General features: G+C 42.5%; 2 protein-coding genes and 1 long non-coding RNA gene across 4 annotated transcripts; 2 read left to right on the top strand and 1 right to left on the bottom strand.

The window, feature by feature from the left end:
* Nucleotides 1–5736: 5736 nt before the first annotated feature.
* Nucleotides 5737–8422, top strand: LOC115171018 (uncharacterized). The gene is made up of 4 exons (XR_003871127.1): nt 5737–5987; nt 6397–6456; nt 7705–7857; nt 8334–8422. It is a non-coding gene; the product is annotated as an uncharacterized LOC115171018 (long non-coding RNA).
* A 28379-nt stretch (nt 8423–36801) lies between these two features.
* Nucleotides 36802–58214, bottom strand: LOC115171016 (homeobox protein XHOX-3-like). Of its 2 annotated transcripts, XM_029727464.1 has the most exons (4): nt 58107–58214; nt 45639–45738; nt 38491–38729; nt 36802–38119 (listed from the first exon to the last, which is right to left on the bottom strand). In XM_029727464.1, exons 2-4 carry the CDS (start codon nt 45694–45696, stop codon nt 37649–37651), a joined length of 768 nt encoding a protein of 255 aa, XP_029583324.1. In that variant the 5' UTR covers nt 45697–45738; nt 58107–58214; the 3' UTR covers nt 36802–37648. The 2 variants fall into 2 exon arrangements, with proteins under 2 accessions (XP_029583324.1, XP_029583325.1); XM_029727465.1 differs by lacking the exons at nt 45639–45738; nt 58107–58214 and adding an exon at nt 39080–39399.
* Nucleotides 58215–60833: 2619 nt separating this feature from the next.
* On the top strand, nt 60834–63085 carry LOC115171015 (homeobox protein Hox-B13a). The gene is made up of 2 exons (XM_029727463.1): nt 60834–61910; nt 62368–63085. The coding sequence occupies exons 1-2, from the start codon at nt 61244–61246 to the stop codon at nt 62613–62615; spliced, it is 915 nt and encodes a 304-aa protein (XP_029583323.1). The 5' UTR covers nt 60834–61243; the 3' UTR covers nt 62616–63085.
* The last annotated feature ends 9004 nt before the right edge of the window (nt 63086–72089 follow it).

The raw sequence follows: 72089 nt of genomic DNA, 5'->3' as shown, positions 1-72089 counted from the left end.
TCGATACGCACAAAAAGCTTATTTCTCTAACATGTTGTGCACAAATTTGTTTACATCCCTGTTAGTGAGCATTTATCCTTTGCCAAGATAATCCATCCACCTGACAGTTATGGAATATCAAGAAGCTGATTCAACAGCATGATCATTACACATTTGCACCTTGTGCAGGGGACAATAAAAGACCACTCTAAAATGTGCAGTTTTGTCACACAACACAATGCCACAGATGTCTCAAGATTTGAGGGAGCATGCAATTGTCATGATGACTGCAGGAATGTCCACCAGAGCTGTTGCCAGAGAATGTAATGTTCATTTCTCTACCATAAGCCGCCTGCAATGTCGTTTTAGAAAATTTGGCTGTACGTCCAACATGCCTCACAACCGTAGACCACATGTAACCACACCAGGCCAGGACCTCCACATCTGGCTTCTTCACCTACGGGATCGTGTGAGACCAGCCACCTGGACAGCTGATGAAACTGAGGAGTATTTCTGTCTTTAATAAATCCCTTTTGTGGGGAAAAAATAATTCTGATTGGCTGGGCCTGGCTACCCAGGCCCACCCATGGCTGCCCAGTCATGTGAAATCCATAGATTAGGACCTAATGAATTTATTTCCATTGACTGATTTCCTTATATGAACTGTAACTCAGTAAAATAGTTGAAATTGTCGCACATTGCGTTTATATTTTTGTTCAGCATAACTTCCCCAAAATTGATTGGTTTCTCATAATTCTATTGAAGGGAAGCCAATTCAACTGCCACTGTATGTTGTTTCCTCCCATACCCCTACTACTCCAATTTAACCCCTTAACCATCCAGGAACTGACAGAGAATCTGCTAAGAGCCTCAGTAAACACTACAGGTTCTCTGAGGCCTATAACCACAGCCGTAGCAGCACAACGTGACTTGAGGTATTGGAAAAAGTGGGCCTGGCTGTGAAAATTGTTTTCCGTTGCTTGTGTCAAAGGGCCTTCTGGGTTAGGGCTGAAGTCGCTAATAAATTGCAAGACGGGAGGGAGTAGGGGAGTGGGCAGTGTACTGAATCACATGCAAGCTCTTTAAAGACCACAACAAGCTCCCTCCCTCCCTACCCCGAACACCTCCCCTCACCACCCCTACGACACGCACCATCAACAATATGCCTTGACTGTGGCAAGTGTAAAATCAATATAGTCTTAACAGGCGACTGAAGCTTATTTCTCTGGGCACGGGCTGTGACAAACGAGAGCATGCTAATTGATTAGCGCTCTGAAACAGGGCAATCTCTCAGCAGGCTGATATTAAAACGCAATGTGTCCGACTGGCCCGCTGACCATTGGATTTGTGTTTGTAGAACCACACAAACACAGAACAGGGACCCTGATCCCAACAGTGGACCATTCATCCACTGGGTGAATGAATGGATGCTTATTGTGCTCATTCACTGTGAATGGAAAACCCTGTAGACTACTCTGCCGACACTACAGAAGGGTTATGATTGTCATTATGACTAAGTGCTAACTGCTGATGCGCTGCTGGTTTAATTAGCTGGCTGAGTGAGGAAATGATATTAGAACCAACTCTCTAGGCTATGTTCTACACTATACGAAAGAGCACGAATCTGCTTCATCGGGCCTTTATAGGGAAGGTTGTAGATCTATAGATTTTAGATCAAGTTTCTAAACACTGTCACAAAGTGTCACACATTCAAAATATAGACTTTCAGATATATCCATGATTGCTAGTGTTTTCATGCAATGGCTTTAGAGTGAGTGGGGCTTGTCCAGACCTTGATGGATGATGGGGTGGACACTGACCAGCTTTGTGAGGTGGGATACGTGGAGGTTGGTGTGTGGATGAGGGGGAGGGTAGGGGTCCAGGGTTCTCTCTTCCCCACTGACCATCTGCTGGAGACGTGGCTTTAGACATGTAAAATGGAAGAAAGGGGGTGCCACAGCTGTCTCTGACAAAGACAGTCATTAAGTTATAATATTCACCAAATACACAATACATAACTGTCCAAAGACAAGCACTGAACTACCACAAAACAACTGGAGCAGTTTGTTACTCCATTTACTCAGCAGAGGGAAGGAGGGAAGCTTCTAGCAGACAATGGCAGGCACACGGGTTACAGTGAGGCATTGGGGGGTGGTAGGTTACCGTAGCTACAACCAAAGGTCCCCCCCCCACCCCCACCCCACACACACTGCACACACACTGCACACATCCTCAGCATTCCTTCCAACAACAACACGGAAACAATGACCACCATCAGAGCGGTCGATAGGTGCAGAGTCTAGAGGCCGATGAGTCTTTTGAGATTCCCCCACCTCCTGACCACACCATTGTCTCCCAGCGTCAGTAGCATCACACTGGGCCCTGCATGGCGAGAGAGAGGAGAGGAGCGGCCCTATCGCTGCTAGCTGTTTTAATAGGATTAAAGGGACGTAGTAGTAGGCGCGGCCTGTCGCCAGAGCACATTATTACACATTCAGCCTTTTCTGTGCTGCCTGCCGGGCCCGTGTCGGGCGGACGGACGGAGAAAGATGGATGGCCCAGCTCGCGTAGCAATTAATAATGTTTTTACAAGAGCGATGGAGCCGTGCAGTTACAGCCACAGAGGCACTCGATGGATCTGCAGGGGTATTGAAATGTGCAGGTGAATTGATTGGTCCATCAGATTTCCTGTAGAAATCATTTGGATTAATTGAATGCGTGAAAGGGTGGGGTGGGGGGGGAGGGGACCACCTGATTTATAGGCCCTGTTCAGGGTGAGGAATGAAAATGGCCGCCCAACAGCTAGATATCTGACAGGATCAGTCAGAGGAGAGTACTGATGGGGGGAGGAAGTAGACTGCAGTGGCTATGTCATGTAGGCTGATATAGAAGGCATCCCCATAGTTCAGACAATGGGTGTGCTGTAAACCCAACCAAGCAGTCAGTCACTCAAATAGCATATGTGTGGCTGAAACAGCACTGACGCAAAGCAGTCCATCCATAGCAGGCCCACCTACTGAGCAGCCACCACCCACCATCCAATGATTCCAACTGGGGCCATGGCCAACTCACAGAAGAAACAGCTGGTGTAGGCTACACTCACACCACCTGCCCCCTTGGGGTGTTAATGTGTTACTATGATGCTGAACATTTATTGCATTTATTTTATTTAACTAGGCAAGTCAGTTAAAAACAAATTCTCATTCACAATGACGGCCTACCATGAAAAAGTCTCTCACTCTCTGCTAGCTGTTGTGTCCAAACGTATCTCTCCCAACATTCTGGGTGAAAGCAAGATTATGTCTAAACTACCATTAGTGCTCTATGGGGATGTAGCAGGACAGCGCCCATCCACCCCTATTCTGAGATCAAATGTCACAACACACATCCACATTGAGTAAATAGGCTTACTAAGTTTTAGGGAGGAAAAGGTGAGACTGATCCAGGGAGCATAATGTGCACGGTGAACTGAATGATAGTGTTTATCTTGATTTTTGGGTTAATCATGGTCTTCAGTCTGGTCAACCAGGGCGGCCTACCAATTCAAATTGAAGGCAGTCAATTCAGGAAGTGAACTTGAATAACAATTCAAAATAAAAATAAAAAGGCATCTATTTTCCATGACTTCTCAATAACCTGAGAAGTAGAAGTGATTTATTTCAAATGAAAAAAACATTTGAAATAAATCACTTCTACTTCTCAGGTTATTGAGAAGTCATGGAAAATAGATGCCTTTTTATATAAAAAAAGAGAATTTTATATTAAAATGGCTTCCTGAATTGACTGCATTCAATTCAAATTGACCCCAGCCCTCTGGTCAACAGTAAGCTGATGAATCAGGTCTGGAACAAAAGCTTGCACACCCAGTAGGCCTATAGCTTTCCGTGACCAGTTGAATAGATAGACTCATAGAGAATATAGAAATTGATCTGATGCATTAGGCTACAGCTTACCTACAGATTGTTACACCGGATAATGTAATTTAACCAAAGATGTTTGGTATCTATCTATCTATTACTGGGAGTTATAGGTTTAGGTACTGGTTGCACAGAGAATTTTAGACCAACCTTAACTTGCTGATATTATTTTTGTTCTCGATTCAGTCAAACATGTATCCTTTAAAATATCTGTGTCCGGTTACATGTGGTGTGTTTGAATTTAGAAAATGCTCCATGAAGTAATCCAACAATGTGTACACCTCCATCTTGTCTGTTTCAAATCTTCTCTCATTGATTAAGATAGGTGGGTGTCCACCCCAAAGTGCCGCAGATCGAGACACACCTGTCTCGATCAATGAGAGAAGATTTGAAAGATGGCGTGTACACATTGTTGGATTACTTCAATACTTGAAATTCAAAAGCACCACTTGTAACTGGACACAGACATTTTAGAAGATACATGTTTGGAAGAAATTGTTAAGGTTGGTTGAAAATTCTCTGTGCTAGACCAAACAGTATCTAACCTGTAACTCCCAGTAATAGACACCAACAATCTTAAATCACATTATCTGTTGTAACAATCTGTAGCTAGCTACAGCTATAAATCCGGCCAATTTTGGAAATAAAAGTTATTTTGCATCTTCATAAATAAGAGAAGCCTATTGTGATGGCGACAGCCTGAAGTGCGCACGTGCATCCCCTTCTGTGCTGGCACTAAATTATGCCATTTTTGAACTTTGCTATGATTTTAAACATGTGTATGACTATAACATACTCCCCATATGGCTAGCAAGTTATGTGTCACTAATTAAGTTATTTCCTATAGTTTGTGCATTTATTCAGAGTTCTGACTTTGGGTTTGTTCTTGAATCTGTCCAATAGAAACGCTAGTTGTCGTTGCAAAACGTTCAGTTTTGGAGTAATGATTCCTACACCCCATGGGTATAATCATTAGCCTACGTTATGCAACTAAAGTGAGTTTTTATTGGACAAATTCAGGTATGTCCCACCCCGTTTCGTTTGCTTTCGTTTAAGAAACATTTTGCAAAAGAATGGGCCTAATAAATTCACTAGGAAGTAAAGAGAAACAAACGGAAGCAAACTTGTTTTGGTGGCAAAACGTTACTAATAGGTCTTTTCACCAATCACATTAGATCTTTTCATATCAGATCAATTTTGTGAAAAAATATCTGAATTGGGCTTCCTGTCTAAACACATCCTAAGTCTTTTTTTTGCCGACATTGTTATTTACTTCTACCACTATTTTAATAAAACCTATGTTTGCAACTTATCCTTTGCCTCCCGCCCTTAACACCGTAAGACACGTCTACCTTTTCACACCTATAGGCCTAACTTATTGCAGTTTTGCACAGTCGACATTGGCTTCTGCTGCCTACCTGCCAATAAGAACATTTCTCTACCCTCCTTTTCCACATTGAAATGTCATGTCACAGAGCCTGTAGGCCTAAATTCAAGTCCGCAACATCCAATCAGACTGTAGGAACATTGCCTACATTGGTAAATTAGAGTAATGCTAATTTCAGAACGCATTATGAACTGGTATGCTACGTGAAATAATTAAATAAGCCTAACCAGGAGTTTGTAACAACCCATTATAACCCATTACATTGGCATTACAATTTAGTCATTCATTCTTCTTTTTTTTTTTGTACTGGCCCCCCGTAGGAATCGAACCCACAACCCTTGCGTTGCACACACCATGCTCTACCAACTGAGCCACAGGCCCCCAGACAGTGTCGCCAACCACGGATACAGTTGCACCTGCTGAGTTATTAGATGATGTGTAACCGACTATTTTCTTCTGTAAAGTCTCCGGTGTCATTTGTCCCCAGGATTCTAGAATGTCCATAGGAACCAATACTACGAGGTTTGTAGTTGATTGACAGCGCGAGTAAAACAAAAAAAAGGTATTTGGCGCTTCGATCAAAAGCCCATCGGGTCATAAGAACAGTAAAGCCTAGCGCCTATTAAAAGACAACGTGTCTTCGGTCTGGAGCATCATGTCTACCGACCTGTGGTGAAGAATCATTCGGGCCTGACATGATAAAGGTAAGAAAATATTTCATATCAAACACTAACGATCGACAATAGTCCATAATGGCTAGCTAAAATGGGTTTAAGTTGAAGTTGGTCCACAGTGGCACAGTTTGATGTGCATGTTGACATGATAAACGTTTTATGTATGCTAGCTGACGTTACTGTCTACTGTAGGGTAACGTTAGCTACAGAGTTGTGCCCTCACGTTTCCCTCCATTTCCCACCATGCCAGTTTGTCTGTAACTTAGACAGAATATCAAAGATGAGCTAGCTATGTCATTCATTTTATGGTTGTAGAGTAGCTTACTGATATGTGTAGGCTATGGTTCTGACAGAATCGTTCTGTCTCTTTGGGACAGAGTAGGCATACACTTGACACATGTAAAATACAGCTGCATGATAATTCTGTTTTGCCCCATAGCTGTTCCACCGTATGAGGGGAAGTGTGGTCATATTTGAGCAGTGCTGTAAGGAATGCCAGGTAGGCTATCAGTTACACACACCCTTTTCCACACCTCAGCTTGTGCTTTTAGTTTGAGGGTTGTTGTCACCTTACCTGGGTTCAAACAGACCATCCATGGAACCAGATGAATAAGGACCAGACAACTCAGGTGGTTATGTTGCTATGGTATCCAGCCAGGTTGGGTGTCCCAGTCTACCCAAAGTGTCTCAGCTCCCATCCACCTGCATGGTGGCCAGTTACCTACCTGGGACTCTTATAGTAACCCTCTTGGTTAACCTCAGTGCTTTGATGAGCCCACGCTCGTAATCTGAGCTATTTACTGTCTGCCCTACTTAGCTCAGGTGTCCCTGTGGTTAGCCATGTGGGTACTCACTGTTTACATTCACAGGGGTGTTGGTTAGTAGAATACATCTCTACCATTCTCCTGGAGGTGAATGTGTTTACTACTGCTATGCTGACATGTTGACCAGAAGCGGACTCTGTGTCAGGAGCCAGTTGACAGTTAACACTGGTAGCAGAGATGTGGTTGTTCAGTGTTTATTTTGGTCGTTTGTGTTAATGATTAATTCCCAGAACACCCGCAATGCTTTTATTTCAAAGCACATACAATTTCCTACTTTCTCAAATGGGGGCCAACTAAGATTTTATATTGGTCTTGAATGTAAATATTTTTGAACAAATGCCGAATATATATATATATATACAGTACCAGTCAAAGGTTTGGACACAACTACTTATTTGAGGGTTTTTCTTTATTTTTAATATGTTCTACATTGTAGAATAATAGTAAAGACATCAAAACTATGAAATAACACATGAAATCATGTAGGAACCAAAAAAGTGTTAAACAAATCAAAATATATTTAATATTTTAGATTCTTCAAAGTATTGCCTTGATGACAGGTTTGCACACTCTTGGTATTCTCTCAACCAGCTTCGAAATTCCACAGAAATGTGTGGAATTTCTTTCCTTCTTAATGCATTTGAGACAATCAGTTGTGTTGTGACAAGGTATGGGTGGGATACAGAAGATAGCCCTATTTGGTAAAATACCAATTTGTTTAACACTTTGTTGGTTACCTCATGATTCCATATGTGCTATTTCATAGTTTTGATGTCTTCACTGTTATTCTACAATGTAGAAAATAGTAAAAAATAAAGAAAAACCCTGGAATGAGTAGGTGTGTCCAAACTTTTGACTGGTACTGTATATATCCCTATAGATTGATAATTAAATAATGTTTTGCTTCCTTTTGCATTCAATAGGATGAGGCCTCCTGAGGATGTCCTAGACGAGGAGACATCTCCATCATCATCGTGTGACTCCCCTGGGACCAACAAGGCACAGGGTGGCCAGCAGGGACAAGAGCCCAACACTCCAAATGTCCCTCCAGGAGTGGCACTCATCAGGAAGAAGAGGTACCTCAAGGCTCCATTTTCTTCCTAATCCTTTTGTGATTGGACGCACGTGGTCACACACGCATGCACGCACACACACATTTACACACACACACACACACACACACACACACACACACACACACACACACACACACACACACACACACACACACACACACACACACATTCACACACACACACACACACACACACACATTACCTATGTCATAAATGTGGCAGTGCTGGCAGCCCATTTGGATCCCAAGGGGCAGCCTGAGCCTTGTCTGAGGGGGATGCTGGGAGGAATGTATTAGGGGGTTGGAAGGGAGGGAGGTGGCACAGGGGGGTTGGGCCTGGAGGCAGCGTCGGGCGGGTTATGAGCAGCTGCCTGTCTGTAAAGACAGTGGGCGACGCTGCAGCAGCCAGGAGCACAGCTCTCTGGTTACAGTACCTGTCCATTAAACCAGGCCCTCGTCCCACTCTTTCCCCTCCAGATGCCTCCCAAGGTCCCTCGGCACGCCCACAAACCGCACAGGCGACGAAACCTGCGGCTATGGGGCCACAACCCCACAAACAAGGGGTAAACAAGGGGATCTTTTTGATGTCTGCTGCCCGACATTGAGGGTCAGAGATCCCAATAGGATTCGGTGCTGCTGGGTGGTACGGGTGGGTGTGTAGGGTTGTCAGGTGGTGGTGGTGGCAAATAGAGAGACCCCAGAGTGAGCTGGGCTCCTAAAAGCAACGACCAGGATGCAATGACCATCCCATTTATTGGTTTATGTTATTACTGCATACCAAATACTGTTATAAACGATTAGTATTTCTATATACATTGATGATAATAATAACAGTATTGGTAGTTAAAATGATATCATGTATAAGCAGGCAATGTGTTTTTTTTACCCAGACCCTGGTTGTCAACCTTGTACCCACCACGGCACACCACCCAGTTGATCTCCTCGTTAAAATATCTTGCATACCGTATGACATTCAGGAGCCGATGAAGGACTCTGAGAGAGCAGAGCGAAGGACAGTTTATGGCGGATTTCTTTACTGCACAGTTTGGCACACCCCTTTTTTTTTTTTTTATACTGGGAGAGGAGAAGGCTTAACAGTTCAGAAACTAGTAATAAGCGCCATGTGAACTATACAGGTCCTTAAAATGAGCTCTCAGATTCTGTTTACAAGACCAGTACCTTTTAAGAGTCTGTCTTTTCCAACGGCGGAAAGTCAAATTGCCCTGCTCTTAATTATTGTCAGGGTGCATGATTTTTATGAGGACCAGTCACAATGCGATACACCCGACCATTTTATTTTGACTCTTATTAAAAGAGAGCGGTTGGTTCAGTTCATTTATTTATTTATTTACGTTGTCGTGTATTTGTTTGTTTATTTATGTTTTTGTTTATGAATATGCATACGAGGTTGACTTTTGGGCACGTTGAAAACATGAATGCGGCTTTGCGGTTTAGCAGCCTCTAGCTAGCTCTTCTTGCTATGAGGTGTGAGCTTTGGCGGTGTGGGTGAGCATGGTGCTCCGTAGACCTGTAGCCAGTAGGTGGTGGTAGTAACACTAGTATGAATCATCCTGTACTGGCCAATGATGTGTTTGTCTAGGATCTTGGCTCAGTAACCAGGGGAAGGGAGAGGGGGAGAAATGGAAGGAAGGGCCTTTGGTGCACTGTGCTTCCTGTTAGTAGGCACTGGGGAACTCGGGCCTTTACAGAAATGACATGCTGCTGACACTGAGCAGCTCAGTATAGCTGGATCTTATTGTAAAAGCTTGGCTAGCAATGTGTTTGACTTGAAGCACAATTTACAATCAATGTAGAAAGCCGTCCCAATGAAACCATATGTTTGATGGAACCATACTTTGTTATTACAAGGATTTATAGTCCGTGCAGTACATCCCACTCAAATCTGGATGATTGGAGAAAACATTTCAATATTGTGAATGGAAATTCAGTTAAACTTGGCGTTAGCAGGGCACTGTTTAGTCAGAGATGGTCAGTGTTTAGTCAGGGATGGTCAGTGTTTAGTCAGAGATGGTCAGTGTTTAGTCAGGGATGGTCAGTGTGTAGTCAGGGATGGTCAGTGTTTAGTCAGGGATGGTCAGAGTTTAGTCAGGGATGGTCAGTGTTTAGTCAGGGATGGTCAGTGTTTAGTCAGAGATGGTCAGTGTTTAGTCAGGGATGGTCAGTGTTTAGTCAGAGACGGTCAGTGTTTAGTCAGGGATGGTCAGTGTTTAGTCAGAGACGGTCAGTGTTTAGTCAGAGATGGTCAGTGTTTAGTCAGGGACGGTCAGTGTTTAGTCAGGGATGGTCAGTGTTTAGTCAGGGATGGTCAGTGTTTAGTCAGGGATGGTCAGTGTTTAGTCAGAGATGGTCAGTGTTTAGTCAGGGATGGTCAGTGTTTAGTCAGAGATGGTCAGTGTTTAGTCAGGGACGGTCAGTGTTTGTCAGGGATGGTCAGTGTTTAGTCAGGGATGGTCAGTGTTTAGTCAGGGATGGTCAGTGTTTAGTCAGAGATGGTCAGTGTTTAGTCAGGGATGGTCAGTGTTTAGTCAGGGATGGTCAGTGTTTAGTCAGGGATGGTCAGTGTTTAGTCAGGGATGGTCAGTGTTTAGTCAGAGACGGTCAGTGTTTAGTCAGGGATGGTCAGTGTTTAGTCAGAGACGGTCAGTGTTTAGTCAGGGACGGTCAGTGTTTAGTCAGGGACGGTCAGTGTTTAGTCAGGGATGGTCAGTGTTTAGTCAGGGATGGTCAGTGTTTAGTCAGAGATGGTCAGTGTTTAGTCAGGGATGGTCAGTGTTTAGTCAGAGACGGTCAGTGTTTAGTCAGAGACGGTCAGTGTTTAGTCAGGGATGGTCAGTGTTTAGTCAGGGATGGTCAGTGTTTAGTCAGAGACGGTCAGTGTTTAGTCAGAGATGGTCAGTGTTTAGTCAGGGATGGTCAACAGGGATGGTCAGTGTTTAGTCAGGGATGGTCAGTGTTTAGTCAGGGATGGTCAGTGTTTAGTCAGGGATGGTCAGTGTTTAGTCAGAGATGGTCAGTGTTTAGTCAGGGACGGTTAGTGTTTAGTCAGAGATGGTCAGTGTTTAGTCAGGGATGGTCAGTGTTTAGTCAGGGATGGTCAGTGTTTAGTCAGGGATGGTCAGTGTTTCGTCAGAGACGGTCAGTGTTTAGTCAGAGATGGTCAGTGTTTAGTCAGAGACGGTCAGTGTTTAGTCAGAGATGGTCAGTGTTTAGTCAGAGATGGTCAGTGTTTAGTCAGAGATGGTCAGTGTTTAGTCAGGGATGGTCAGTGTTTAGTCAGGGATGGTCAGTGTTTCGTCAGTGTTTCATCAGTGTTTTGTCAGGGATGGTCAGTGTTTAGTCAGGGATGGTCAGTGTTTAGTCAGAGATGGTCAGTGTTTAGTCAGAGATGGTCAGTGTTTAGTCAGAGATGGTCAGTGTTTAGTCAGAGATGGTCAGTGTTTAGTCAGGGATGGTCAGTGTTTAGTCAGGGATGGTCAGTGTTTAGTCAGAGACGGTCAGTGTTTAGTCAGGGATGGTCAGTGTTTAGTCAGAGATGGTCAGTGTTTAGTCAGAGATGGTCAGTGTTTTGTCAGGGATGGTCGGTGTTTCATCAGGGATGGTCAGTGTTTAGTCAGAGATGGTCAGTGTTTCGTCAGAGATGGTCAGTGTTTCGTCAGGGATGGTCAGTGTTTAGTCAGGGATGGTCAGTGTTTCGTCAGGGATGGTCAGTGTTTCGTCAGGGATGGTCAGAATGCACCTATCTGCCCCTCGGTCTGCCTGTTTCTTCTCTTTCAGATGACTGTGGATCAACCTGACCAACTGCAAGTTTGAGAGCGGTGAGTACCTCTATCCCCGTCCTCCTAACGATCAAACCCGATGATTAGCAAAGAGATGTTCACACTGAATGACTGAATACAGTAATTACTAATGATAATGGATCGTGCTTAATCCCTATAGAGCTGATCAATCAACGCCATTGTCTCCATGATCTATTGCCATTGATCGAGCGTCATTAAAATATCATCAATTGAGCTCATTAACCTAGACCTATTTGGCTCTCAACACTCGTGGCCTTGAGCATCAGGTTTTTAGTAAGAAGCAAAAGTGATTGACAAGCAAATGTTTTTCTCATATTCTGTATCGCAATATTTATCAAATGCTGATCTAGTGTAATATTATCCGGATCGGCAGTAGAATTAAGTGTCAAATTTGTTTAGTACTTTCACAGTCAAATGTTGGTACACCAGTGTAATGACAGATATATCCCTCTGACTATTTGACCCATTGTACAGTTTCAATAATACACACCGTTAGAATTTGGAAGACCCAATGGTTCTGTCTTGTCAGTTTGAAAGTAAAGGAATTATCCTGACAAACCAAGTATGTACAGACTCTTCCAAAACGGTCTCGGCCTAGCCAACTATTCATATTGGCCTAACTTAAATGTCAAAAGCAATATCTTTGAGTTGAAGAGAAGCTCAGCCACCAAAATTACGACATGGTGTGTTTAGTCAGCGCTGTAGAACTTTCTGTGGGAGAGAGAGACAGGCAGGCAGACAGACAGACAGACACACAGACAGACAGACAGACAGACAGACAGACAGAGCGAGAGAGAGAGAGAAGGGAAAGGACTGTCTGGGCTGTGGAAGAGATGTTAAGAAACCGGCTTTAGGATCATGGGTGAACCGCACGTATATACAAGCCCATAAAATTGTGGCATGCTTTGTTGGCAGAGCCAGACGGCATTCAGACTGCTCTACATTCAGGGCATGTGATGAGAGGGCAGCTGTGCTCTGCCTCCTTTCCCGTCGCATAGGGATTTCCCACACTGTGTCTCTGGGTTCAAACAACATACTATATGTGTGTAAAATGCACAACATGCACGCACATGCAAACACACCCACACACACACACAAAGAGTGGGAGAACATGAGCAACCATGTACACAACCACAGAACTAAGCAGTAAGCATTGCGACCATATCCGATCCGCAACCACAGAACTAAATACAATCATATAGTCAAGTACACAGATCTACATAATCACAAAACCCACACAACTACACAAGTCCTATCCATTACCGCAACCTTTGATTATGTTATCCACAAACCCAGAACTACACAACGGCACACAATTCAACACAACACCAAAGTAACACTTGCGATACGCAACCAAGAACAAACACAGTGTCCATTCATACACATCATGAACCAAACCACACATTTCCTTCACTTCCTGCCAATGGCAAATACAGATCCTTAGATCCTGTCTCTAGTTGAGTGTCAGATTTAGATTATTATTTACAGAAATTATGAAATGTTCAGTATCTTCATGCTAAAATATTCTGAACGCCAAGAAAATATGATGTTTCTAATTTAGCTGGAGCTGAGGGTAATCTGTGTTGTTTGAAATCTGTTCGTTTCTGAAATCGTTATGGACAGCATATGGACAGTTTGTCATGGTAACAGATCAAATCAAATTTTATTGGTCACATACACGTGTCTAGCAGGCGCTGTTGCGCCTTCTTTACCACGCTGTCTGTGTGGGTGGACCACTTCAGTTTGTCAGTGATATGTACGCCGAGGAACTTAAAACTTTCCACCTTCTCCACTGCTGTCCCGTCGATGTGGATGGGGGGGTGCTCCCTCTGCTGTTTCATGAAGTCCACGATCATCTCCTTTGTTTTCTTGATGTTGAGTGAGAGTTTATTTTCCTGACACCACACAACCAGAACCCTCACCTCCTCCCTGTAGGCTGTCTCGTCGTTGTTGGTAATCAAGCCTACTACTGTTGTGTCGTCCGCAGACTTGATGATTGAGTTGGAGGCGTGCATGGCCACGCAGTCATGGGTGAACAGGGAGTACAGGAGGGGCTGAGCACACACCCTTGTGGGGCCCCAGTGTTGAGTATCAGCGACGTGGAGGTGTTCTTTCCTACCTTCACCACCTGGGGGTGGCCTGTCAGGACGTCCAGGACCCAATTGCACAGGGCGGGGTTCAGACACAGGTCCTGAAGCTTAATGATGAGCTTGGAGGGTACTATGGTGTTGAATGCTGAACTTTAGTCAATGAACAGCATTCCTACATAGGTATTCCTTTTGTCCAGATGGGATAGGGCAGTATGCAGTGTGATGGCGATTGCGTCGTCTGTGGACCTATGGGGGCGGTAAGCTAATTGAAGTGGGTCTAGGGTGACAGGTGGAGGTGATATGATCCTTGACTAGTCTCTCAAAGCACTTCATGATGACAGAAGTGAGTGCTACGGGGCGATTGTCATTTAGTTCAGTTACCTTTGCATTCTTTGGTACAGGAACAATGGTGGCCATCTTGAAGCATGTGGGGACAGCTCACTGGGATAGGGAGAGATTGAATATGTCCGTAAACACACCAGCAAGCTGGTCTGCGCTTGCTCTGAGGACGCGGCTAGGGATGCCGTCTGGGCTGGCAGCCTAGCGAGGGTTAACACGTTTAAATGTCTTACTCACGTCGGCCACGGAGGAGGAGAGCCCACAGTCCTTGGTATCTGGCAGCGTCGGTGGCACTGTGTTATCTTCGAAGTGGGCAAAGAATGTGTTTAGCTTGTCCGGAAGCAAGACGTCAATGTCCGCGACGTGGCGTGGTTTCCTTATGTAGTCTGTGATTGTCTGTAGACCCTGCCACATACGTCTCGTGTCTGAGCCGTTGAATTGCGCCTCCACTTTGTCTCTATACTGACGTTTTGCCTGTTTGATTGCCTTGACTACTCTGTTTGTATTCTGCCATATTCCCAGTCACCTTGCCATGGTTAAATGCGGTGGTTCACGCTTTCAGTTTTGTGCGAATGCTGCCATCTATCCACGGTTTCTGGTTAGGGTAGGTTTTAATAGTCACAATGTGTACAACATCTCCTATACACTTCTTGATAAACTCAGTAACCGTCTCGGTATATACATCGATATTATTCTCTGAAGCTACCTGGAACATATCCCAGTCCGCATGATCAAAACAATCTTGAAGCGTGGATTCCGATTGGTCAGACCAGTGTTGAATAGTCCTTAGCACGGGTACTTCCTGTTTGAGTTTCTGCCTATAGGAAGGGAGGAGCAAAATGGAGTCGTGGTCAGATTTGCCAAAAGGAGGGGGGGCCTTGTATGCATCCCGGAAGTTGGAATAACAATGGTTGAGTGTTTTTCCAGCGACTGTACTACAGTCTATATGCTAATAAAATGTAGGTAGCCTTTTCCTCAGATTTGCTTTGTTAATAATGTCCATAGCTACAATAAATGCAACCTCAGGATATATAGTTTCCAGTTTGCGTAAAGTCCAGGGAAGTTCCTTAAGGGCAGTCGTGGTATTGTCTTCAGGGGGGATAGACACGGCTGTGACAATAACCGAAGAGAATTCTCTTGGAAGATAATATGGTCGGCATTTGATTGTGAGGTATTCTAGGTCGGGTGAGCAAAAGGACTTGAGTTCCTGTATATTATTACAATTACACCATGAGTCATTAATCATGAAACATACACCCCCGAGATGTTTATTCCTGTCGGCTGGACCGACTCCGACAGTATATCCCGAGTGAGCCATGTTTCCGTGAAACAGAGTATGTTACAATCCCTGATGTCTCTCTGGAAAGAAACCATTGCCCTGATCATGTGAACTTTGTTATCCATGGACTCAACATTAGCAAGTAATATACTCGGAAGCGGTATATTAAGTCCGAGCTCTGTGTGGGTCACTCAAGAACATTCAGAGACTTGTCCCGAAGCCACTACTGCGTTGTCTTGGCTGTGTGCTTAGGGTTGTTGTCCTGTTGGAAGGTGAACCTACACCCCAGTCTGAGGTCCTGAGCGCTCTGGAGCAGGTTTTCATCAAGGATCTCTCTGTACTTTGCTCCGTTCATCTTTCCCTCGATCCTGACTAGTCTCTCAGTCCCTGCCGCTGAAAAATATCCCCACAACATGATGCTGCCACCACCATGCTCCACCATAGGGATGGTGCCAGGTTTCCTCCAGATGTGAGGCTTGGCATTCAGGCCAAAGAGTTCAATCTTAGTTTCATCAGACAAGATAATAATTTCTCATGGTCTGAGAGTCCTTTGGGTGGTTTTAGGCAAACTCCAAGTGGGCTGTCGTGTGCCTTTTACTGAGGAGTGGCTTCCGTCTGGCTACTCTACCATAAAGGCCTGATTGGTGGAGTGCTGCAGAAATGGTTGTCCTTCTGGAAGGTTCTCCCATCTCCACAGAGGAACTCTGGAGTTCTGTCAGAGTGACCATTGGGTTCTTGGTCACCTCCCTGACCAAGGCCCTTCTCCCCCGATTGCTGTTTGTCCCAACGGTGGTCCTGGTGGTTCCAAATTTCTTTCATTTAGGAATGATGGAGGCCACTGTATTCTTGGGGACCTTCAATGCCGTAGACATTTTTTGGTACCCTTCCCAGATCTGTGCCTCGACACAATCCTGTCTTGGAGCTCTGCAGACAATTCCTTTTACCTCATGGCTTGATTTTTACTCTGACATGTGCTGTTAACTGTGGGACCTTTATATAGACAGGTTTGTGCCTTTCCAAATCATGTCCAATCAATTGAATTTAGCACAACTTGACTCCAATCAAGTTGTAGAAACATCTCAAGGATGATCCATGGAAACAGGATGCACCTGAGATCAATTTAGAGTCTCATATAGTTATGTAAATATTTCTATTTGTGTTTTTTGTAAATAAATTTGCTAACATTCCTACAAATCTGTTTTCACTTTGTCATTATGGGGTATTGTGATTAATGAGTGGAAAAAATGATTTAATCAATTTTAGAATAAGGCTGTAACATAACGTGTGGAAAAAGTGAAGAGGTCTGAATACTTTCCGAATCCACTGGATAGTGTATCTTGTTTAGATAAGTATTGAACCAACTGAGTCAATACATGTTAGAATCACCTTTAGCAGTGTTTACAGCTGTGAGTCTTTCTGAGTAATTCTCTAAAAGCTTTGCAAACCTGGATTGTACAATATTTGTCCATTATTCTTTTTTAAATTCTTCAAGCTCTGTCAAGTTGTCACGTCCTGGCCAGTATAAGGGTTAATTGTTATTGTAGTTTGGTCAGGACGTGGCAGAGGGTATTTGGTTTATGTGGTTCGGGGTGGTGGTTTTTCTAAAAAGGGCATTTGATTTATGTATTCCGGGGTTTTTGGGCACTGTTCCTTGTTTATGTAATTCTATGTTTAGTCTAGGTAATCTGTTTCTATGTTGAGTTAATTGGGGTGGACTTCCAATTGAAGGCAGCTGTTTGGTGTTGCCTTTGATTGGAAGTCCTATATTAGTTGGTGTGTTTGTCTGTGTATTTGTGGGAGATTGTTTCGTGTTTAGCATGTGTGAGCCTAACAGGACTGTCAGTATATCGTGAGTTTGTTTTGTTATTTTTGTATGTTCATCTTTGAGTTTATTAAACGTTCAAAATGAACTATCTCAACTCTGCTGCATATTGGTCCTCATTTTCCGACGATGATTTCGCCATATCGTCTGACGACGAAGAAATCCCTGACACAAGTTGGTTGTTGATCATTGCTAAACAGCCATTTTAAAGTCTGGCCATAGATTTTCAAGCCGATTTAAGTCAAAACTGTAACTAGACCACTTAGGAACATTCAATGTTGTCTTGGTAAGCATCTCCTGTGCATTTTTGGCCTAGTGCTTTAGGTAATTGTCCTGCTGAAAGGGGAATTTGTCTCCCAGTGTTTGTTAGAAAGCAGACTGAACCAAGTTTTCCTCTCAGATTTTGCTTGTGCTTAGCTCTATTCCATTTATTTTTATCCTAAAAAACTCCCCTAGTCCAGTGTTTCCCAAACTCGATCCTGGGGACCGCAAGTGGTGGACGTTTATTTTTTTGTCCTAGCACTACACAGCTGATTCAAATAATAAAAGCTTGATGATTAGTTGATTATTTGAATCAGCTGTGTAGTACTAGGGCAAAAATATAACATAATGTAGCCACCACCGTGCTGGAATTTATGAAGAGTGGTAGTCAGTGATGTGTTGTGTAGGATTTTCCCCAAACATAACGCTTTGTATTCAGGAATGTAATGGCTGTCGGGAGAGAGAGTAGACCAAGGCGCAGCGGAGTTAGTGTTCATCATTGACGTAATTTAATGGACGAAAGAACACTATACAAAACAAGAAAACCGACAGCCAAACAGTACTGTCAGGTGCAATACAAAACAGAAACAGAACCCACAAAACCCCAACGGAAAAACAGGCACTTATGTGTGACTCCCAATCAGCAACAACACTCTATAGCTGTGCCTGATTGGAAGCCACACGGCCAAAATCAATGAAACAAACCAACATAGAAAAATGCACATAGAACGCCCACCCAATGTAACACCCTGGCCTAACCAAAATAAAGGAACAAAAACCCCTCTCTATGGCCAGGGCGTTACAAGGACAAAAAAGTTCCTTTCTTTGCCACATTTTTAGCAGTATTACTTTAGTGCCTTATTGCAAACAGGATGCATGTTTTGAATATGATTTATTCTGTTAAGGCTTCCTTCTTTTCACATTGTCATTTATGATAGTATTGTGGAGTATCTACAATGTTGTTGATCCATTTTCAATCATCTCCTATCACAGCCATTAAACTATGTAACTGTTTTAAAATCACCATTGGCCTCATGATGAAATCCCTGAGCAGTTTCCTTCATCTCCGGCAACTGAGTTAGGAAGGGCACCTGTATCTTTGAAGTGACTGAGTGTATTTATACACCATCCAAAGTGTAATTCATAACTACACCATGCTCAAAGGGATATTCAATGGTTGCTCTTGTTTTTACCTGTTTACCAATAGGAGCCCTTCTTTGTAAGGCATTGGAAAACCTCCCTGCTCTTTGTGCTTGAATCTGTTTGAAATTCACTGCTTGACTGAGGGACCTTACAGATAATTGTATGTTTGAGGTACAGAGATGGGTTAGTCATTTAAAAATCATGATAAACACTATTATTGCACACAGAGTCAGTCCATGCAACTTATGTGACTTGTTAAGCACATTTTTACTACTAAACCTATTTAGGCATGCCTTAACAAAAGGGTTATGGACTCAAGAAATGTCCGCTTTTCATTTTTTATTAATTTGTAAACATTTCTAAAAACATCATTCCTCTTTGACATCATGGGATTTTGTATGTACATCAGTGACAGAAAATCTAAATCTTATAAATTTTAAATTCATGCTGTAATACAACAAAATGTGGAAAAGTCAAGGGGTGTAAATACTTTCTGAAGGCACTCTGTTTCTCTTTTGTGGTGCCAGTGCAGCGCGCAGGTTTGGCCTGAAGGAGGCACTAGAGGGGGAGGACTGGTCAGTCTTCTGGACTGACATCACAGTCTCTCTGGACCTCGGCATGGCATTGAAATGCTACCAGGTATCACCATAATCAATTTCTAAAGACTTACGCTTCATAGCCTACCATGTTTGAAGATGACCCCTAAAACCCCTGTTCATAGGTTTTGGGTCCGAAGTTTTTCCTAACATCCGGACCTGACCAGGAAAAACCTTTGGGCTCTACCCATTACGACTAGCTCACAATGACATTCTTCAAGTTTCATTTTAAACGCATACCTTTTCCTTGCATATGACTTTATAGGATTTACCCTCTCCCCTCCACATACAAAAATGCTACAGTTTATAATAGAATAGTACAGTACTTACTATAGAATTATGTAGTAAACTGTAGAATACTATACTACACACTGTAGTATCTCTCGATCATGTCTAGTACTTACTATAGCATTTTGGAGTGTACTGTACAACACTATACTAAATACTACAGTATTATGTACTACCATCCACAAAAACTAGTCCACAACAACACTACAGTTTAACTATAGTAATATTACAGTATTTAATGTGCGTATACCCTGCCCATTTCCCTTCCCCATATCCCAATTTGTGCCACCCGTAAGTGAGAAATATACATGTAGAGACCATTCATTGTGGTCCTTACAGGTTATAGAAAAGAGCAGAAGCTCTGAACTATCCATTCAGACCTTAGTCCTACCTACAGGTTATAGAAAAGCCACCACTTCTGTCAAATATAAAACAAAAACAATATAGTAAATGCTACAGTAATGTCCGGAAAAACACTAAAGTAATTACTATAGTGTATATATTAAAATCAATTTTTATTTGTCACATGCGCTGAACACAAGTGTAGACCTTACAGTTTAATGCTTACAACCCTTAACCAACAATGTAGTTAAGAAAACATTTAATAAAATAACTTGAAGTAAAAAATAAATACAATTTTAAAAATAAATAAAGAACAAAAATAGAAAAACAACAAATAATTAAGGAGCAAGAATAAAATAACAGTAGCGAGGCTATATACAGGGGGTTCCGGTACAGAGTCAATGTGCAGGGGCACAGGTTTGTCAAGGTAATATGTACATGTACTGTAGGTAGAGGTAAAGTGACTATGCATGGATAATAAACAGAGTAGCAGCAGTGTAAAAATGGGTGGTGAGGGGAGGGGCCATTTGATTAGCTGTTCAGGAGTCTTATGGGGGTAGAAGCTGTTAAGAAGCATCTTGGACCTAGACTTGGCGCTCCGCTATCGTTTGCCGTGCGGTAGCAGAGAGAACAGTCTATGACTAGGGCGGCTGGAGTCTTTGACCATTTTTAGGGCCTTCCTCTGACACAGCCTGGTATAGGTCCTGGATGGCAGGAAGCTTGGCCCCAGTGATGTACTGGGCTGTTCGCACTACCCTCTGTAGTGCCTTGCGGTCGGAGGCCAAGCAGTTGCCATACCAGGCAGTGATGCAACCAGTCAGGATGCTCTCGATGGTGCAGCTATAGAACTTTTTGAGGATCTTAGGACCCATGCCAAATCTTTTCAGTCTCCTGAGGGGGAATAGGTTTTGTCGTGCCCTCTTCACGACTGTCTTGGTGTGTTTGGACCATGACAGTTTGTTGGTGATTTGGACACCAAGGAGCTTGAAGCTCTTAACCTGCTCCACTACAGCCCCGTCGATTTGAATGGGGGCGTACTCGGTACTCCTTTTCCCGTTGTCCACAATCATCTCCTTTGTCTTGATCACGTTGAGGGAGAGGTTGTTATTCTGGCACCACACTGACTCCCCTCCCTATAGGCTGTCTCATCGTTGTCGGTGATCAGGCCTAACAATGTTGTGTTGTCGGCAAACTTAATGATGGCGTTGGAGTCGTGCTTGGCCATGCAGTCATGGGTGAACAGGGAGTACATGAGGGGACTAAGCATGCACCCCTGAGAGCCCCCCGTGTTGAGGATCAGCGTGGCAGATGTGTTGTTACTTACCCTTACCACCTGGGGGCGGCCCGTCAGGAAGTCCAGGATCCAGTTTCAGAGGGAGGTGTAGCTAATACACCCTTATCCTTTGATTGCATGATGTCTGTGAATGGAAATCCCAAACTCTTTCTTAGCGGACAGAGGAGAGACGGACACTATTGGCCCTGTACCCTGCAGTGGACTTTGGAATTTGATAAGGCTGTCTATTTGTTATCGAAGTCAAGGGTTCCCAACCTAGGGGGCTCGCCCCCCAAATGGGACGCTACCGTTTCGTGGGGGATGCGGGACCTTCTTTGATAAAAAAATTATAAAACAATTTACAATTCTCGATTGTTTATACCGATCTAAAGTAACAAAAAAATCTGCAATGCTTTAGGCTAGAAACAAGCTGTAAAATGGCTTTGTAACTTATTTTGTACATAATGTTGCTGCTACCGTCTCTTATGACCGAAAGAGCTTCTGGACATCAGAACAGAGATTACACACCTTGAACTAGACAAAGAATGTTTCTTTAATGAGTCGGACGAGAGGGATTTACTCCAGACACCCGACAATGCCCTCATCCCCGTCATTCGCAGGAGAAAGTGATCGGGTGCCTTGTAAGGATTCAGCGACAAATGGCTAATCTACCTTTGCCATCGGTACTATTGGCCAACATACAATCGCTGGAAAATAAAGTGGACAAACTACAAGCACATATATCCTACCAACAGGACATTAAAAACGGTCATATCTTATGTTTCACCGAGTCGTGGCTGAACGACGACATTCTCTGTTTCACGGAAACATGGCTCACTCGGGATATGTTGTCAGAGTCGGTACAGCCACCTGGTTTCTTCACGCATCGCGCCGACAGAAACAAACATCTCTCTGGTAAGAAGAAGGGCGGGGGTGTATGTGTTATAATTAATGACTCATGGTGTAATCACAACAACATACAGGAACTCAAGTCATTTTGTTCACCTGACCTAGAATACCTTACAATCAAATGCCGACCGCATTATCTTGCAAGGGAATTCTTTTCGATGAAAGTCACAGCCGTGTATATCCTCCCCAAGCAGATACCTTGTCGGCCCTGAAAGAACTTTCCTGGACTCTATGTAAACTGGAAACCATACATCCTGAGGCTGCATTTATTGTAGCTGGGGATTTTAACAAAGCTAATCTAATATCAATTCTCCCTAAATTCTATCAGCATATCGAATGCGCAACACGAGCTGCCAGAATTCTGGATCATTGCTACTTGAATTTCCGCGATGCATACAAAGCCGTCCCCCGCCATGCCTTCGGCAAATCTCACCATGACTCAATTTTGTTGCTCCCAGCCTATAGACAGAAACTATAACAGGAAATGCCCGTGCTCAGGTCAATACAATGCTGGTCTGACCAATTGGACTCCACGCTTCAAGATTGCTTCGATCACGTGGACTGGGATATGTTCCGGATAGCCTCAGACAACAACATTGATGTATACGCTGAATAGGTGAGCTAGTTTATTAGCAAGTGCATCAGAGATGTCGTACCTGTTGTGACTTTTAAAACCTTCCCTAACCAGAAACCGTGGATTAATGGCAGCGTTCGCGCGAAACTGAAAGCGCGAACCACCGCTTTTAATCATGGCAAGGCGACCGGAAACATGACCGAATACAAACAGTGCAGCTATTCCCTCCGCAAGCCAATCAAACAAGCAAAGCGTCAGTATAGAGACAAAGTAGAGTTGCAATTCAACGGCTCAAACACAAGACGTATGTGGCAGGTCCTACAGTCAATCATGGATTACAAAAAGAAAACCAGCCCCGTCGTGGACATCGACGTCTTGCTCCCAGACAAATTAAACAACTTCTTTGCTCGTACTGAGGACAATACAGTGCCACTGACACAGCATGCTACCAAAGCCTGTGGGCTCTCCTTCTCCGTGGCCAACATGAGTAAAACATTTAAACGTGTTAACCCTCGCAAGGCTGCCGGCCCAGACCGCATCCCTAGCCACATCCTCAGAGCATGCGCAGACCAGCTGGCTGGTGTGTTTACGGATCATATCCCTATCCCAGTCTGTTGTCCCCACATGCTTCAAGATGGCCACCATTGTTCCTGTTCCCAAGAAATCTAAGGTAACTGATCTAAATGACTATCGCCCCATTGCACTCACTTCTGTCATCATGAAGTGCTTTGAGAGACTAGTCAAGGATCATATCACCTCCACCCTACCTGATACCCTAGACCCACTCCAATTTGCTTACCGCCCCAATAGGTCCACTGACGATGCAATCGCCATCACACTGCACACTGTCCTATCCCATCTGGACAAGAGGAATACCTATGTAAGAATGCTGTTCTTTGACTACAGCTCAGCATTTAACGCCATAGTACCCTCCAAACTCATCAACTGGGTCCTGTGCAACTGGGTCCTGGTCTTTCTGACGGCCTGCCCTCAGGTGGTGAAGGTAGGAAACAACATCTCCACCCCGCTGATCCTCAACACTGGGGCCCCACAAGGGTGCGTTCTCAGCTCTCTCCCTAGTCACTTTAGATAACGCCACTTTAATAATGTTTACATGTCCTACATTACTCATCTCATATGTATATTCTGTATTCTACTGCATCTTGCCTATGCTGCACGCCATCGCTCATCCATATATTTATATGTACATATTCTATTCATCCCTTTACATTTGTGTGTATTAGGTAGTTGTGAATTTGTTAGATTACTTGTTAGATATTACTGCATAGTCGGAACTAGAAGCACAAGCATTTCGCTACACTCACATTAACATCTGCTAACCATGTGTATGTGACCAATAAAATTTGATTTGATTTGAATAACATACAGCTGGCGGGTTATACACTGTATCAGCAGGATAGAGCAGCAGCCTCTGGTAAGACAAAGTCTTATGTATATTTGTAAACAACAGCTGGTGCACGATATCTAAGGAAGTCTCAAAGCTTTGCTCGCCTGAGGTAGAGTATATCATGATAAGCTGTAGACCGTACTATCTACCAAGAGAGTTTTCATCTGTATTCTTCGTAGCTGTCTATTTACCACCACAAACCGATGCTGGCACTAAGACCGCACTCAATGAGCTGTATACGGCCATAAGCAAACAGGAAAACGCTCATCCAGAGGCGGCGCTCCTAGTGGCCGGGGACTTTAATGCAGGGAAACTTCTATCCGTTTTACCTAATTTCTACCAGCATGTTAAACATGCAACAAGAGGAAAAAACCTTAAACCACCTTTACTCCACACACAGAGACGCGTACAAAGCTCTCCCTCTCCCCGCATTTGGCAAATCTGACCATAATTCTATCCTCCTGATTCCTGCTGACAAGCAGAAACTAAAGCAGGGAGCACCAGTGACACGGTCAATGAAAAAGTGGTCAGATGAAGCAGATGCTAAGCTACAGGGCAGTTTTGCTAGGACATACTGGAATATGTTCTGGGATTCTTCCGATGGCATTGTGGAGTACACCACATCAGTTACTGGCTTCATCAATAAGTGCATCGATGACGTCGTCCCCACAGGGACTGTACGTACATACCCCAACCAGAAGTCATGGATTACAGGAAACATCCGCACTGCTGCTTTCAAGGAGCGGACTCTAACGCTTATAAGAAATCCCGCTATGCCCTCTGACGAACCATCAAACAGGCAAAGCATCAATACAGGACTAAGATCGAATCGTACTACACCGGATCCGAAGCTCGTCGGATGTGGCAGGGCTTGCAAACTATTACTGACTACAAAGGGAAGCACAGCCGCGAGCTGCCCAGTGACACGAGGCTATCAGACGAGCTAAATAACTTTTATGCTCGTTTCGAGGCAAGTAACACTGAAACATGCATGAGAGCATCAGCTGTTCCGGATGACTGTTTGATCACACTCTCCGTAGCCGATGTGAGTAAGACCTTTAAACATGTCAACATTCACAAGGCCGCAGGACCAGACGGATTACCAGGATGTGTACTCCGAGCATGCGCAGGTTTCAAGAAGACCACCATAGTCCCTGTGCCCAAGAATACTAAGGTAACCTGCCTAAATGACTACCGACCCGTAGCACTCACGTCTCTCGCCATGAAGTGCTTTGAAAGGCTGGTCATGGCTCACTTATCCACCATTATCCCAGAAACCCTAGACCCACTCCAATTTGCGTATCTCCCCAACAGATCCACAGATGATGCAATCTCTATTGCACTCCACACTGCCCTTTCACACCTGGAGAAAAAGGAACACCTATGTGAGAATGCTATTAATTGACTTCAGCTCAGAGTTCAACACCATAGTGCCCTCAAAGCTCATCACTAAGCTAAGGACCCTGGGACTAAACACCTCCCTCTGCAACTGGATCCTGGACTTCCTGACGGGCCGCCCCCAGGTGGTAAGGGTAGGTAACAACACATCTGCCATGCTGATCCTCAACACAGGGGCCCCTCAGGGGTGTGTGCTCAGTCCCCTCCTGTACTCTCTGTTCACTCATGACTGCATGGCCAGAAACGACTCCAACACCATCATTAAGTTTGCCGACGACACAACAGTGGTAGGCCTGATCACCGACAACGACGTGACAGCCTATAGGGAGGGGGTCAGAGACCTGGCCTTGTGGTGCCAGGACAGCAACATCTCCTTCTACGTGATCAACATAAAGGAGATGATTGTGGACTACAAGAAAAGGAGGACCGAGCACGCCCCCATTCTCATCGACGGGCCTGTAGTGGAGGCAGGCTCCCACCCCACGTAATGCATCAGCCGGCTCGTCTGGCTCCCACAGCTCAGCCGGCTCGTCGGGCTTCCACGCCTCAGCCAGCTCGTCGGGCTCCCACTCCTCAGCCGGCTCGTCCGACCCGTCAGGTTCGCTCAGGTGGGACGCTGTCATGCCTGCTGTCACACCTGCTCCTGCTCCCCCTCCGCCAGGCTGCCCGCCATTACGCACACCTGTCACCATTATTGCATGCATCAGCACTTCATTGGACTCACCTGGACTCCTTCACTTTGTGGATTGCCCCCTCTATATCTGTCTGTTCCTCAGTTTGTTCTTCGTGTCAGCATTAATGTAGTTTTGTTTCCCCTATCCAGACGCTGGCTTTGTTTTGTTTCTTGTCCGTTATTTATTAAATGTTCACTCCCTGTACTTGCTTCTCGTCTCCCAGTGTCGCTATCAGTTGATCAAATCACTTTCTGTCAAAGATAATCAGTATAATTAAATTGAGGGTTCATATAAATTATCGTATTAAAACATATTTGGTAGCAGAATAACATTTGGGGAAATCGGGTCTTGACTTTATATTCCTTATTATTCTTTTTTAATGATGATGATGATTATCATTATTACCATTATTATTATTATTATTATTATTATTATCATTAAATAGCCTACCAAAAGATGTAATGAGTCTTGTTAAACTACGTAGAATTTCAGGAAATGAGCTTCAAAACAAACATTTTCCTAGGTCCTTCAAATTAAACAAATTCAAGCTGGTGTTTTATTTAATATACTATATCTAAATAAACAACATTTTTAAATGACATTTTTTACATGTGGAAAAAAGGGGCCCTGGGGGAAAATGGTTGGGAACCCCTGATCTAAATCATCTATGAAAGTAGAATAGGAGCAGGATGAACTTTGGCTGTGTTGACCTTTTTTTTAATTGTATCGCATTTACAAGAAGATGTGAAGAAGAAGATGCAGCTGGGAATATTAATTGTATAATAAGCAATTTTACATAACGTTTCACAATGCAGATTGTCTATCATTATAATAATAATATAATAATAATAATAGGCCTTTAAACTGTTACATTCACTGACTCTAAATTGTATTTATTTTAAATTCTGCATCTCCGCGAATGGTGGTCCACAAAAGCTTCTGACTGTGATTTGGTGGTCCCCGGAACAGAAAACTTTGGGAACCGCTGAGATGTATGTGGCTCCTGTTCCCATTGTATTCAATGCTACTGAATATAATCCATCATATCCATTAACTGAGTTGTCAGCGTAAGGCGGAACAGCCATTTTCTCAACCTGTCTTGTCATCATTTCCAGATCTTCTACTTTGTCGTAGCCATTCTTATTTGTTGTTCTTGTCCCTCTCTGCCACCACAAACAGCCATTGGTCATTGACGGCTTCAAGTGTGACCTAGGCATCTACGTGCTGGTGACGTCTTCGACCCCTTCCGTATCTTCCTGTATAAGGAGCGTCTGGCCCGCTCCTGCACCAGCCGCTACAACTCCACCCGAGACAACGTGGTGTGGCACGGCACAATGGGCATAACCACAGAAGGGGGAATGAGAGGGCGACATGTTTTACATTGTGTGCATCTCATGTTTATTTCAACGTGATTGGTCTTTCGTGTTCATACTGTGTCGTTTTGTTAGGGACCATAGAAATGGTAACATTTGTTTTCTGTCGGTATTGATATGTTGTATATTGTCCGTCTGTTGTAAGCGTGTTCAAGGGGACAGAGACAGACAGGAACACAATCAAACACAGACACGCAGGCAGACGGACTTAGATAAGATAGACATCTGTCCTTGAACTCAGACCTACAATGGGTGTGTTCAGTCTTGCTCCTCTCAAACCGTATTTTTTTAAAAGCAGTGATATGGCCCCATTGATGACTCAAGCTAACGTTAAACTAGCTCTGTCATAAAAGACTTATCAACAATGCTAAACATGCAAGCACTGTGAAAGTACTCCTGTTTTCTAGTTCCTCTTCGACGCAGTCCCTATCTCGCACGCTGGCCTCTTTCATGCACCTGACCAACTACACCATTAACAAACAAAGTGAGAACTTTGTCTGGGACGAGAACGCTGGCAGCGAAAGGTGATCTATTGACACGGGTCTTCCTGGGCTTTCTCTCTGATGCTGTATTTGACACCAATGTGTTTCTCTAGTGTAGATATGTACTAGTGCTTGGTTCCAGGAGGGGAAAGGCAAGCACAACTTCTATTATTTTAGGTATAAATTATATATGTTTCCCTCTCATTAGGATAACAGCTCAATCCACTTGAGAAAACCCTGTCTGTCACAAAACCGAGACCATGCTTATGCGACCTGTGTCGGAATGAAGCAGCTATAACAAATATATGTCAGTCTAAAAGCAACGACTCAGAGCTGTCAGTCATGTCTCACTCTGAGACTTATGGCCATCTCCTGCCCAGGTCCCCCCGTACCATACTTGTATCAGTATGCAAGAGCCACAGCCAGGCTTGTCAGCAGGCCAAGCAGCCAATCTTATTTGCAGCATGTGTCACAACTCAGGAGGCTGATATACTGCCACTCATATTTCATCGCTGCCTTGGTATGTCGAGCTTATTATAGCCCCCCCAAACAAAACTAACTTCTAGAACCTTAACTGTGGGGATAAAGTGAAGATGAACGTGTGTCTACAGTGTACACACAGACAACATTGTGACGGTTAAAAGTGTTCGCGAGAAGAGGCAGGAGCATCGGAACAGGTCTATGACACGATGCACAACCAATACTGTATGTGGCGACATTCCTGTCTGACTGTTTGAATGGTCTTTCTCTCGCTGTCTCGCTCGCTGTCTGTCTTTCTCTGTCTCTCCCCCTCTGTCTGTCTCTCTCCCCTTCCCCACAGGAAGTTGTCCACGCTGACCCGTCTCCTGGAGATGATGCGTTGAGACACGGGGAAGCTGTGGGCCGACATCGAGGATGTGGCGATCGAGGCTCTGGTCTCAGCCCACTCGGTGCTCCGGCACAGCTACCGCATCTGCTTCCCGCACCAGGCCACCTCCTACAACGCCACCGGGGCCTACTTCCAGATCCTGGGCTTCCACGTGCTCATCAACCACCGCCTCAAGCCCTGGCTGATCGAGGTGAGACAACACACACTCACTTGCTCATGTATTTGTACAGGGTGATGTACTTGTGTATTTGTGTGTGGAGATCAACCACTCCACTAGCTTCACCACAGGCTCTTTCCTGGACAGAGAGGTGAAGGACAGGCTGCTGTATGACGCAATGGTGCTGATTAATCTGGGGGCCTGTGACCGACGCAAAGCCACCGAGGAAGAGGCGCAGGATCAGAGACTGGCTGCAGCACGTCCGCTCCAAGGAGACAAGGTGTGGTGACGACCCTGCAAAACTTCAGTCACAATAGAGTCACAGCACAGTCTTTGTAGTCACTTCACTGAGTCATGATAGAGTCACAGCACATGGATGTTATGGAGTCATAGCACTGAGTCATAATAGGGTGATTCCACGCCAGGAAGGCCCGGAAATATCTCCGATTGTTCTGGCAATTCTCACATAGAAACTTCATTGGGAGGAAGGACGTTTGATATGCATTTTACATTTGTATCACAAACAATTTTTTTGAAAATCATGATGAAAGTGGCCATTGTAGGCCCGTTTTAGCCGTTTTTGAGTCATAATAGTCTGTTGCTGTTGAGTCATAGTCTGCTGCTCTTGAGTCATAATAGTCTACTGCTCTTGAGTCATAATAGTCTGCTGCTCTTGAGTCATAAAAGTCTGCTGCTCTTAGTCATTAGTCTGCTGCTCTTGAGTCAGCTGCTCTTGAGTCATAAGTCTGTTGCTCTGAGTCATAATTGTCTGCAGCTCTTGAGTCAAAAAAGTCTGCTGCTCTGAGTCAAAAAAGTCTGCTGCTCTGAGTCATAATAGTCTGCTGCTCTGAGTCATAATTGTCTGCTGCTATTGAGTCAGCTGCTCTTGAGTCATAATAGTCTGTTGCTCTTGAGTCATAATAGTCTGCTGCTCTTGAGTCATAATAGTCTGCTGCTCTTGAGTCATAATAGTCTGCTGCTCGAGTCATAAAAGTCTGCTACTTTTGAGTCATAATAGTCTGCTGCTCTGAGTCATAATAGTCTGCTGCTCTTGAGTCATAATAGTCTGCTGTTCTGAGTTTTATGGTCCAGTCTGCACTGACTCATAATGGAGTCTGCGCTGAGTCAAACGTAATTATCCAAACATAAAATGAAAAAGTAGCACAATGAAAATGTAATTTTACCAAGCCCATTCCAATGTCCTCTGTGCTCCAGGAGCAAGGAGCAGAGCCAGTAGCACCTGGGTGGCGTAGACACAAACACATCACCCACACATTAACAAGTGCCCATCCACACCTGCATACAACATCAGTTCCAACCTCAGTGCCATATATAATGTGTGCATGCAGGTTTACTGGATAGACTATACACATAGCAGGGATGTTTGTGTCCATGTGTGGTCGCACACAGCAGTGCTTGTATACAGGTTTACACAAAGTATACTCAGGAACGTTTCTCTGTACAGAGAGCAGTTGCAGGAGCCGCATGAGAAACAGCCAGAGGAGGTGTCAGAGACTGGGTCTGCTGGGGGAGTCTGCAGGAGAGAAGGGTAAAATCCACCAAGTGCCCTTCTGCCCCGTCCATCCCGATGTGAGTACTATCTTCTGCCTGCTGCTGTGTCCTATGGTCACCTCAACCCCCCCCATCGTAGACCAGGTGTACCAGCTCCTCAAGGGAACGCCCTCCTATAAAGACGTCACAGTGCCACCTGTTGTCAAGACTGACTCACGGCAATACATAAGCAACATGGCTGCCAAGGTGAGCACTTTTCCAAATGTACACTTATTTGAAGTGCACTTATCAGGAGTCAACTGTGTACGGTACTATGCATATATGCAGTACACAGACAGGCACATATAAATACCCGAGCAGCTATTTGAAAGATGTCTGATTATACAGGTTCAAAGGTTAGTACTTATTATTCTTTAAACTGCAATTTAACAACAGTAAAACAACATGTTTCTTTAATAAAAGGCCCAACAACATTTCCTTCAAACATCCCATTACTGTAAACGTGCAAGTACCATGTTTTCTATTAAGGTTGACCAACGCCTTTATATAGGTTTATCCATAAATCCAAACACACATGCTATTTTAATAGCCCGTAAATGCTAACACATACGTTTGGCCACTTAAAAGTAATTAAACGCACATTAATATTCCCAGAGGTGCATATTTACAATCTCAGAAATCATAACTTTCAGAGTGCCCCCAGAAATGCTCAAATCATTAGTCCAGATATACTAATCTAGAAGTGTAGAAAGGAACATAGACAGCAACACACATGGGCAACACATAGGGCCAGACATGTCTAGACACTAGACAAACAATGCCGTCACTTGTTAGCCACACAACCCCCGTTGGAGAAGTGAACGGATGCTTGAGAGCTGTACCACAGGTGGGGTCGAACTCAATTCATACAGGGCCGAGTGTCTGCGGGTTTTCGCTACCTTGTACTTGATTAATCAGTTAAGGTCATTGACTAGTTAGGAACTCCCCTCGTGTCCTCATTGGACACAACCAAAACCTGCAAACACATGGCCCTCCAGGAATTGAGTTCGACCTCCCTGCTCTACCACATGCTGATGTTAAACTATGATGTCTGTGTAGCTGGAGTCGTAGGGTGACCGCTGCAGTGCGACCAAAGGAGCCCTCTGTACTGTCTGAGTGTCACCCTCCCGGGACTGTTCTGTCTTAGCCCTATTGGCCCTGGCGGGACCAAGACTGGCACCCCCAGGGGCTGGGCCACACTGTCTCCACCATGCCTCTCCAGGGCATGTGCCCAAATTGGGAGTGAAGTGCACCGATTCGGAGTGAACCCAGTAAGTGAACTAGTACCTATTTCACTTCTTCCTTTTTCTGTGATGCCTGCTTGCCCCACGTTGATAGAGATCCCTATCGTTTGTCATACATACTCTTCACCTAACCTTTCTCCTCCCTCCTTCCCCCACCTCTCATCCTCTCTTCCTCATCTCCAGTCCGTGCCTCTCTGGGTAGGCTGGGTAACAACAACAGCAGCTTTGCTGAAATGCACATGCAGGGCTCTCCCCCTATCACCCTGAGGCTGCCCCACCCCAGGCTGCCCCTCCCTCAGGTATGTCAAGGACCCAGCGCTCCCCAGGCCTCTACACCATCTCTAAGCTAGCCCCTATGACCAAGCAGCCAATACACATCATGGCCCTGTCACAGAACAGCAGGTAGAAAATCAGCTAATGACATATAAGATTGTTTGTGGTAACAAATGTCACCTCTCATGAGGTTTTGGGCAAATGGGTAATACAAGGTGGGTGAAATAAGATTTTCTCACACCTGTTGGGGAAAGCACAGCAGCTGTCTTTGTCTTTCGGCCCGTGACCTAATGTGGACGCAGCACAGGGCTCTCACTCCAGCAGCCCACTTCCGGCTGCCGCAGCTCTCCGGCGGGCACTTTGTGGCGTCGTACGGAGTGATGGAGATATACCAGGCTACAGACCAGACCGTGGTCAACCGCTGTTAGGCCATCGACCACCATCACTCCAGGGACCTGGGGAAAGAAGAAGCTATGGACGTAAGACTGCTGACCCTTCCATGAACAAGCCAAACCAGCCGATCTGAGACTCGTTGAGACTGTATGTTGTACAGGTCAACATAACTACAGGCAAGCTGACAGTTGTTTTTACTCTGCCAAGATGATGTTGTCCAGATGAGAATGTGGTTATATCATTGGTTCATCTATCAAGCATCATCAAGAGACGTTACTCCACAATCTGACCAATTCCACCGAGAGACACAGCAATTTACTCTCTGTGACATTTTCAATCAAATAAACAAAAATGTCTAAACATCTAAATCAATATCTGTTACTACTAGTTCATGTTTTACAGAGCGCTGTTTTGAAAGGTTCAGGCGGGTACATCATTTCAACTCGGAAGTAGCAGGTGCTTACGCTCAGGCCGTAACTTGTCCTGCTGTCTGAAGCGCTGATGGTTATCCACCGCAGTGTTTATATCCCATTTGTGGAGCTGGCTGGCTGGCTGGCTGGCTGGCTGGCTGGCTGGCTGGATGGCTGGCTGGCTGTGAGGGTTAGTGGGAAACACAAGGGGAAGCATTTTAAAAATAAGATGTCTGGTAGCTGAAGGCTAAAAAGGTAGGCCTCCATTTGGAAACATTACATTGAGCGTAGTTATGGTTAGTTGTTAAACACAATCCAGCACCTCAGCAGCTTTTTGTGAATGCATTTCTGTCAAGTCACATAGTTGTCATTACCAATATTAAGTCTATTTGAAAGTACTTATAAATGCATCATTTGGGGGGGGGGTTACAAAGTATACCTTATTAACTTGATGCCATTTCAAGAACTTGTTTAAGGTCTGTGAACCGATCTCTTACTATAAGCTGCATGTGGAAATAAAGGTATTGAAGTCTGGTTGCAGAGCATTGGGGCTGTTGATGCCATTAAGACAAGAGAACGAGATAGAGGCTACATTAGCATGTCGTTAGCATGTCGTTAGCATGTCGTTAGCATGTCGTTAGCATGTCCAGCAGGAGGATGTTGTAAATATCACACAGTGGCGTTCCCCAGACACAGGCAGAAGCGCCGGGCGGGAAGCAGAGATTTTAATGTCTGCTCTGCTTTCGCTGCTTGGCTTGCCCATAGTTCTCTAGTTAGAGAGTCTTCCTTTCCAGTGTCTGTCAGATCTTATTACCCATGCAGACTTCCAGAGGGAAAGAGATTCCCCTCAGTCTGTTCCCATCTAGTGTTTCCATGGCACTTACAGAGGCCGTTCCCTATCGCTTCATTCCTTCATTCGTCAGTCACTGTTCATATGAAAGACAAAAGCTCTTTGAGCTCAGAACTCTGAGATTGTTCTTTTGAATTGGAGATTGTGCTTTGAATCCTGAGGGATTGTGCTGGTCTGGAGTAGCATTGGTCAAGGCGGTGGTAGGGGATTGTGATTCAGACAACAGGTTTTTACTTGTATCTTACGCCAGCTACGCTGCAGAGGACAGACTGGCCGTAATGCATAAGGGTGGTGATTGAGAGAACTTGTACATCATTGCTACTGTGACCGACATGGATACGACCGCAATTCTCCATCCCCTTTGGTCCCTATAAAAGCTGACACCATTCCAGCTGGTTGCGCCTCTCACAAGCGATTTTAATGACGCTAAATTGCTAACTCATTTATGCAACAATAAACCGCTTACAAATGTATTCAGTCATTTCATCCGAGGGCACGATGACCACTCATGACGACACACGATTTACCATTGTAATACAATGTTGTCGTTGCAACAGCTTTTTATTTGAGTTCCTTTCCCAATGCTGATACTATTGTGTTATATCATCTGTCCTCGACAGTCTCGGCAGCCAGTCATATTTAGTCAGGCAAACGCATGATCACAACGGAGCTGTAGAGATGAACCCTAGACAGAAGAGCCTTCACAAATGGCTGCTCTTCCCCTTGGTGTCCCGCCAACATAAGCTGTATTCAGACAGACTAATCTCTCCCTATACTTTGTTAAGCACCTGTGCAGGTGTGGAGACCACAGGGTAATCTAAGCCACTGCAGGCACTTAGAAATCATCTGCCCAGTCATTATGAGTGCTTAGATAAAAGCAATCAATCTAGACTGATTTCATTTGAAACGAACGTAGGGTTCAAAAAAACGTCCATTGAACTTCATTCGGTTACCTTAATACACCCCAAAATGTACCCTACAGTAGCAAGCACTTATAGTGCCGCAGTTATTGGTTTGTTTTTGTTCTTTAAGTGCCATATTGATTTTTCAGTGAACTGTCTCCATATCACTGTAAAAGTTCTTGCTTCCAAAAAGACGTGCAGTAAAACATTGTTACACATACTGTAATATATTCTAGACCGCTCCTGTAGGTAAATCATTAAAGTAGTGTTTGATCTACATTTGAGAAGGGTGACCTCGCCAAGTTTTAAGACTTGCGAAGTAGGATTATCCTCTGTTTTCCAGTAGCCCGGTTTATCACCTTTTCAAGAGATGACAGACTTGCAAAGAAACGGTTGTATGGACACTCCGTGTTTGGGACTACAGTATAGAAAGAAAGGCAGTATGATGTTCTGTTGTTCTTCTTGATAACAGCACAGGTTAGAGTTGGAGCAGAGTGTGTTGTCCTGATGGTCAACTTGGTAAACCAGACTTCCAGTCTGGTTATCAGAGCTGTTCTTAATTGGTTGGTTTTGTGTCTGTCTCAGAGGAGGGCGAACTCTTCCATCCATTTTTTCTGTTTTACAACGTTAACAGAGCTTCATTACAAACATTGTTTTGCGGATTTCTGTCCAGAACATTTTATGACCACTCTACTAGCAATTTACAAGATGTGGAGGGTTGTTGTGCTTTGCAGTTTCACATAATGGCACACAGCTGCAAAGGTGTCCAGCAGAAGGCTATTCATTTGTTTTCAGCTTCAATGAGAAGTGGATATTTTGATATTGTTTTATTCCCGGACCTACAGTATAATATTACTTTGATTATGACATGCATCAGTGAGGGCTTCTATTCGTCATTTTAACCATTATGTACATCGCTCTGCCCTTTTTTTTTATCTGTCCATCGTTGACCTCCCATCTCTTATCTGTTGATGTTTTGGCCTGTACTATAATTTCTCTATTTTTAGCCTGGTAAAAACATGCAGTCTCTGTATGTGTAATACAATCTATAATAACAGGGCACCTGAACGTCAATAAATAGCAATAATGTAATTGATAGCCTCTGTGTCTACAGTCTGTCTGGGATTACTGCTGAATCAGACAAAGAACTACTTACAGTAATCTAAACAAGTCTAACTGTCACGCTTGCACCCGCTCCCCCTCTCTGGCGCTCGAGAGCGCCAGGCTGCCCATCAATACGCACACCTGTCACCATCGTTACGTGCATCAACGCTTCATAGGACTCACCCGTACTCCTTCAATTTGTTGATTGCCCCCCCCCAGTCTGTTCCTCAGTTTGATCCCCGTGTCAGTATTAATGTTGTTTTGTTTCCCCTGTCCAGATGCTGTCCGTGTTCTGTTTCACGACCCTTGTTTATGAAATGTTCACTCCCTGTACTTGCTTCTCGTCTCCCAGCGTCTGTCTTTACAGAATGCTGACACCCATATTGGAAGCATCAGGAAGTTTTGTTTTTTGTTTTGGTTGGTGACGTTGGGTCCGGGTGCTGCTGCCGAAGGAACCGGGGGTGCCTCAGCTGGCTCGTCAGGCTTCCACGCCTCAGCTGGCTCGAGAGGTTTCCTTGCCTCGGTTGGCTCTGCAGGCTCCCACCCCACGTCATGCCTCAGCCGGCTCGTCGGGCTCCCACGCCTCAGCCTGCTCGTCGGGCTCCCACGCCTTAGCCAGCTTGTCGGGCTCCCACGCCTCAGCCGGCTCCCATGCCTCGGCCAGCCCGTCAGGCTCATCCAGGTGGGACGCCGGGTGGCGCCCCTACAGGGGGGGTACTGTCACGCCTGCTCCCGCTCCCCCTCTCGGGCACCAGGCTGCCCATCAATACGCACACCTGTCACCATCATTACGAGCATCAGCGTTTCAGTGGACTCACCTCGACTCCTTCACTTTGTTGATTGCCCCCTCTATATCTGTCTTTTCCTCAGTTTGATCCCTGTGTCAGCATTAATGTCATTTTGTTTCCCCTATCCAGATGCTGCCCGTGTTCTGTTTCATGTCCGTTGTTTATTAAATGTTCACTCCCTGTACTTGCTTCTCGTCTCCCAGCTTCTGTCCTTACACTAAAGGGTATTGCTTCCCTAGACCAAGGAACTGTTATCAGATAAGACACAGTTATATGATTAGAATGTAGGTTCTATGTGTGCAATCGAACCATTCAAAAGTACATTGAAAATGTAGATTGATTTGAGAAGTGTTGAGTTTATTTATTTAATTGACTTTGTAAAAGTATGCTTGCCAGAGTAATATATGTCATTGTTGATGCAAACGAGTGTACTCAATCACAATTTGTTCTTTAAAATATTGATCCAGAGATTTCTCATAAATATGTATTAACTAAAATATATCATCACATATTCCGAAAGATGGAAAAGAAAATCTTATGTACACTTTGCGCCTTCACATATTCTGGCACTGTATGCATTCTGTTCAATTCTAGACAAGATAATAGAATAGTGCAAACATCAGACAAACACATGAGCAACAGTGGTTTCTGCAAAGCCATTTCTCATGTGTTGAGATTCATACTTGATTATCAGAGCAAACAGTGAATTATGTGAATTTCTATGACTGGAAAATGTCTGTACTTTTAAAAAATGTTTTACCTTCAATGTCTAATTGGACATTCTACTAATGGAACTCCTCTGCCTTTTAGTGAATCAGCAGTTAGAACAAAGCGTCTCGTTCTTGCGCATAAGAAAACGCAGTTACAACAAAAGGAACGTTTCTTATTGCCTCAAGGTCATCCCCAGTATTAGCTACCGTATGTGTGAAGGCCGGAATGTTTCAAGATCATCAATCTGGAAAGAACGTTGCATTTCACATGAATAATTAAACAGTATTCATATCCCCAGCTGTGTTATTACAGACACATGTAAATCTAGAGCTCCAACAACATGGAAAGCTGGATCAAATTGCACTCCTCCAGGGAGGGCAGTTTATCTGATCATGAGGTGTGATTGTGCTCAATGTACCGTCACCACCATTGACTTCATATCGTCATTTCCTTGTAGCTACTGCAGCAAACTTCATCTGGGCAAAGGCACCTCTTCCCTCCTGTCCAGACTGGCAGCCATAGTTTTGGGACTGCATGGTCGATTCAGGCCAATAGCGGTCAGCCCTCTGGCTTTGAACAGTTGGTCTGATCCCCAGTGGAGGCAGAGGGGGCAGGGGCAAGTGGCGGGATGGTGCATCACATTGGAATGGGGGTAGAGGGCCGTTGGGGGTAGACCACCCGGCCTGGGGTAGGGGGAGTGAGAGAGGCGCAGGGGATCCAGTGGCCTGAGGGGAGCAGCGAAGGGGCTGGGAACAGAGGGGGCACCTGCCCCCACTCCGTGGTGAGAGTAGAGGTGCAGGGGGAGGGGAGGGAGAAAGGGGTAAGGTAAGCCTGCTGCAGCCTGGCTCACCATCAGGGCACACAGGTTGGGGTCCAGAGGGTGTGGCCAGCTGAGAGAGTGACGCTGCCTCTTGTCCTTCATTCGCCTGTTTTGGAACCATACCTGCAGTTGGGTAGGAGAGAAAGGAGGATGAGAGAGGAAGGAGTGACCAACCGAGATGCCATTAAACCTGGGCTGCTTCACATTTCTCAATGATAAATTACACTAGACCCACACTATAATACATCACAAATGTGCTTTGTTTAGGTTACATTCAGGTAAGGTTGGCCCATCACTGTTAAACGGGTAGTTCTGGAACCTGAACTGACACTCCCTACCTATAAAAAAGTAAATGCCAGAAGCTGTTGCTAAACTCCCTCATTTCTGAAGTCAGGGCCAAGTGTAGGCTTAACTCTCAACATGATCAAGAATGACAGGTAAAAACTCATTTGACATTTAAATAGAATTTCCATGTGTGCAGTAGGGTAAGCTACCTTGATTGTGGTCTCGGGAAGGTTCAGTGCTGTTGCCAGTTCGCATCTCCTCGGTCGAGAAACGTAGCTCTCCTTGAGGTACTCATGCTCCAGGCGGGATAGTTGTTCCCGGGTAAAGGCAGTTCGGTGTCGCCGACTGTGGTCAATAAAATTGACTGAGCTGCGCGGGCATGGCTCATCTCCATGTCCACTGTCTGTATCAACCACTGTGGCGACTGGCGTTTCTCTGCCCTCTGCAACTGAAAATACAAACATTGAAAGTAAAGTTAAATGAAAAAGAACAGTTTTTATTTCCTTTTAGAAATGAAAGTGGATGTCTGTTGCAAACTGGTTGGATCCAAACTTCTCAATAGAATAGGATAGGCCTACTATTCGAAAGGAATACCAAACACGTTTGTCACGGTCGTTGTAGTCTAGTCGAGATATAACACCCTATTTGGCAATGTATTGTCCATGCGTAATTACGCGTACATTACTAAAGTAGCACGGGCCTAAAAATTAATAGCCTTAGAGCACTTTATCGATGCTGTGGAAGCCAAGGCTACATGCAGACTACTAAAATATTTGAGAATACTTTAGGGCTACTTACGCATAATGTCGTTTCTTGTAGTGTATTTGTGTCCAGACTTCAAGTTTAATAAACCAAGTTTACTCCTTTGAAAATGTTCGCCTACAATTCTAATTATTCCCAATGCGTGCGCCACTGTATCATCCAAAATGGGTGTCTCTCTCCATGCCTTGTTGACGCTCTGTCTGCAGACTCGAGCCAAGTTCGTTTACATAGATGGGATTAGTTGTTTTTGTCGCCCCGTTTGAATCCCCCTCCTTCTCTCCTTCTTTCTGGCTTTTATATCTCCCTGGTCGAGACATCTTTTGCTAATGAGAGACACGGTCTATCCGCCAAGGCGCCGCCTGGGCGCAAGGAGGGAAGGAGGTGTTCAATTGTCTTTGGTCTCCGACCAGTCTTTGTACTCTTGTTATGGAGAATTTAGATCGACCTCCCTTTCCTTACTGGCACAGAAGCTTCCCTGTCGAAATAGACCAACCCTCATTGTTCTGTGGCGTTTGATGTTTGTATTTTTGGAAGTCAATCATTAGAACCCTAATGTTCGTAAAAATTTGTGCAGGTAAAACCAGCACAAAGGCAGAAAACTGGGCATTTAAAATTTTCTCCGATATTGTAGACCGATTTAATACAGTTTAGACGTATAGTTTGGCATAAATAGTATTTAAAACACCAACTCATACACTGATATAATTAGGCATATGTAAACACATTTGGCGATGATGATGTTCATGATTATTGAAACAGAGACATGCTTTAAAACGTTGTAAAACATATTATTGATAGGCTACAGAGTCAAACATAAATAGTAACGTAGCTACATGCATTTAACACATTTGAAATGAAATATGGTGCCAAAATGTATCAGAGTCCCCCGTTGAAATACGAGTTGGTACCTTTAAAATCAGAGGAAATATTCTACTTTATGTGCTTACTAATGTGTCAATGGGATCATTGGATTATGTTCCACCAGAACACTGTTACAATGCTTAATCCAGTCCTGATCCCATCGATGATTAAAGAGTGTTAACTCCACTGAGGGGATCGATTATACATTCTATTGAGTAGATTTGTTCATCATAGACCTAAACAAAATCTGATGCATAGCCACCTAATTCTCATCGATTTGTCACTGTGAAAGTGAATTGCAGAGATGGCTGAATCGATGCGTCGCCCTCATTCTAGATAGGCTATCTAAAATGGAAACGCATGGAAACGTAATTTTTGTCTAATTTGGGAATAAGAAGTGTTAGTTGTCACAGGTTCGCTCGGCAAATTGGGTAGGCTTATTTAAAATAAAATGAGACTGGTGGAAGAGCCTCTGCATCTCTTTTTCCCGCTCCCCAACGTATAAACCTTTCCTTGCCCAGATAAACGTTGCATAGCCCCAGCAGAGTGGTCATGGAAATGGGAACCGAGGGGAGAGGGGAGAGGGTGGCAACCTGGGTGCGCAGTGGTCCACCTGTCTATCCTCTTATTCCAGACGTAGAGACAGAGCATTCACGTGGTTCAATCGGCGGACATGGCGCTGAAGGATGGCTTAGGCTACTGATATCACCCAAGTTGATGTTTGTATTGTTATACATAGACTCTTTGATCACAAATGGCCGAGTGGCTCCACGTTGACTGACTGCTTGTATTCTGTCTGGGGGAAAACCGGGTCAAACCTGGTCAAATGGCGCTTGGAATACAGGGTTAGCATGTTGGTACGCCTATATATTGCTATATAGGCCTGTCTGTTACTTGACCTATTATTAGAAATGATTGATATCAGCCATTAAACATCTGTGAAGTTTGCACATTCTCTCTTTACTTAAAAAAATATACAGTACCAGTCAAAAGTTTGGACACACCTACTCATTCAAGGATTTTTCTTTATTTGTACTATTTTCTACATTGTAGAATAATAGTGAAGACAACAAAAATATGAAACAACATATATGGAATCATGTAGTAACCAAAAAAGTGTTAAACCCATTTCTTAAAAGTAGCCACCCTGTGCCTTGATGACAGCTTTGCACACTGTTGGCATTCTCTCAACCAGCTTCATGAGGTAGTCACCTGGAATGAATTTCAATTCAAAAGCACCAAATTCAAAAGAACAAAAATCTCATAATTCAAATTTCTCAAACATACAACTATTATACACCATTTTAAAGATAAACTTGTCATTAATCTAACCACAGTGTCCGATTTCAAAAAGGCTTTACGGCAAAAGCATAGCATTAGATTATGTTAGGACAGCAGCTAGACAAGAAAAACCACAACCATTTTCCAAGCAAGGAGAGGCGTCACAAAAAACAGAAACACCGCTAAAATTAAGCACTAACCTTTGATGATCTTCATTAGATGGCACTCATAGGACTTCATGTTACACAATACATGTATGTTTTGCTCGATAAAGTTCATATTTATATCCAAACACCCCATTTTACATTGGCGTGTAATGTTCAGAAATGTTTTGCCTCCAAAAACTTCCAGTGAATGAGCAAATCAATTTACAGAAATACTCATCATAAACGTTGATAAAATAAACAACTGTTATTCAAAGAATTAAAGATAAACTTCTCCTCAATGCAACTGCTGTGTCAGATTTCAAAAAAGTTTTACGGCGAAAGCACACTTTGCAATAATCTGAGTACAGCGCTCAGACAACAACAACAAGCAGTACAGATACCCGCCGTTTTGGAGTCAACTAAAATCAGAAATTGCATTATAAATATTCACTTACCTTTGATGATCTTCATCAGAATGCACTCCCAGGAATTCCCAGTTCCACAATAAATGTTTGTTTTGTTTGATAAACTCCATCATTTATGTCCAAATACCTCCTTTTTGTTCGCGCGTTTAGTCCACTACTCCAAATGCAGGAAGCGCACGCAAAATGTGATGACAAAAAGTCAAAAAAAGTTATATTTACATTCGTAGAAACATGTCAAATGATGTATAGCATCAATCTTTAGGATGTTTTTATCATAAATCTTCAGTAATATTCCAAACGGACAATTCCAATGTTTTCAAAAAAGAAAAGGAACACAGCTAACTCTCACGTGAGTGCACGCCACTGAGCTCATGTCATTTTCTCAGTCATCTACTTCCAGGAGCTCTTATTCTCTCCCCATTCACAGTAGAAGCATGAAACAACGTTCTAAAGACTGTTGACATCTAGTGGAAGCCTTAGGAAGTGCAAAATGACCCCTAAGACACTGTATACTGTATAGGCAATCACTAGAAATACTACAAACCTCAGATTTCCACACTTCCTGGTTGGATTTCTCTCAGGTTTTTGACCGGCCATATGAGTTCTGTTATACTCACAGACATGATTCAAACAGTTTTAGAAATGTCAGAGTGTTTTCTATCCAAATCTACTAATAATATGCATATCCTACCTTCTGGGCCTGAATAGCAGGCAGTTTACTACGGGCACGCTTTTCATCCGGACGTCAAAATACTGCCTCCTACCCAAGAGAGGTTAAGAACAAATTCTTATTTACAATGACGGCCTACACCGGCCAAACCTAGACGACGCTGGGCCAATTGTGCTCCACCCTATGGGACTCCCAATCACAGCTGGTTGTGATACAGCCTGGATTTGAACCAGGGTGTCTGTAGTGACACTTCTAGCACTGATATGCAGTGCCTTAGACCAGTGCGGCACTCGGGAGCCCAAATAAGCAAAGAGAAACGACAGTCCATCATTACGTTAAGACATGAAGGCCAGTCAATATGGAAAATGTCAATAACTTTTCAAGTTTCTTCAAGTGCAGTCACAAAATCCATCAAGCGCTATGATGAAACTGGCTCTCATGAGGACCGTCACAGGAAAGGAAGACCCAGAGTTACCTCTGCTGCAGAGGATAGGGGGGCGCCAGAGAGGATGGCAGACGTTTGACATTATGTTGCCGCTACCATCTCTTATGACCAAAAATAACTTCTAGACATCAGGACTGCGATTACTCACCATGGACTAGCAGAATCCTCTTTTTCCTTTCATGACTCTGACAAACCCAACGCGAAGGATGCACTGTTTCCTCGGGAACAGGCCCAATCCCCGTGATCTGCGTGAAGAGGAGGCGGAGAAAGAGGGGGCGAAAGTCGGACTGCCTTTTGAGAATTCGTAGGTAATCGAATAAACCCCCACTTCCCTCCATTCTGCTAGTAAACGTGCGGTCTTTGGACAATAAAATTGACGAGGTACGTGGAAGATTAAACTACTAACGGGACAATTAAAACTGTAACATCTTATGCTTCACGGAGTCGTGGCTGAACGACGACAACATCAACATACAGCTGGCTGGTTATACGATGTACCGGCAGGATGGAACAGCGGCGTCTGGTAAGACAAGGGGCGGCAGTCTATGTATTTTTGTAAACAGCAGCTGGTGCATGATATCTAAGGAAGTCTCAAGCTATTGCTCGCCTGAGGTAGAGTATCTTATGATAAGCTGTAGACCACACTACCTACCGAGAGAGTTTTCATCTGTATTCTTTGAAGGGGTTTACATACCACCACAGTCAGAAGTTGGCACTAAGACAGAATTGAATGAGCTGTAATCCGCCATAAGCAAACAAAAAAACGCTCACCCAGAGGCGGCACTCCTAGTAGACGGGGACTTTATTGCAGGGAAACTTAAATCCGTTTTACCAAATTTCTATCAGCATGTTAAATGTGCAAGCAGAGGGAAAAGAACTCTGGACCACCTACAGTTGAAGTCGGAAGTTTACATACACCTTAGCCAAATACATTTCAACTCAGTTTTTCACAATTCCTGACATTTAATCCTCGTAAAAATTCTCTGTCTTAGGTCAGTTAGGATCACCACTTTATTTTCTGAATGTGAAATGTCAGAATAATAGTAGAGAGAATTATTTATTTCAGCTTTTATTTCTTTCATCACATTCCCAGTGGGTTTGAAGTTTACATACACTCAATTAGTATTTGGTAGCATTGCCTTTAAATTGTTTAACTTGGGTCAAGCGCTTTGGGTAGCCTTCCACAAGCTTCCCACAATAAATTGGGTGAATTTTGGCCCATTCCTCCTGACAGAGCTGGTGTAACTGAGTCAAGTTTGTAGGCCTCCTTGCTCGCACACGCTTTTTCAGTTCTGCCCACAAATTTTCTATGGGATTGAGGTCAGAGTTTCACATTCTTAAAATAAAGTGGTGATCCTAACTGTCCTAAGACAGGGAATGTTTACTAGGATTAAATGTCAGGAATTGTGAAAAACTGAGTTTAAATGTATTTGGTTTAAATGTATTTGGCTTCCGACTTCAACTGTGCATACTACTTCAAATAACCAGTGCCCCCGCAAATCGACTCTGTATCGGTACCCCCCTGTATATTGTCTCGCTATTGTTATTTCACTGCTGCTCTTTAATTACTTGTTACTTTTATTCTTATCTTATATATTTTTTAACTGCATTGTTGGTTAGGGGCTCGTAAGTAAGCAATTCACGGTAAGGTCTACACCTGTTGTATTCAGCGCATGAGACTAATAAAAATTGATTTGAATTTGATTTGATAAGTTGATTAGAGTTACCAGCCTCAGAAATTGCAGCCCAAATAAATGCTTCACAGAGTTCAAGGAACAGACCCTTCTCAACAATAACTGTTCAGAGGAGACAGCGTGAATCAGGCCTTCATGGTCGAATTTCTGCAAAGAAACCACTACTAAAGGACACCAATAAGAAAAAGAGACTTGCTTGGGCCAAGAAACACCGGTGAAAATGTGTCCTTTGGTCTGATGATTTCAAATTGGAGATTTTTGGTTCCAACCACCGTGTCTTTGTGAGATGCAGATTAGGTGAACAGATGATCTCCGCATGTGTGGTTTCCACCGTGAAGCATGGAGGAGGTGTGATGGTGTGGGGGTGCTTTGCTTGTGACACTGTCTGTGATTTATTTAGAATTCAAGGAAGACTTAACCAGCATGGCTACCACAGCATTCTGCAGCGATACGCCATCCCATCCGATTTGCGCTTAGTGGGATTATCATTTTATTTTTCAACAGGACAATGACACAGCACACCTCCAGGCTTAGTAAGGGCTATTTGACCAAGAAGTCGAGTGATGGAGTGCTGCATCAGATGACCTGGCCTCCACAATCATCTGACCTCAACCCAATTGAGATGGTTTGAGATGAGTTGGACCACAGAGTGAAAGAAAAGTAGCCAACCAGTGCTCAGCATATGTGGGAACTCCTTCAAGACTGTTGGAAAAGCATTTCAGGTGAAGCTGGTTGAGCGAATGCCAAGAGTGTGCAAAGCTGTCATCATGGCAAAGGTTGGCTACTTTGAATAATCTCAAATATAAAATATATTTTGATTTGTTAATCTGTTTTTTGGTTACTACATGATTCCATATGTTTTTTCATAGTTTTGATGTCTTCACTATTATTCGACAATGTAGAAAATTGTAAAAAAAATAATAAAGAAAACCGCTTTAATGAGTAGGTGTATCCAAACTTTTGATTGGTACTTATATAATTAACTGACAATCATCCTGAACATTCAGACTGATCGAATAACCAGAGTCATATTTGGCCGCTATTCAATCAAAATTGGTCTACAGAATACTTACCAAATGCATGTAGAACTTGGATGTGATTCGATGTTCGATGAGCTTCCAATTGGCTCATTCCTCCCCCTCCTCTCCCCTGTAACTATTCCCCAGGTCATTGCTGTAAATGAGAATGTGTTCTCAGTCAATTTACCTGGTAAAATAACGGTTAAATAAAAGAAAAAATGTGTGAAACATCGATGTTCTTGACATCTGGATCCTCTCCTCTGCCCCAATATAGACGTTAACCACACACATCTATCGAGTAATATACAGAGAGACTAACAAATAAAAAAGGAAACAGTTTACGCTTAAATTACCTATCTCGTTTTCCAATGACCTATCTCTAATTCCAATTCAATAGGTCGCACGAATGCATTCTGCTATTAGGCTATATTGACAAAATATAGGCCTACCCTCTGAGCTTCCCATAGTGTATACCCGCCCATGTTTTGGGGGAAGAAGAGGGTTTGTGGGTTTAGGCACTGAGCGCCCCCTTATGATCAGACCACTAACTGCCCACTTTCGGAAGGCTGTCATTGAACGAGGGTGCGGAGTACCACTTGTGGACGCGTCACCGTGATGAAGATAAACATTTAGATGGATAGAAATCTATAGAGGATGGAGCAATACGCTAATTAATAGGGAGGAGTGATAAGCTCGCTTGAAACATTCATTTTCCGTTCCCAGTTAAAACAATGATAGCTGACCCTCGTTTCCCAGTCTTCGTAGCGTTCCGATCATCGTTGGAACCTTATATCTTTAGTAGCCGATGTGTTTCTCAGAGCCTTCGTTAGTAACGTGGCTCTTAAACATATTCTCACGTCTACGAGTGATCCAGACCACTGGTATCAGCCAAAGTGCACACAAAGTGCTCTTCCGCGCCATAGAAAAAAAATATGTGACTGCAGATAATTTCAGAACGAAGTTGACTACAAATACAAAGTTGCCATAGTATTTGGAATTGTTACAAACATGTGAAGGATAAAATGGTTCTTCAAATGAAAAACCACAGGTGACTGCGTTAAGATACCAGGGGCTTATAGCCTATTTCAATCATATTGAAATCAAGTTCATGTTCAATCAATTAAGTTCTATTTTGCGACTAGGCTACTGTCTATAAATTTTGCCAAGTGTTTCATGGTGTGTGACAACGTGTGGGCAATGATGTGCCCAACCTGTGATTTAGTGCATTATTATTTGGTAAGCTTCAATAGCCTAATGCAGCAATCGGTTGTAATATCTCTCTGGGATCTGATCCGTCGTCAGTATTGTGGAATAATTTGAATGGAGAAAGCTGATCCGAGAGCAGTGCTGCTTTCCTTTCCATTTTACATATACATGGTCTATCGACGCACTTATCGAACGTTCTCTCGACGTGCTTGTTTGGGAAACTTAAAAAGTTCACCTATAAATAAAGATGCACCTGGTACGAGCATCGTAATGCTTAATAAGGTACAAACCAACTGGGAAATTAGGTCCTGGCCGATATTCGTTGAAGGAATTATCATTCAGTTAATAAAACGCAGACCTTTATTGTCAATTTTAGTTTCAGGTCAGAGGATCAAAAACACAAATGAATTGCTGCCAATGAAGGATAAGGCTATATTAAATATCTAGTTTTCATTTGCACAGTTTTCGTTCGTTTTAACAATCAAAACATATCCTAAATTTGGAAATAATCGGCATTTGTTGCAGAAATTAATATTAGCCTATATATCAGTGACAAATATGCATAACTGTCTGTCAAGTTGTATGGAATTCGTCATATGGCATAGGTAACCTACAGCTGATTTGTTTTTGCACCATTTAATGGAAGATTTAGATGATAGATTTCCCCTACCAAACGTATTCCAATAGCATTAATTTCATAATTAGGCGAATTTACAAAATTATTTGATTTAATTATTTGTAGCCGCATCCCTTGCTGTCCTCAACGTAGGCCTGAATATTGTATGTAGTCCCATTTCACGAAATGTCGTGATATTATGCTGTCCCCAATGTAGGCCTGAATATCGTATGTAGTCCTATTTCACGAAATGTCGTGATATTATGCTGTCCTCAACGTAGGCCTGAATATCGTATGTAGGCCTATTTCACGAAATGTCGTGATATTATGCTGTCCTCAACGTAGGCCTGAATATTGTATGTAGGCCTATTTCACGAAATGTCGTGATATTATGGAACAACTGGTTATGATTCAACGTATATTCTTTCAGTTCACTAATCAATTGAGTTACGCTAGAATTATGAATTTACTATTTTTCTGTCTTGGAAAGAAAATGGCTATTAGCACAAGTGCTAGGCCTGTTGTGTTCATTTAACGTTTTAGAACATTTAAGTCAGCCTATGTTTTTCAAGTCTAATTTATTAAAGTAGTGATGGATCAACCAGCCATGTCACCACCCAAGAATAACAAAATTAAATAAACGTTCGTGCATGTTGAGCAACCCCCATGATGGTATGTATTGATGATGTCATGTTTCTTACATATTGCGGTGTCGTTTAACATTCGGTTTGACATATTGGACCAGAGAACGAACCGCTATGCCATTTGAAGCTGTTCTGTGCGTTTCATTATGACTTAACGCGACGCTTATTCATTGTTGAGACCTAAATAAACCAACCACCCCTGTCGAGATCGGTGGGAGTCGATGCCAATCCTTCTCCCTTGACTGAAACTGGAGTTTGTTAATTTAACGACGTTTGGCAAAGGCCGGTGCCCTCTTTGTCAGCCCGAAGCAGATGCTGTCTGTGTACAGTACAAGAGGGACCTACACTTTTCTCTACCTTCTTGCCCTTTGTGCTGTTGTCTGTGCCCAATAATGTTTGTGCCATGTTTTGTGCTGCCACCATGTTGTGTTGCTACGATGTTGTTGTCATGTTGTGTTTTTACCATGCTGTGTTGTCATGTGTTGCTGCCTTGCTATGTTGTTGTCTTAGGTCTGTCTTTATGTAGTGTTGTGTTGTCTCTCTTGTCGTGATGTGTGTTTTGTCCTATATTTATATATATTTACTTTTAATCCCAGCCCCCGTCCCCGCAGGAGGCCTTTTGCCTTTTGGTAGACCGTCATTGTAAATAAGAATTTGTTCTTAACTGACTTGCCTAGTTAAATAAAGGTTAAATAAGAAATACATGTAAAAAAACACGGTCACTGTTTACGTCGGGGAAACAAATATAAGCTTGACACGAACACAATATAGGTTATAGGGTTCCCTCGTGCCGCAGTGGTCTAAGACACTGCATCTCAGTGCAAGAGGTGTCACTGCAGTACCTGGTTTGAATCCAGGTTGCATCACATCCGGCCGTGATTGGGAGTATCATAGGGCGGCGCACAATTGTCCTAGTTTGGCCGGGGTAGGCCGTCATTGGAAATAAGAATTTGTTCTTAACTGACTTGCCTAGTTAAATAAAGGTTCAAATATATATATATAGGCTTCGGTGGTTCCGTTTGTCTGCCACTGTGTCATCTGTTATTTTTTATTTATTTTTGCTTCATCTCTGACAGGTCGTTTTAGCGTATGTGTCATCAAGAGTCGATATGTCAACCCAATTTCACTGTTACTAATGAAGGTGCTGCTCATAGGGACAAACATTTAATCATTGCCATTTTTAGGCCTGAAGTTAGATGGACTATAATGACCAGCTTACATTACTCTGTTTGTACTACTTTCCAGTTCCAGTCCGTATTATTTTGAATGTCACACTGTATTCCTCCTGCAAGGGTCGTGCGTATTTATTCAGTTATGAAAAACAATTTAAACATATAGATAAGGTAGCCTATACTGCAACTCTCATTTTGTACATTTTTCAGTCAATGACAGACAGTGCGCTTTGCTTCCAAGTGGACGTAAATCTTTTATCGACGTTAATGCATTTGCGCAAAGGTTTATTTCCCTCTGCCTTATGTAATATTGTGAACTTGAAATGCATGTGGGTAAATCAAATAATGATTGTGTACTTGTCAAAATATTCAATAACAGGTGTGCCCCCCCCCTCCCAAAATGATTTGACGCTCACCTACAGTGCAGATGAGGTGCGGATAGCCTAATCGTGGTGAAAACATGCGTGATGCACACACATCACAGGGAGTGCACACTGACTCTATTAACACAATCATGTGTGCAGGTTATTACAATACATGCCTAATAATAGTCATTTCAATATTTATTAGTAAGCTTAGGCCTATAATTTGACCCAAACATTTGTTTCTTGTGAGGGGACAAAATATCCGTGCGTAGTGCCTATGAGGTTCCTTATGGATAGTGTACTTGTCATCTTAAACGTTCACCCCGTTTTTTAATTTATCGAATACATTGTTCTCGAAATGTTTCCTGTTATATATACTGTACATTAGCCTACATTGTGACAACCGCTTCGGATTTGAAGGTTTGGTTATTTTTGTTATTGCCTACCACCATATCAATGTCAAACCAACCCAGCGCAATCAAAGAAATACAGCCCCACTGCTGTTAGACAAAGCAGAAGTATAATATTGTATTATTAAAAGTAGAGTATACATAATTATTATTAAAACATGACGATCGGAGCATGTATATGCCGTATTCGTTTTCATTGATGGACATTGTTGGAGTTCAGAAAAACTATTAAAAGTAGGCCTACTTGGAAATGCATTCTCTTCATTAATAGGAAAACAATTGCTTTTCCCTCGCCAAGATGTTGCGTCCAGAACACCATTATTATTCTGCCAACCCCAAAACGTATTTTCTGTGTCATGACCATAGATATTTGTTTGTAGTAAAGTTTTGTTTTAGGCACTTTTCGTAACACATTGTCAAGATGTTCTAGCGACTGAATTTGAGTCGTACAACTGATAACGAGAACATGTAGGCTACGTCTACGATAAATGTATTTTAGCTCAGAGGTGACAGAATGGCTGGTGCATAAACTGTGCGTAATGGCTCTCATGTAGGCCTATCCCGTTTTCAGGTAAGGCTCTTGTTACTTGCCTTGGCTCTGGTTTCCGCATCCATTAACTCAGGTTGGTTGAACGACTGCACAGACTGCCATTATAAAACGAAGATGAAAGTGTGTAACGATTCGAGCCTGGGTATTTACTGTGCTCAAGCTGAAACAGAACGCAAGGCACTGCCTGGAACTGCGTGGGAATTCTCCGCCATAAACGCTTTTATTCCTCTAAGTTTATTATCTGCACTGAAATCTAAACGCCAGTCATAATTATCCGACATGGCCGCCAGTGTCTCTTGCAGCTCGGTCATAATGGCAGTGGTTATTATACGCCTCTATTTCTGTCCGTTACTCTAAACAAAATTGAGTTGATTATTCTGTACTTTTACAGTTCGAGCTTAACCTTGGGTTGTGTCGACGGTGAATCTGTTAGACATGGGAAACTGAACCATTGAAACGTGCATCTCAATCATTATTGATTTCCTAAATAACATCTTATCCAGCCTATCCTAATTTAAAACAGCCAGCCAAGTTTTTAGTTCATGTTAAGAGAAATTAGCTCTGTAGAGTCCTGGAATATAACGGCACTGAGATAATTATTAATTGTTTTCATTTATTTGGCCGTTATGTTATAGATGACAAGTAATAACATTCCATGGGCCGCTATTCATATTTGTGTCCGTTTCCGTCATCGTCCTTGAACATGTACATGCGCAGGTCTATATGTAGGTCTACAAAAGGCAGGTCAGGTGCATGCAGGTCTATATGTAGGTCTACAAAAGGCAGGTCAGGTGCATGCAGGTCTATATGTAGGTCTACAAAAGGCAGGTCAGGTGCATGCAGGCCTATATGTAGGTCTACAAAAGGAAGGTCAGGTGCATGCAGGTCTATATGTAGGTCTACAAAAGGCAGGTCAGGTGCATGCAGATCTATATGTAGGTCTACAAAAGGCAGGTCAGGTGCATGCAGGTCTATATGTAGGTCTACAAAAGGCAGGTCAGGTGCATGCAGGTCTATATGTAGGTCTACAAAAGGCAGGTCAGGTGCATGCAGGCCTATTATATATAAATTCGATAGATTGCAGAATACTAGTAGGTCTATTGTTGAGGATGTGTCCTGTCGACTTTCAGTTCAGATGGTTTCTTTTGACATTTTCCTCTTCTCAAAATATTAAAAAAATACATGATTTAAATAGGCTAAAGTGATAGTCTACATGCGATTGTGTCTTATTTTGCAAATTTTTTTGTCTGGGATTTATTCTCTAATACTCTAGATCGGCTCAACTCTACTTTTCTGTATGCAATATCCATGTATTTTTTTTATGATTTACTCAATGAAGTAATATTTTCAGTCTCACTTAATCTGGTTTATTCTATTCACTATCTAATTATGTAGGTTTCTATCTGTAATGGTCCATATTTGGCAAACATTTTAGATAAAGATCTTTCAAATGAGGGATATTGATGATACAGAATTGTTTTTATTGCTTTTTGTATTTTTCTGAGGAGGTAGCCTAAGTTGCCTTCTGTCTTAAACTATGTAGTTAAATATGTTTTATTTCAGTCATGGCTCAACTTGCCAGCCTAGTTGCTAGTTGCCATGATGGTGTCTCATAATTTGGGATTGTATTATGTTAGATCAATAGTTGACAGTATATGTGGGCTAACAGTAATTCCATCAACTTTGTCAATAACTACAGAAGCAGATGGTAATTTTGACCACATACATATCCTGTTGGAGTTCTCATCCAACCTATATGTCCAATTTGATGAGACATCATCACAATAGGTACATTTTTGCCACTTAAAAGGATCAAACAGATTTTTCACTGTGGTAGTACCCTAAAAAGGCAAATGTGTACCTTTTGGCTCTTTTAAAGTACAAATTGCAAGGGTACAATTATGTACCTATAACTAATGATACAAAGGACGTACCTTACAGGGTACCACATTTGTACCCCTTTAAGTACAATTCGGTACTTTTTTTATGACAGTGTAGGGTTGTAATAAATCTGACCCAAATCAGTGAACCCCACTGCCAGCCTCTGATGGAGTACCTATTGTATTTGCCTATAGAGGTACAGCAACTGTCCCTATAAGTACCCTAACCAGTCTGGTGCTATGCCCTTCGCGTAGGTGCTAAGTCCTTTGCAAAATCTGCATGTTGGTGACAAGACCACTAAGGGGCTAATGGACGGATCACTCACTATGCTTGTGAACCATGTCTTATATCCTCAACATAGTTTATTAGGTGCACCGCCCCATTCAAAAACATTGTTCACTCCTACAGACAGTGAGTCACGTGGCTGTGGCTTACTATATAAAGCAGGCAGACAGTCATCGAGGCATTCAGTTACTGTTCGATTGAACGTTAGAATGGGCAACATGAGTGACCTACGTGACTTTGAGCGTGGTATGATTGCCAGTATCTCAGAAACAGCCGGCCTCCTGGGCTTTTCACGCACAGCGGTGTCTAAGGATTACCGAGAATGGTGCGACAAGCAAAAAACATCCAGTCAGTGGCAGTCTTGTGAGCGAAAACAGCTCATTGATGAGAGAGGTTGAAGGAGAATGGCAAGAATCGTGCGAGCTAACAGGTGGACCACAAACCGACAAATCCCGGTTGCTGTTGGCAGAGTCAGGATTTGGTGTAAGCAGCATGAGTCCATGGCCTCATCCTGCCTGGTGTCAGGGGTACAGGCTGGTGTAGGTGGTGTAAGGATGTGGGTAATCTTTTCCCGGCACAACGTTAGGTCCCTTGATACCAACTGAGAAATGTTTGAACGCCACATCTTGTAGAATCCATTCCCCAAAGAATTCAGGCTGTTCTGGATCCAAAGGGGGGGGGGGGTCCGACCTGGTACTAGATGTGTGTACCTAATAACCTGGCCACTGAGTGTATATATGTCATTAAGGCCCTAAACCCCTCCAACTCGACTCTGGACCTCGAAGCCAGTTCCACTGCATTTTTTCCATTGTTCCCCTCTAATCAGGGATTGATTTAGACCTGGGACACCAGGTGTGTGCAATTACTTTTCAGGTATAACAGAAAACCTGCAGGCTCCGGACCTCGTAGGGTCAGAGTTGAGCACCCCTGCCCTAAACCATGGCAAGGAAGGTGCCCAACAAGGCCAATATGCAGGCATCCCAGTAAAAACAGTGAATGGTGGACAGTAGAGTAATGTAGGCTATATTCAGAGACTGCTACTAAAGGTCACGTGAGAAGGCAACAAACCTTGTCAACATTATGGCGCGTCTCCATAACAATCACGGGGACCCAAGTTATGAATCAAATGGCAGCCTGGTTTTGTGGTGAAGAGAATTGACTTTTGTAATTATTCAACTATTATGCTGAGAACTAAAGCCTTTGGTGTAACTTACCCAGATAAAACTGTACAGAACATTGTTGAAATGGACCCCAGCCTCCTGAAAGTCGCCAGAAAGTCCAGGTCTGTTTTTTTGTGGGTTGTGCTTCATGGGCCCACATGGTTTTAGATAATGCCTTGCACGGACACACACACGTATACACACACACACACGTATAAACACACACACACACACACACACACAATCTAAGGTCTGAGTCCTAACTTTAGATGTGTAACTAAAATGTCCTCCCAACTCCCCTGCAGACATCACTGCTAGTTACACATGCATGTTTGTTGGGTTAGGATTCCCTGACAGACGGACATCCACTCATAATGAGGGGTCTATGCCTTATCTTAATTCTAAACATGTGCTTTTAGTGTAGTGTCCTGTTCTACGTAGTTATGCTCCTTCCTGTACGAACAAAGCTTTTCTGAAAGAAGTCATAGTGCGTATTGTCTCGTAGGAACCATTTCCTGTTCGAATGAGTCAGTCTTCTTTAGTGGACAGTTTGTCATCTGGTAGTTTGTTCTTACAGAATGCCATTCAAATTACACACTTACTACCGTACATCTTATGTTACCAGTCATATGTCAACTATATCCACTTGTTATAACAGTTCCATTCTAAATAGCAAGTCTCCTCTGTGGCTCAGTTGGTAGAGCATGGTGTTTGCAACGCCAGGTTTGTGGGTTCGATTCCCACGGGGGACCAGTACGGAAAAATAAAAAATGTGTGAAATGTATGCATTCACTACTGTAAGTCGCTCTGGATAAGAGCGTCTGCTAAATGACTAAAATGCAAAGAAGGACTTCAATTGGTATTCAACAATACCCATGTTGATCTGAACTGGTTGAAATGAAATGATCTGACACCACACTGGAATAACACGCCACAGAACAGTGACAACTGGACACTGTAATGATCTCTATTGTGGCTTTAGGACAGAGTTGTAAGGTTGGTGCTAATGATCAGCTACGATTCCCTTCGAAGGAGCATGGTCATTTTCATAATGACATCTTGATGTGAATACAATGACAGGCTGCCTGTGTGTGATGCTTCACACTACCCTTGGTTGTTTTCATGTATCTGAGACAGGGAACATCATTTCCAATATATTTGAAAGTTCTTCAAATAGTTCCAAATGGTAAATCAATTTGTTAAGGAATCTGAAGATTCTTCCAACTTTGTGTCTAGGCTAAAGCTCAAGAAAGCATGCACTCGTTTACCATTATTCCAACCATTTAACGGCGGTGCATTTGGAAGCAGTTAAGAGGCATTTATGTAACCACATAATAGCCACTCTATCTTACTAAAGTGTTGTAACACTCCACACTCTTTTCTTTGGTGCTGGCGGACATGAAGGACATTTGGAATAAATAGCCATCGGGCTACTTCAATTTCGTACATTTCACAACTTGATTTCATGTTAAATACTGCTACTGTTTACTCACTCAGTTTAACAAGCTCAATAACAGTAATTAAGTCGTTTAGATTTTGTATTTTGTGTTACCACTGTGGCTGTGATAATTCGGATGATGATGATTTGTTGTTGTTGATGATGATTGTGTAGGGGTACTAGTTATAAAGGCCATTAGTAAGCAGCACCAATAACCTTTTTACCTCAGTGCTGAAACATGGTTTTGTTTCCTCAAACTTGTCACACAATTTATTCTAGCTACACTTTGACTATAGGGGTGATGCTGGGCCTGCTGCTGATGATACTTGGTTGATACCTTCAGTGGTTTAATAAACAACCTCATCTAGCTACATGAATTACCACACTGCAGTTATAATATTGCATTATTCGGGAGCCTGAATAATAGCCTGACTTCATGTTCATTGAAATGACCTTGATCTGGTCTGTCAATTTGACCTTTTCACAACTGTTGTGTATTAGTAACCACGTGCTGCTTAACATTCTGTCAGATATTATAGCAACATGGTTGAATGGTGTCGATTCCCATTAATAGCAAGCGTCAAATGTGATAATGGTTTCGATAGCCGCGGTGAAGTTAATTATGCTGCAGGTCAAATAAGATTAAACATGCTTTTTTTCCCCCCTTGCGTAAAACTCAAGATTAGAATTTAAGCCTTAAGTATTGATGTTAATGGCTGTCAAGCGTGAAAGTTACACGGCTGTAGCTCACTTTTTGTTGTACAAACAAATAAAAACATCATTTTTTTTCACGCATGTCAGGCTGTCAAACCAGCTCTTTGAAAATGTAATTTAAAAACTCAACCAAAATCTGCTTTCAAAAATATAGATTTTTGACTCATTTACTATACAAGAAAATGTATTTTTGCCTCCCTATTATACTCACTCCTCTATAATGGCGACTCAGCATGCAAGGTCCATATATGGACAATGTTTCATGGGCAGAACAATTATCAAAACAATTCAACTATAGGCTAGTCTATACAGCTATGTCTATGTTTTCTCAGTCGTCAATATCTTTTCATTTTGGGTTTCAACTGAATAGAAGACAGGCTCTACCATACTTTTAATGGTGCATAATATTATATGACGTTCAATTTAGGCAAACATTTAATCATCCGTGCGCGGTAGATCAGTATGGTGAAGATATATTTACACGGAAAATAGAAAATAACGTGAAAATGCCTAGTGTCCAAGAACGGTAGGCTATTACAATACTGCAACCATGTCTGCTGTAAATTAAAGCATGTTGCTCGCATTTGCATTTTTGCAAATATTCAGTTGACAAAATGTAGGCCTAAGAACAACTTTACAACAATGGAATAGGTTACTTTGATTAGTATGTATTGTGCTCCACGAATCCACTTTAGAAAACATCAATAGCCTACTATTAGGTAATTGAATGTATCCGAAAGTCTCATTGAGGACTTAGACCTCATGGCGAAAGAGTGGCCCCTCTAATAAAACTGTTCGGCCTCAGGCCTGCGGTAGTGACTTGAGGTGAAACGCCCAACCTCGTCCTCTGCACCAAATGGTGGTTCTTCAGAGATTGCAAATACTGTACAAGGCTGCTTTGACATCTGGTTCATATTTAAAGAAACTGTTACTATATGGAAAGTATTCGTCGATAATTCACCCAATGGTTCGTTGTTAGGGTCTTGTTTTCAGAATGTTGATGCCATATTTATGTCCATTGTTCACATAAATTAAATCTAAATGTCGGGATCCAGCATTTTCATCGGGAAGAAAAGTTATAGGCTACCTATCTTCTCAATACAGAGGGTTGGAAATGTTTTAGAATCAAGCCAAATGGGTCAGTCGCAGAAACACACAAGGGGCTAAATGGGAGGCCATGGCAACACGCCATCTCTGCCAAGTGCCCAGGGATGCAATGGGAAATTACATGACATTTGCAAAGGGTTAGTATGCTGAATAATTGGCATTTATTTGTGTATTAGGAATTATTTGTTGTTTTTTAAACATTTGTAGCATACCTGATCAGACAGTTCTTGGATGTAAATAATGAATTGCCATAACAAATAAATAGCGGCATATTGTGTTGGGCTGTTGGCTACTAGTTTCATCACACTTTTAAGACCTTATCATTCTCAAATATTGAATACAGAACTCTTAAATTCCAGAGAGCACTTAAATTCCAAGATATGGTTTTGGTAAAAAAAATAAAAAAAAAAATGTTACACATTTCAAAACGCCCAGGGTTTTTACCCTAATAGTCATTGGCATGTCTTGTATCTACATTTCGAATCCACACACACAAGTCCGATTTTTTTGGCCTGGCTACATGCACCTATTTTTGTTCAAATAATGTTGGTGAGGCCTATTCATGTTTGGTGATGAATTATAATTACGCACGACACGTTCTCCTCAATAACTTTAGTAACTGCATGATATCATACTTATTCCACAACGTAGCCTAATAGATTAATTTATTATTTCCAAACTGTATAGCCTGCTGTATTCGCAAGTAACTCATACCAAATAACGCTAGTTATTGTATAGATTTTCGGTTTGAATATGTTTTATGGACAAGTCGTTTGAAATTGAATATATTACCGTTTTCAAAGCATTGGTAATACATTTTATTTACCCCCCCTAGGAAATATTTAACCTGAGTTTATTTGCACGTGTGCACCACTCTTTCTATTGTTGTCTTCCCTCCGAGTCACTCCCCTTGTTAGTTGCACAATTACGCACAGTTAATATTACTTAGGTTACAAATCAGTTTTGAAACTTACCATTCCTTATTCCTGGATTTGGGTATAGGAAAATGCCTTTTATTTTCGTGGAGAGCGAGACAACCGTGAAATGCACCGACCCCTTTCTGAAGTCGTTATGAGCCTCGACAACTGGGCAGGAAGTTTGACAATAAGGGTTATTAAGGCATTTCCTGCGTACAGTAGCTCTGTGCGCAAGTACAACATGTGCCATTAGGCGGATGCTTTGCACCTCCAGGAGCCAAGGCGCGTGGCATCGACGCGGTACGCATGAGACATGACATAGCAGACAAACGCGCCAAATACAGCATAACATACGACATGCAATCTCATCCTGCACTATTGCACAATTATTCAAGAGTAATCTCAATGTACGTTTGGAAACCGTAGATTGAATTCTTAATAAATGATTCTATAAATCATGTATTAATTGAGCGTATATAGGCTAGCCTAGTCACTTGCCCTGTGGTCTGTAGGTCTATCTTTGATTGAAATGAAAGAAAGGTGCTGGTTACAAACGTTATATGGTATTTGTGTGCCTTGTGTGTTTGTGATGATGACACACAGAAAGAGGCAGCCTTGAACTTGAGCATTTACTCAGGCAGGGGCGGGTCTGGTGTGGTCGGTGGCGGCCGAAACAGAGCCTTCAGGGAGGGCCAGACTCACTTTAAACTTGGCCTTGACCTTGAGGGCCTATTCTGATCCCTATGTAAAGACTACTGTCTGGGGGTTGTGTGCGCGGGCGCGTGTGTGGGTGTGTGCGCGCGCGTGTGTGTGGTGAGGGTTGGAATGAGTGAGGGGATGGGGCTGTTGTTGGAGAGAGTCTTTCCGCCTATCCCATTTAAACACAATGTACAAATCCTGACTAATGAGAAGAATCAGACACTAGTTTAACCTATATGTATTGCTTGAAACGTTTTCATTATAGTTATGTTGTTTGAAACATTGTCCTTATCGCTGGACCTTTATGCGTCTCTCGCTGACGCAAATCAACCATAAGATGCATAACTGCGCCTTTGAGCTAAAATGTACATTTCGTTACCTGATAGCAATTCCAGAAGCAGATTGACACATGTTTTCATAATGCTAGATAACATCAGGCCTACCTTCAAAATAGCAGAGTCGGAGAGGTAAAGTTTTTTTTAATTGCAGCATTATAGGCTACTTTTCAGATGAAACACCGCTTTTACGCACATGAGTATTTGCCCACTCATTTTATTTTTTATTTAACTAGGCAAGTCAGTTAAGAACAAATTCTCATTTACAATGACGGCCTACCAGTGAACGTTTTAGGGGCAGAACGATCGATTTTTACCTTGTCAGCTCGGGGATTCGATCCAGCAACCACTAGGCTACCTGCCGCCCCAAATCCTATCTCGCTCAACACATTTGTGAACATGAGATAGATTTGAAAAAGCTATACGAGCAACCTGTAACAATGTATTTATTCATTGGGTTTTTCATGTCGTCCTCTACAACTGTGTGTACTATGTGTATCATTTTACGACGGGCATAGCCTACACAGATTTTCCAAACCAAGACCCACTTCATGGCAGAATGAAAGCGTACTTTGCTTTTTTTGAAACACTTCACGTCAGGTTTGAGATATAACATTTATTTATTTATTTATATTGTACCTTTATTTATCTAGGCAAGTCAGTTAAGAACACATTCTTATTTACAATGAAGGCCTACCTCGGCAAAAACCAAACCCAAACCCCGGACAACGCTGGGCCAAATTGTGCACCGCCCTATTGGACTCCCAATCACGCCAGTTGTGATACATTCTGGAATCGAACCAGGGTCTGTAGTGACGTCTCTAGCACTGAGATGCAGAGCCTTAGACCGCATACTTTAGACACGTTTAGCTATATCTGGAATAATGGCAATTTCAGCATAAAACACTCAAATTCACAACTACAGTCATAACCACAGAAATAATGATTACACAAAGAATATTACTCTGAAGTGCCTCAAAACCCCGCTAAATCTATTTGAACTTCACCCGTATTTTAGAACTCTTAAGACCTCCAATCCCGTTAATAAATTATATTTACGATTCATTCAGTAATATGTTTTTAGCCATGAACATTGAGCATTATATTCTAAAAGCTCACATAAATTAACTGCTTTGGACGTTTAATAGTAAATTATAAAATCCCCCCAAAAAATGTGCCAGGTATGCAATCTCATGTTATGCTTAAAGAATACTTTTATTACAACGGTAAACTTTGTTCATGCATTTGGCAAGGACGATTATACGTCTTTAAATATGTCCACAACCATTGGGAAATTTTCTGCATTTTACATTATCTAATTAAAGCCGAACCAAAAAGGCAAACAGTGTAACATAATCTGTTGGGTTTTGTGGTAAAATCTACATTAATAGTCATTTTGTGTGAAAGTAAAAAAACGTATCTCTTAACAGTGTTCATTTTGAATGATCATTTCCCTATGTGAAAGCCAATATGATTTTTATGCAATCATTTAACAAAGCAAGGAAACAGCATTTTTCAAAGTAGGTTACATTATCACTAGACTTTTGTTGGAGTGATTGCCAAAGTGATTCATTCCCAGATGTTCTGCGCATTCAATAGATGTCATAGGTAAAATCGTCCTCATGCCATCGTTGTTTGACGTGCCTTAACATAGGTAGTCCTTTGCAAGGTTATCTTAGGCGCTACATGCTAGTCGGTCCGCTTCCATTGGCCTTTGGAGAGCTAGGCGCATTGAGCTTTGGGATGCTTTTTTCACCCTATAAATCCAGTACGAAACGCATGTAGAAAGGCTTTTGTACACCGTTTTTATTGAAATGCTGTGCTTCAGAATTGTAGTCAGAGGTTGAATTGTATTATTTATTCCAGAAGTGTGTTTATGGAAACCGCAGAAAACACAACAATTGGGGAATAGAAAATGACAAAACAATACGCTGAAGAGTATCTCGTGCCATTTCTCCAAAGCAATAGAAATAATGTATTTGACTGACATCCCCAACAAGGGTTTGTTGTACTTATCACGTGGTAAGCTTTTCATCCAATGGAGACGCGCCATTCCATGTCTTGGTCCGTTGCGTCAATCCAGCTGTGGATGTAACCTGGTGTCCTACTCTGGACGTGGGTCTTTGAAACAGAATTCTCCGTCCGAATGGTGAGCGTGATATGACCACCTCCTTGGTCCTGAATCCTCGCTGGGCGGACACGGTTATGTTTGTGTATGAAAACAACTTGGATGAGCTGAACAAGAACATGGAGGGTCTGGTTGGTAGCGGCAATTTCGCGGCCAACCAGTGCAGGAATCTGATGGCCCACTCCGCTCTGGGGGGTCACCCCTCTAGCCTGGTGCACAGCTCCGGCTACTCCGCGGTGGATGTATCGGGCTCAAGCTCCGGGGAACCAGGCAAACAGTGCACACCGTGCCCCGCGGTCCCTCAAGGCTCCTCCACAGGTCCCTTACCCTATGGGTACTTTGGCAACGGCTATTATCCCTGCAGAATGGGGCGGGGTTCGCTCAAGTCCTGCACACAGCCCAGCGCGCTCAGCTACTCTGCGGAAAAATACATGGACACCCCGGTCACGTCTGAAGAATACCCGAGCCGAGCTAAAGAATTCGCGTTCTACCACGGGTACCCAAGCCCCTACCAGTCCATGGCGAGCTACCTGGACGTGTCGGTGGTGCAGACTCTCGGGGCAGGAGAGCCCCGTCACGACACGCTGCTTCCAATGGACAGCTATCAGCCGTGGGCACTGACGAATGGCTGGGGCGGCCAGATGTACTGCTCAAAGGACCAGAGTCAAGCCGGACACCTTTGGAAATCTGCGTTGGCAGGTAAAAACATGTGCTCTGCACACTGTCTTAGTACATTATTAGATTACTGTAATGGGTTGGATAGCCTATATGAGGCAAATGAATACAAGCTTTTTCTAATGCATGATTACGCAATATAGTTACCTTTCATTCTGTGCATTAATCGCAAGCCATCGAATGCATTAGGATTTTCAATCCCTTATTCTATCGCATGTTTGGGCTGAATATTGAATTTTAATATGTGTCTCGGTATAGGCACGCACGTTCATATGAGCGACCATTTTGGTCGTTGTAGTCTTCCTGGTTTTCTGAGTTTCTGAATACCTCATTGTAGTGTTAATTCATCAATATGTAGGCAGTTATACACTGCCGTTTTTCAAAAACGCAGCATGGGTTATCCCTTACAATGAGAAAGACTGAATTATAGAATTAAATGCACATTTTCCAGACTCCAGTTTCTCTTTGTTGTCCATTGCAGATGTAGTGGCCCACCAACACGATGGCAACTCCTTTCGTCGCGGTAGAAAGAAAAGGATTCCGTACACCAAGGTGCAGCTAAAGGAACTGGAGAAAGAGTATGCCGCCAACAAATTCATCACGAAAGATAAGAGGAGAAAGATTTCAGCAGGAACCAACTTGTCGGAAAGGCAGATTACGATCTGGTTTCAAAACAGGAGAGTTAAAGAGAAGAAGTTCGTGGCCAAAGTCAAGACCAGTGCGCCGTAGCCAGTCAGGCTTGACCTAGACGATTTGGACGAGGGACATTGTTTTTGCTGTATGAACAAAAAAATGAAGGAAAGAAAACGTCGACGTGGTACCTTTTTTGGATTGGGATTTGGTGTGCTATTTTGCTTGCGCAATTGCATCGCCAATTCGTCTTTTGAAAAGAAGAAATAAAACAAGAACCAAGCCCTCTAAAGACAATGTTTTAGAGGCCTGTAAATACAGCACTTGCCTGCTTTAATGTAACACTTAGGTCTGCTTAACTGTTTAACTCGTGCTATACATGGAGGTATATATAGGCTATATGTTAAGTATGTCAATGTTGTTACTGCAGTAGAATAGGAAACGTATTATGCAATCATATTCCCAATCTATACTGTTTATAACGCTTGTAAAACAGTACTTTTAAAAATATAGCGTAATGCTTAATAAATTGTTTTAATCCCAGTATGTTGTATACAATAAATGTTACTCCGTGGAATATATGTGTTATATATGTGATTGTGTTTGCAAACCCTGTTTATATAGGGCTAGTTAAAGATAAAATAGAATATTGATTGGCAAATGTACCAACACATTGAAATAGGGATGGTCTAAGAGTTCAGAAATTCCAGTGCAATGTAAAGTTACATTCAAACCGTTTATAATATATTTGAAATATGAGTTTTACGCATTAAGTTGGTGATTCATTTTACATATTATGCTCCATCATGAAAGCTGCATCAAAACTTGAAAAAATATTACTTTTAAAGTATCCATACCCTTTACAAATAATATCATGCTTTTCGTGCCAAATAACAGTCTTTCTGGGGCTAAGGATTTTGGTGATGGGTAAAAGCTAATGGGCCAAATATATAATTTATTATAAACTGGGTGGTTCGAGCCCTGAATGCTGATTGGCTGACAGCCGTGATGTATCAGACAGTATACCACGGGTATGACAAAACATGTATTTTTACTGTTCTAATAACTTTGGTAACCAGTTTATAATAGCAATAAGGCACCTCTGGGGTTTAAAGTATATGGTCAATATACCACGACTAAGGGCTGTGTCCAGACACAGCCCTTCGCCGTGGTATATTGGCCATATACCACACCCCCTCTGGCCTTATTGCTTAAATATACCTTGAAAGTTGAAGGCCTGCAAACACAGCCATATTTGAAATGGCTAGCTATATAACGTGCTGTATGTTATTACCTAGCCTTACTTGTATCACCTACTGATGCTCGTGTTACTGCTTCATTAACACTCCTGGAACCCTTGGACGTTTACGCAGGCCTAGGCCAATAGGCTACTTCAAAATATATATGAATGGTTTAGACAGGATTTTGTTAATCTGTAGGCCTATTTTATTTTACAATTAACATAATTACTAGCCTATTCAATACGTAATCAGTCAAATGCGGCTACAAAGATTAAACTGACTTCAGATATAGGCTTTTAATGCAAACTAAAACAAATGAAATTCACTTCAAGCGTCAAGAAATGAGTTGCATTTCAATATTGGCTGTTAGTCTATATATCCTGTTCTAGGTGGATACGAGGAATGTTTATGTTCAAGAAGAAAAAAGAGCATGAGGCAACTGCAGAAATCCTTAATCCGTCCTTGACCTTGACCTTGAGTGTCACGTGCTCACCAGATCAGCAATAACGCTAATCATGAATATTTACACGGGGAACAGGGTGTTTCTATGTCCCTATGAATAGCCTATAGCCACCGTTATGCTAGGTCTGATTATCTTCACTTGTCCATATCTCGGATATACAGTAAATCTCACAACATAAACAATATGTTGTGTCACTCGTTATGGAAAAAGCCCTCAAAGTAGCTTCTAGCCTTGGAGCGCCACACATGGTTCCCTTTCGTGTTGAGAGGACCTCATAGTGGCTATCCTCCTGCGTAACTGTATGAAATATCATTATCCGAATGTTCGCTCGTTTGGATAAGCAGATTTACGCACTATAATCTGTTTAACAGTCTTTCGAGACGTGATTTACGCATCTGTCCGGTTCCGAACAGTTTCATTGTTGGATAGTGAGCAGAGCTAAGGCGCGCTCCGGCTGCACACTGCACTTAACGCCGGTCTAGATTAGTCAGGGTGTAAAAGGTGCGTCGTTATTCAAAGGCTTTACATCGTCACCTTTGCATCGTCCTTTTGCTTTCTTCTTGCTGTGCTCTGTTGTGAAGGCAGTCGACACACCACATAGGCATGTATTTCGCTCGTTGGTGAAATATAGACACTTTTGGGGAATGTTGCCAATGGAAAAGTTTTGCGGAGCGACATTTCAGATTGAAACATACACTACGGACGCATTGATTAAGACGTAGGCGTGCCATAATATGTGCCATATGTAGCCTAGGCAACGCTCAGACAGCCAGCATAGGCATGTAATAACAATACAGGTTATTTCACTTTACCATTGATAAATGCACCAACTACAAAGACGAGCTGAAACACTAGTCTAATGCTCCAACCTTGATTGGGGAAGTTTGTGCTTGGTATGGATTCTGACAGAATTTGAGAGGAACGATATCAAAGCCAGTTCAACACTGTTCACTTTTCCTGCAGCTTTACGCATTGCAAGAGACTTTTGGAAACCCGTCGGAGTTTTTTTAGTATTCCAACCCAAACCCATATATTTTATGATATTATCCTGGTGCTACTCTCAGACCAGACATAATTTGACATACGATACCAAAATAAGACGATAAAAACAGCTATTAGACCTCATAGGCCTATTTCAACACAGCCTAAGGCGCTTGTATCACTTTTTGCTGGCATACAAACACATGGGCCTGGGTGTGTAGCTTTTTGTGCTCCGTAGCATTTCTATTCAGGTAAGCCTCAGTAAATAGCAATGCCTGCCATTTGAAACCTAATTCGTAATGTTGTTATTTCAGTTGTATTGTTTTAAATACAATTGAATGATGTATTTCCCCCCCTAGTATATCTTATTGATTACGTTTGTTCATTAGACTAAATGATTATAAACATGGCCAATTCATGGAGATTTTCAATGGACTAGTCATTTCTCAGTGCAGATTTCACGGCATGTGCAGTGCTGCTTTTCAGACCGTCACAGCGTAGGCTAGACGTGCCTTGCACCTAACTGTGCTAGGCAATAAATTCAGAATACCCTTCCTTCCACCGCTGGTTAACATTGAACTTGACAAAAGCATTCTAACAAACGGCGCGTCTGCTTTGTGTTTACGTTGTGGTTTAATGGTAGTTCCTTCTCCTCCTTTAGAAAACGCACAATATGAGCATCAAGCACGGAAGTAGCTTTCCACCAGCAATACAATAAAGCTGCAATTTTCCCTTGGTTGAAATACCAGGCCCTATAATTAATTGTTTTACTCTTGAATAGTAAATTGTAATTGGTCGATATTTTATCAGTGTATAGGAAATATAGCCATTTCCCATTTCGTATGGCCTATAGTCACTTCAAGGCCTTTTACGTGCATCTGGACCTATCCCACTCTGGAGTGACGGAAGATTGACGCTGTAGCCTATAGTGCCGCAGTACTGAATCAATATTTTGGCTTTTGTTGAACGTTGTCTTCACTGTGAAAGACATTTTGCTTTCGTCAATTTAAGATATTTAAATAACTCAAACGCTCAGGGACTTGAGTGTGCTTGATACCCAACTACCAATACAATATCAGAGTTAGCCTATAGCTTTGCTCAAGATTCACGGAGGTGTAACTTGTAACATAACCACAAATTTGAGCATGTCGTGGCTTTTTGAAGTAGGCAACAGATCTTATCATCATCACACAGCATTCCAACTCTGAAGAAATGAAGTGCCATTTCAAAGGGTGACGCTCAAAACTCATTTATTGATAGGACAGGCTATACCACATATTGGCTATACATTTGTGCTTTAATATCATAGTTTGGCCTGCTTTACTTTATTCGATGTATTTGACAGGGACAATGTTTTTGTCTGTGAAACTTGACGGGTATATGGAAGCAAATTTAAAATATATATTTTAGTAGGCCTATTTTCCATTTGAGTATTTTCTCAGAAAATGACAATATGAACTACTTTACACAAAGTTAAATGGGGTAAAGCCGTTTAATAATTGTTAACCTATTCAATAGGACTAATTCTATTAAACGTTTTTGGACATGGTAACGTTAGGCATATTCTAGATTTGAGACATTCGGCCACTCAGGCTCATTTTTGAAACTCCTGAGTGTGCTTTAAAATATGTCTTTTTTTCTTTAAACAACGCAGATTGATAATTAATATGTCAATCTGTTAAAATAGGAATATTTTAGGAATATTTTATAGCAGGAGAGTCCAAGCTCTATGTCTTCCATGTCAATATCCCTCCAACTGGCCGTCCCAAGAGCATGCTTCATTTCAAGAATGCCAGACTCTTCTCTCTCAAGTTCACGTCCAGTCCCCCGTCCCCCTTCCCCCGTTTATTACACTCTTTCCCTTTGCAGACTCCCCCTCCCCCCAGTCTGCATTGCGGACAGTCTTTTGTTACACGGTGGACTTTGCAGTTGAACTTGAGACATCTTGTAAACAATAAGTAGTCTGGCCCTTGTCTGGACAGAGGTGGTCAATAGACCTGAGGCTCAAAACGTCTTCGCTGCATGCAGGAGGAAGAGGAAATGACTCTACACACCAGGCCTCCAACGATGCACCTAGAAATAGTGGTCAGCTCAGTCTGAGCTCCCTGAGATGCAAGGGGACACATAGGTCCTACATGGATTAATGAATAAGACCTGCATTCCCATATAGGTATATATGGGGACAAGCTCAAAATCACATGAAAACATAGACGATATCTATATACAATATTTACAAAGATCAACAATAGACACATGTAAGAAGATATTGTGGGAAAAGATCCTGGATGAAAATCCCCACCTAAAGACACATTTAAAAAGGCACAACACTAATAGCCTAGCTAAACTGTAGCTGAGCTAGAATTTCCCCAAAGGTGTGCTTTTATAAATAGCATATAGATTGTGGAAACAAATTATGTTTCTTACAACCACATCAGCTGGTGCCAAGACTATTCCAATAGGTCATGAACTCAACTGTAAATATTTTCTGGCGGTGCACGTGCTAAAGCTTACTGCCCATACAAGTGGTCAAATGGGTTATTTTGAACGGCTCCCTATAATGTGGCTACGCCACATTTTAGGATTGAAAACTCGGAGGAAATAACTGAAATGTCTTTTTGTTATTGTTGAGCAAAACAAATTGTTGGCCTTCAACTGTGTAGATTCTCAAAAGTCACATAGGCCTGTCGTTTTCAACAACTTTTAATCTGTTTACCCTATATGTATCCAACATACTATTATTATTATTAGGCATGTTAGCTCTGTAATAACTATTTAAAAATAAAAACCTAAAAACTGTAGGCTATTCTAATGTGTATTGTATGTCTGAATCTTGAATATTTATTTACATTTTTATATATTATTATTTTTTGTCACATATGCCCTCCACAACACTTCACAGTTAGGTGTCCAATATTTTATATGTTTGTTTTATGTCACATATGCCCTCCACAACACTGCACAGTTAGGTGTCCAATATTTATGTCTACAATATTTTCGAATGTACATATTACCATTAAGCTACCAAACGTACAGCCAATAGCTGGATACTTACTGACATTACATTGAGAAAGGAGAGTCATTAAGATTAATTGATAAGGCTCTCATCATGTTAGGTATGTATTCGTATGCCGTTATTTACCTTCCTTGTATAGTGTCATGCCAAAAGTTATTGATAGGCCCATACGCCAGCAAAGGGACTTTCGGATAGACGCATTCAATCAGGCCTAGACTATTATATTTCCAGCTACCGGATATGGCTGAATAAATGGGGCTCTGGAAGACAAGGCTAGGCTACTTACAGGGCTAGAAATGAACAATATTTAAGATGAATAAAGACTATACTGAAAATAATATGAGAGGAAATTAGACTAAAGGGTGACAGCATGGGCTTGGCCTGCCTTTTGCTCATGCGCTAGGCTGCTCAGTGTATATCTTGAATCCGGCTAGGTTTGTGCTTTCTTTTCTTATGTCGCCAGGGGAACTGGGAAAATCGGGAGAAGCGGGAGAGGTGTTGGTATTGACAAACAGGAGCACGAGTAGGAACTCTTGAGCGCGCTAATGATCACTAGCCCACCCGCGCACAATGAAACCACATCATAGCATCGTTCTGATTGAGAGGAAAAGCCCGCCTACTTAAACCGAGATCAACATAACTTTAAGACTACGCAGTAAAATAACCAAATGTATTGGCATGCAACACACAACTCATCTGTGAAATTTTACGGGGCACTACAATTATGTTGACCTTATAAATCGGAGTTGGGTTTTGGAAAAAAGTGAGGCAACGTTCTTCATTGTGCTGGGCTAACTATTGGTTCCATTATTTCCCCTGTCATTGAAATCATTTACGCACTGACCTCCAATTGTAGAGTCTAGTTATGTTATAACTGTTAGCTACATTTGGATTTATTTTGCCCGCTAATAATTCATTTCAATAACATTATGCTGAATATATTGTCAATAATCATATATGGCTTTACAGGTTAACTCATGGCCTACAATTACAAAAATAATTTAAAAAATTTCTCAAGTCCTCAGTATCGGAACGAATAACACAAACATTGCTATATCTACCATGTTTAATTAGGTAATTGTAAGCAACAACCTTCATCTTTCACCTGTTGTGTGGGGATCTCCTTAAAGGAATAGTTCAGCCAAATAAAAAAAATTACATATTGGTTTCCTTACAGCAAGCCATGCTTTGGTTTAGTTTCTCTTTCTACATGCGAAGGTTTTAGCATTTGTGGCACAAATCCCATTCAATTCATGGGACGAATTTTGTTCAAAACATCTAAAAGTGACTTTGTTGAGCTTCACAAATAATTTGAGATACTTTGGATGATTTGGACATGATGCGCGAGATATACTAATATCGGTCCCATGACACAAATTAAAAAACATTAGCATGTGGAAACAGTGCCAGGGAAACTACACCGAAGCGTGGATTGTTGTCATACCTTGTCCATTGACTGCTTACAGGGTAAGGAAACAAATGTGTCATTTTGTAATTTGAGTAAACTATCGCTTTAACCTTGCTCCATGCCTTGCACAAGCATTAAAATGGGACTCAGTACATCTGGATGAGTTGTGTAGCTAGAATCGTAATGAAAGGCGTGGATGTTTTTAGCAGCCCAGTGCACTAGCCCGCTGGCATCGCGTGGATGTGGTCCAGATGTGGTGGGCCGCGCCAGAGTGCAGAGGTGCCCTACACGAATCAGCAGCGTGTTAGAAGCCGAGGCCCAATTGACCTCACTCGCATTTTCTGGTCGCCGATTCCATATTTTGAGGGCCAGTAAAAAAGGGCATTTTGTATCATGACGTGGGTGGTTTGTCAACACCTCACGCCAGACATTGCTCTCCGGGGTAGTGGTGTCGGCATAGCCTGTAATGGACAAGTGTTGATGCCGGGTGTCGGAGTGTATCAGCGAAACCGCACTTCACAAAATAGCCTGATATATTTATCGTGTTTTTTTGCAGGCCGTTGTGTATTTTAACGTTTTCCCAAAACAATAACACACAAAATCGTCAATAACCTGTAATTCGGTTAATTCATTCTCTACAGCCGTAATTGATCACGTTTTTTTTCGGTAGGGAATAGCTTCCCGGGTTAAAAGTCCTTAAATTAGCCTAAATTGGTATACAAATTGTTGTGGGACTTCAGAATTGTGCCGGTTTAAGATATATAGACAACGTTATATATAATGTTGTAACCTGTATTGGTACATATAGCCTAAGTAACATCTGGTGAACAAAGTAAACGAACATGGATAAACGAATGCAATCTTTGTAATCCGAATTGTGTTACATGTTTGATACAAGTCTATTGCGTTCCCATTTGGAGATATGAATCAGACCTGCTGTGTTTTACCTCTGACACTATTCAAAACGTTTAGTGGTTCTGTGATGTAAATTCTAAACGTAATATGCTACCAATTTATTTATTTCGATAAGTGCGTAAAGAATAAGTGCGTAATTTAACCCTATTAGTTCACTGAGAGAGAGTCTCGCAAATGCGTGCTTCAATATGACCAATCGAATACAATTGAAAGTTGTTGAACTGTTTATACATTTAGCCTGAATGTAGAAAACGATAGGATACAGTCAGCAATAAAACGATGAATTATCAATAACTACTGTACACACACTGCTTATAATGAAAAATCTAGGCTACTGAAAGAGCTACTACAATTCCGATTTAGATTTTTGCTATTCATCTATGCCTTATCTTTTCAAATCTTGATTAAAATGTTGGATTTTATCTGGTCCTACGTAATCTATTCGGAACAATACAAGAGGATCAGATGAGAATGGTAAAAACGTATTTATGTGTGGTCTAAGATGTGCTTGAGTCGACCTACCTCGAATTGAATTTCTCTCTACCATGTTCATCTTGTAAAAAGTAATTTCCCGCAATAATACTATCAAAAAAGTATACAACAGAATTGTCCTTTTTTGAAATAGGATTTTGCAATTGAGTACTCAAATCACATGGGTATATTTCGTGCTCCCAGACACAGAGTTTAGGCCTATATTTTCTGACATTCAACAAGTTATCATTAGCGCACGTACCGATTAATCTTCATGAATCATGAATACTTCTTTTGGACATCAGCGGTTTCTCTTTTTTTCCTGTAAGTAAATTGCAATTTTTACTAGCCTTGTTATGAGTTAGCCTACTTATGATTTTGTACAATGTGATGCTTGATGATTGACATGAAAAATTAAATAATGTCTTCAAATTGTATTCATATTTGGTTAATAGCCTAGGAAGGCATAATTTGGACTTCTTCTTGGGGTAGCCTAAGTATTTAAAATGGTTTATTCACTTCTAGGCTGCACTATAAACTTGTAGAATATAGTTGTGTTAAAATATGATTGGTACATTTGATATGAATTCGTATGCATAGTCAAAGAGACAGGCACGTTTGTGCAACGTCCTTCTCGGCTCTCTTCTGCCATCTTGCGTCGTTTTGAGTGACATGCAACCAGATAGTTGCATTAAACGTCCACTAGTAGGCTACCCATGAGGTCGGTGGAAGAATTCTCCTTCAAGGGGGATTGTGCAGAGACCGCACTCACAAACCAAATATACAAATCTTTAGAACGGGATTTGACATCAAATAGAATAAAGAGAGTTAGAGAAACGATACTTTACACAGACAGAAGCAAATTTCTTGGTTTTGTCCTCTTTCACGGTCACTTAAGGTCAAACGCGATCTTGAAGCGAGAGCTTCTGATTAGAGAACGGCCTAGTGTTTTACGATTCCGAAAAACCCGGCGGTCCTTCCCAGTGACGACATCGGCTGCTCGTTTTACAGGAAGGCTCTTTATTGAATTGTTCTCGCCCTGATAGGCACCCGGGACATTGAGCGTGTGTTCCCAATCTTA

The sequence above is a fragment of the Salmo trutta genome, chromosome 32, assembly GCF_901001165.1.
Source record: "Salmo trutta chromosome 32, fSalTru1.1, whole genome shotgun sequence".
In the NCBI taxonomy this organism is placed as follows: Eukaryota; Metazoa; Chordata; class Actinopteri; order Salmoniformes; family Salmonidae; genus Salmo; species Salmo trutta.
This window is presented reverse-complemented; position numbering and strand designations above follow the sequence as displayed.

Excerpts from the sequence above, each read along its gene's own strand:
- LOC115171016 (XM_029727464.1), bottom strand. The coding sequence starts at position 45,696 with ATGAGCCAATTGGAAGCTCATCGAACATCGAATCACATCCAAGTTCTA. Across the intron at positions 38,730-45,638 it reads CCAAGTTCTACATGCATTTG|TTGCAGAGGGCAGAGAAACG; the intron begins GTAAGTATTCTG and ends TTGTATTTTCAG. Across the intron at positions 38,120-38,490 it reads TTCCCGAGACCACAATCAAG|GTATGGTTCCAAAACAGGCG; the intron begins GTAGCTTACCCT and ends ACCCAACTGCAG.
- LOC115171015 (XM_029727463.1), top strand. The coding sequence starts at position 61,244 with ATGACCACCTCCTTGGTCCTGAATCCTCGCTGGGCGGACACGGTTATG. Across the intron at positions 61,911-62,367 it reads TTGGAAATCTGCGTTGGCAG|ATGTAGTGGCCCACCAACAC; the intron begins GTAAAAACATGT and ends TGTCCATTGCAG.